The sequence below is a fragment of the Malus sylvestris genome, chromosome 2 (assembly GCF_916048215.2).
Source record: "Malus sylvestris chromosome 2, drMalSylv7.2, whole genome shotgun sequence".
Lineage (NCBI taxonomy): Eukaryota > Viridiplantae > Streptophyta > Magnoliopsida > Rosales > Rosaceae > Malus > Malus sylvestris.
In genome coordinates, this window is record NC_062261.1 from 25,683,508 (window position 1) to 25,755,596 (window position 72,089).

The 72,089-nt window shown below is 37.3% G+C and overlaps 2 protein-coding genes and 1 pseudogene across 4 annotated transcripts; all 3 read left to right on the forward strand.

Moving 5' to 3' along the window:
* Positions 1–34,300: 34,300 nt before the first annotated feature.
* LOC126634472 (ribosomal protein S19, mitochondrial-like) lies at positions 34,301–36,305 on the forward strand. Of its 3 annotated transcripts, none has more exons than XM_050305010.1 (4): positions 34,301–34,425; positions 35,186–35,317; positions 35,432–35,508; positions 35,712–36,305. In XM_050305010.1, exons 2-4 carry the CDS (start codon positions 35,246–35,248, stop codon positions 36,004–36,006), a joined length of 444 nt encoding a protein of 147 aa, XP_050160967.1. In that variant the 5' UTR covers positions 34,301–34,425; positions 35,186–35,245; the 3' UTR covers positions 36,007–36,305. The 3 variants fall into 3 exon arrangements, with proteins under 3 accessions (XP_050160967.1, XP_050160962.1, XP_050160971.1); XM_050305005.1 differs by lacking the exon at positions 34,301–34,425 and adding an exon at positions 34,463–34,809; XM_050305014.1 differs by lacking the exon at positions 34,301–34,425 and adding an exon at positions 34,487–34,509.
* A 1,807-nt stretch (positions 36,306–38,112) lies between these two features.
* LOC126634441 (uncharacterized) lies at positions 38,113–51,745 on the forward strand (annotated as a pseudogene).
* A 9,811-nt stretch (positions 51,746–61,556) lies between these two features.
* On the forward strand, positions 61,557–62,729 carry LOC126634464 (ethylene-responsive transcription factor ERF034-like). The gene has a single exon (XM_050304995.1). It carries the CDS (start codon positions 61,779–61,781, stop codon positions 62,613–62,615), a length of 837 nt encoding a protein of 278 aa, XP_050160952.1. The 5' UTR covers positions 61,557–61,778; the 3' UTR covers positions 62,616–62,729.
* The last annotated feature ends 9,360 nt before the right edge of the window (positions 62,730–72,089 follow it).

A 72,089-nucleotide genomic window follows, 5' to 3' on the forward strand; every position in this document is an offset into this window, starting at 1 on the left:
ACATTTATTGTTTTGCTCTCTGTGGTTGTAGGTCTAGTCTGTTGTTATAACTTGAAAGCAAATTGAAAAACCTTCGCAATGTCTATTGCTATAACTTAGAAGGAAATTAAGAAAGTATGGTCATTTGTTTCTTGACTTCTTAATTGGTGATTCATTTGTGGACATTTAAATTTTAATTTGTGTTTATTAATCTTGGGCGCAATTTTGTCTATTTTTTTACATCATGTTTCCAATTATATTAACAAATAGGGATGGTGGATTGTAAAGTTGCATAAGTTAGGGTGTTCCGTTGTCCATTACAAAGTATATTTTGTTCAGTGACTGACAGTGAGTTTTTGTCAAAATTAAATATGAAAAAAAAATAAGTTACTTGATATGATGATTTGTTTGGTGGAAAAAAAACATCCGGACTTGATCTTGTTCTTATATTTTTTGTTTTGTTATTCATGCTTCAGTAATTGCAAATAGAATGTATTGTTATAACTCTAGAAAAAAATTGAGGAGATTTCGTGATTTTACTTCCAAACATTTTAATTTCGTTGCTCATTTCTTTTTATTTGCATGTATTAATCTTGGATTTCTTTTTTTCAATTTTTATAATATGTCATTTTCTGTAATGTAATTGCATCTTTCAAAAACAGAAACATGACCTTTTTAATTTAGCAACAGAGAAGGAGGATAAACACAGTGGTAGATTATCTGTAGAAATGTGGATGTTGGGTTGAGATTACTATAATTTGTTGCAGGGTATAGTCTATAGTTGGATTAAGCTGTGTGTCTTTTAGTGATTTTCTACAATTTGAAACAACGAAGAAAGGAAATAAAATTGAAATAGCCAAAAAAAATTGAAACAAGAAGTTCCAATATTTGTAAATCTAACCTTTGAAGCCTATTTGAAAAATGTCTTAATTTGTGTAAAAACATAGATCCAACCAACGTAATTTGTCTAAAACCACACGATTACAAGATTAACAAGTATTTATGTGTGACTTGCAGGTGAAAAATGAGAGATGTGCTTTACGGACTAGATGCCGAAATCAAAACATGTACAACAACTCTGCAAATCAAATCTACATTTCAAGGCTGCCTGACAAGTGTCTGGTTATGGCTAATGGGTCATAAACAATGGTGAGCAGAAAACTGTAGCCTAAGATTGTAAGAGAGGCATTGCACATTGTTTTCTTGACTTATTTATATTGTGAATACAGCCTTGCCATTACATTTAGACTATCTCCAACCAAAGGAGGGCTAGAGGGCTCCCTTTAGCCCTATAACCCTTCAAGAAATTAATATTTTAATGAACAAGACCAGGCCATATTTCTTACCATCTCCAACCGAGATGGCCAAACGGCTATAGGCCAAACATAGCCTTGTGACAAAAAACCATCTCCAACCGAGGGGGTCAAAGTGTCATAGGCTAAACATAATTTATTATTTTAATTGAATTAATATGGTTACTTAAATTAAACTACCTTAATAATTTTTCGAGATGAAATCTCAACAATTTTTCGGATAAAATTTCGAGTCACAAGTGTCACTAAAGTGAGTAACTTTGCAAATTTCTTGTCGATATGGAATCTAAATAATTTTACGTCTCAGATTTTGAGTGTCACGTGTCGATATGTGAGTAATTTTGCAGATTTCTTGTCGATATGAAATCTCAATAATTTTACATCTTAGATTTCGAGTGTTACGTGTCGATATGTGAGTAACTCTCCAGATTCCTTGTTGATATGTAATCTCAATAATTTTTTTGGATAGGATTTTGAGTGCCACGTGTCGAAAAGTAATTGGTTGTGGAAATTTTAGATAGGATTTTTATTTGCATAACACTTCTTATCTTCATCTTCCAACGTTCATAAATAGGGTGGATATTGGGCTATAATTCACACACCTTCAACTTTGCCCTCCCCAATATCTCTTTACATTCAATCTCTTTCAATTCAAGTTTGCAATGAATTCCAACTTTAGATCCTCTTCGGATTCCAACTGGGGTTCCTTTTTCAATTCCGAAATGGAAGATAAATGGGTGCAGATGAGACGAGAAAAGGAATAGTCCGATGAAGAAAATGAAGCATGGCGCAACACATCATAAATGGCAACCATGGTTGCGGTCATGGTGTGTGAGTCAACTGAAGAACAACCTCAATGGGGTAACTCTTTATTGATAACTCTTACAAACTGCGAAACAGAGAGATGGCACATGAGACCCTGATGAACAACTTCCACCCTAACTCGGTGTACACAAATGAGGATTTCAATCATCGCTTCCGGATGAGGCGTCATGTCCAACATGTCAATCCATACTTTCGACAGAAATTGGACAGAGCAGGACGTCATGGTTTCTCACCTCATCAAAAGGTTACTATTGCACTCCGAATGCTAGCCTATGCCTCCCTAGCTGATGCGATTTATGATACTTATGGTATGTCTGAGTTTACATGCCTTGATAATCTTGCTGAATTCTGTCACACATGTTGGAAATGTGCCCTAAAACCAATCATATAATGATACTTTACGGACATTTCACATGTTAAACTAATATAGTTTAATTTAAAGGGCAAAGATTATTGTTTGAAGCCATTTCATATAAATGTTATACGCTTAAACGATAAGTCCAAGGAATATGTAATTGGGAGAATGCGATCTAAAGAAGTTAGATTCATGAGACCATTCTCTTTAGTATACATATCCTAAACGTCCCTGATCATAGGATTGCCAATTGGGCATTGACAGTCCGTTAAGATCAGTACGTGTTATGTCTTCTCTTAGGGAGAGTGACTGGTCTCGAGTCATTAGTGTGACCGACACCAAGACAAGTACGTAGGTGCTTAATAGAGAATGAGTTCACTAAATGTGATCAACAAGGAGTTCTCATACTCATGTCACATGAGAACTCATGGTTAGGATAATGCATAGTATTCATTTGACCTGAGGCATCATAGTTGTCTTGTGGTTAGGTCCTTGATCTTTGACTATGTCAAAGTCACTCCATCCGAGGGTGTCCACAACATATTTGGGGTTAAGCCACTTAGCCATGGAGGCAAGTGAATGCGCAACAAAGGATCTCTAACCTTCAAACTGTTTGAGGAAAAATACACTATGATATGATTAAGAATCTCTAGCCAGAGTATGAATGAGATTTAGGAAGTCATTCCAAATCACATTCAAGGTAATCATATAAGTAAATGAATCACATTGGATAGTAGACATGAATAAACTATCAAACCAAACAATGTGGTCAAAAGTATTGTATTAGAGAAATACCGTATTGCATTGTAATCCTAAACTGAATAGGTTCTCCACCTCTTCTGATTAGCTTAGGTAACCATGACATACTGCTAGGTGTCACTCATGGTTTGTGGAAGCCCTAAACGTGTATAATCACTAAAGGGAAAATTGAAAGTAAGTTTCAATTCACAATCGATTTGAAAGAGTTCTAATCGCCCACTACCTCGCTAAAAAGAACCTAATGGATCGCATACCGTGTAAGGTAATGCTTGAAGAATTTGACGGAAATGAGTAAGGACAATAAAATGGTTTAATTGTTTATGGCAAGAATTAATTAATATGTTAATTAATCAAATGAATAAGTTCGTTTTAAACTTTGTGTTAGTTTTTGGCCTTAAAGCCCAAATTGGGCTTCGAATCGTCAAGCTCATTAGCTTAAGTTGTATGACAACTTAACAAACAAAATTCAAGAAGCCCAAAACAGCCCAAAGGCTTGGGAAAACTGGCCATATAGAGAGGGGTAGTGAACTTGGCTTAATTGCAAGTTTGCCACTCCATTGTGAGGTGGTATAAAGGCAACTTTATAGCCATTTCATCATTAGGGTTTTCTTTGGAGAAAAAAATGAGAACACAAGCTCCCTTTTCTCTCCAAGAGGCCGGCCACCCTAGAGGATTTTAGCTAGCAATCTTATTTCCTCTAGGTCACTCATCTCTTCTTCAAGTCCTACTTTGGTGTGGAGACTTAGAGGTTCTCAACTTTGGGAACTTGGAGAATCCTTTCAACCATCCTCATCTAAGAAATCCATAGAGCTAAGAAGTAAGGAATGAAGGCCCTCTCCTTGGGTGATTAGCCTTTGCTTATGCAAAGAGGAATCAACAAACGTATAAAATTTCTCAACTCACTTTGTTCTTGAGTTGAGTCTTGGTTCACATAACTACTAGGCTTTGAATTTCATAGGTAATGTTTTGTTTTTGAGTGCATACAAACATGATTCCGCCTTTAAATGTTAATTGCATGCCATAGATGTTGCTCAAATGAACATGTTTTTCACAAAATTTCCTTGTTTCAAGGAACCATGTTTTATGGAAATCACTTTTTCAAACCTACCCATCACCTTTCACTTTTGTTGAAAAATTCAAAAGTTTTATGATACCTTCTCTCATCCAAAACCAGCCACCCTATTAAATAGGGTACTTTTGGGGCTTTTATGCAATTACATAAAGTTTTGATACTTTTGTGTATTTGTACTTTGACCCGAAAGTTTACATTTTTACGTAAAGGCCCAAAATCACTAAAGGACAAAATGTTTATCTCCCTTAATGAAGTTTTTGTATTTTGATGAAATTTTGGGTTCTAGTTGTAATTACATGAAGTAGTGGACCTTTGTGTTTTTACAAAGTGACCTCAAAAGTTTTTGTTTTGCAATATAGTCCAATAGTTGAGGTTATTGTTTTTCAGCCCAAATTAGTTGAGAACAAAATAGTTTTGTATCTTTAAATGAGAATTGGATTTTCATTTCATTTAGCTCCATTTAAATCAATTCTATGGATATAAAAACCAAATGAAAATGTTGCATTCAAGTTTAATTAGTTAAAGCGTTAATTAATTAAAGAAAGGGTGATTACGATCCTAAGCTTACGATAATTGAGCTATGTGAAAGGCCGTCTCAAATTTGATATGCACGAAAATGAAGTAAAGGGTCCAACGCCCAATAAGAAAACACGCCTTAATGTGATTAAACGCGTAACTAAAATCAATCACCATCCCAGACCGAGATTCAACACTAGGCTCGTGTTGGATCTAATCAAAGGTTCATAATCATCCTAAGGCCCTAAGGCAACTATATAGTTCATCAATGAATGCAAACCTTATGTTAGTAGTGTACCATATACTCATGCTTTAAAAACCGTTTTACAAGCATAGTGGGAGTATCATATACAATTAAATCAATCACATGGACCAATAGTTGTAATAGGACCAAATTGTTTTAATAAGATTAAAATGCATGCTTATATGTGATGAGACCTAAAACCCTCAACCAAACCATTATTAAGTTGATAAGCGTGAGAGTGCTTTGAACACTCTTTCGTGGCCTTCCACCGTGGTAGGCTCTGATCGTTTGTGACTCGTACACCGACTTCCCACTATCATGGTGGAGTACAAAGTGCGTGCTTACACTCAAGAGGAGTTCTATATGCATACATGATGTTGGGAAGGTAGGCAACGAGAATAATCAACATCATATCATTGTGAGGTTGTTCTTAAACCCCTACTTGAACTTGCATGGTGGGAATGACTTAACTAAGTGCAATGGAGCCAACATCATATCATTGTGAGGCTTCATTCTCCAGAGGCCAAATAAGATGGGTACTTGCAAGAGATGCAAATGAGTAAGCGTACTCTCTCATTATTATTGATGCTAGCCAACATCATATCATTATGAGGCGGGCTTGGTAATGATGAGTCTCCCATACCCTACTAAGAGTTTCCTCCAAAACTCTCGAATTCTGATGAGGGATATGGAATTTGCCAAAAATAGTGGGTGGTGCTATTTGATTTAAAGACCCGGATCAAATGGCTTAAAATCAATCAATTTATATTCGTTATGTATTTATTTACCAATATATTTGCAAACACTATCTAAAACCTGACAAAGAAAAAGCCGAAAGCTTTAGTTTTCGGACTTGGTACTACAATTCCATAGATTGTCTTTAATGGCTTGTATATGTACCTAAGTAGTCTCATCCTCGCAATCTTCCCATTGATAATATATCATTGGAAGAACATGTTAGATAAATCTATCATAAAGAGGACAACACTTTTAATGTCATAATTCTTCAATTACAAATTGTTGTATGAAGAAGTAAGAGTTGCTTTGAACAACCCTTAGTTAACGCAAACATTAGTGCTCGTTTCTTTGTTACATGAACAAGGAACTTGAGAAGTAAGCACAAGGGCATGGACACTTTATGTGCCATGATTCTTCACTTACAAATTGTTGTATGAAGAAATGAGAGTTGCCTTGAACAACTCTTGAAAGTTTGTAATTATGTTTAGAACATAATGGTCGGTTGACAAAAATAGTCCATCAACATGGACTTATGATAATTTTGAATCATTGAGTGTTGAAGTGTTAAACCACTTCACGAGATGGAAACTCGGCAAGGACTTCACTTTTGTTTCCCTATCCAAATGGTTCATTAAGTTTATTGTAAACTATATAGTGAACAATAACCACACGCTCTCCAAATTGTTTGATGTGTATAACACAATTGAAATAAGTTTCAAGAGGGATAGTGGGAGTTTAGGGACCATGACTATTGTAGTCAAAGGAGAAGTCAAATGAAGAAGGTGAAATAACTCGAAGGGAACAAACTTTCTTTATGAAAGGTTGGACATTGGAAGGGGTATTTGCAAGAAATGTCTTGTAAGTGTCAAGAACACACCTTTCGAAGGTGTTGTAAATTGTTCTTGAATAGTTCAAAACAGTTGGTTCTTCTACTTGAATGATTGATTCCGTATTAGTAACTATGTTTTACAATCGTTGTAAAAGTGTGGCTAATAAAAAGTAGAAGATTAATGAGAGAAGAGAAAGTACTTCACATTCGGAACGTGAATCAAATGTAGATCTCTGCAAAAGTAGGTAGTACTTACTTCCTCATATGAACTACCAAAGAAAATAGAAAAACAAAGGTTGTCTTTACATTCCAATTTGAATAAAGGAACTTAATTCCGTATGAGAAATGGATGAATGTTTTGTTTGACAAAACATTGTTCTTTATTAATAAATGATTAGATTATTGTAATCTAATTGATTGTCTCTATAGTAGAGATGATATGGTAGTGTTAACTGTTTAGAATATAACAATGCTTAAAACCCAAAAGGTTGCAAGGTAGTGACTAATCCTAACTGAGTTGTGATACCTCTAGAACATAAATTATGAGTTGGTCATAGATGGATGCTTTGGATCGTTAGATCCAGATCCAATGCCTTCTTGTTAAAATTGTATAGAGGCAAAATGTTTGAATCTTTATTCTTTTGGAAAGGAAGAAAGAATCACAAAGTTGTTGAGGTTAATTCACTTAGATGTTAGTGGCACTTGTCCACAACATAATACTACTCATGTTGTATGACATTCTCCAAAGATCGCTCTCGGTTGTACTATCGTTTATTTTGAATAAACACAAGTCCGAATACTTTGCAAAAGGTTTCAAAGAATTCAAGAATGTAAGTTGATGAGTAAGACGTCTAAAGTATTTACCTCCTTAGATTTGATCCAAGGAAAGGTAACACTTTAGAACAGTTCCCTTGAAAGATATGAAGGAAAGAAGCATCATAAGATAATGGATTTCTCCATTAGGAGAAGAACGAACTTAAATAAGATTTAGTATTTTGGGTGTTATCAATTACCCATATATAGGATATATACTTCTAAGACAATATGATTGTCAATTAGAAGATCTTCCAAAATTTTCATGACTCCATAGGATGTAGTTGGAAAGAAATATAAGTCTTAATCGTGTTAAGATTTGGGGTTGTGTGCTAATAAGCAATATTTGTTTGAGAATTATCTTGTGGATATCCTTAAATTAACCTTTGGACACTTCTATAAACCAACTAACAAATGTTGTTTTGTTGGGTAGTTCATTGTAATCCTACAATAAGATTTGCCTAAGATAGAGCAAATGAACGAGAGATAGAACTCAAAGAATGGGTTCTTTGAGAGACAAGATGATAATCAACAAATATAACAACCTAGTTCCTACACCACGAGCTCCAAGGTAGTCGAGAAGGATCTATAAACCGTCTTAGTTGAATGGTTTGAACTTTATGACTATGTCATAGAGTTACACCTCTTAATTCGAACGAAATAAGAATGAAAATCCTTATGACTACATTGAGTTTACATACGACATAAACTCAAGGAAATGGTAAAGTACCATTTGACCCGAAATAGTGAAACCTTTAATAGCTAATTGGTAGCTTAAGGTGACTACAATCAAAGAGATTGGTTGACTTGGAAGAAACCATCTTTGACGTAGTCTTGGTTCCAATTAATTCAAAGATTGCTAGCTACAACTAAATGGTGATTCAATGTTTGGACATAATATGGGTTTCCGAAACCATTATTAAGATAGTCTTGATAATATATGTCTAAAACTATGAATCACAAGACATGTAAGTTGTAGAGATCCATCCATCATGAATCTTAGCAAGCTAGTGGGAGCTATAAGCGTCTTATGAGAGAAAGATCAAATCGTTTGATTTCTCATAAAGATGTAAATGAATCTTTTGTTTACTAGGTTTACAAAAGATTAGTGGGAGTCAATCATATTCCTAAATTTGAATATATACATATATGATATATTAATTCTGGAAATGAAAACTTCTTCGTTAAAGTTATGACTTTAAACATTCTATAACGATAGAATGTATATGGGAGACATAGTCTTTAAACATGGGATGGAAATCTATAATGATAGATTTCAGGATATAATTGGATTATATCAAGCCCTAATGGTAGACAAAAGATGCTAGGAAGTTTCTCATATGATGATAAACTTCAATCAGAAGAACAACTCTAGTGAGACTAGGAGGTAACTCTTCTCAAAGGGAACGTACCCTTTGACTCCCAAAGAAATAATGTGTAAATAGAATCCTTTATGTATATGCAGAAAGGTGATTTATATATTTCATATTGTATGAAAAACGTTGATATGAGTTATACCAAGATCGGTACAAGACGATATCAATGCAAGCCCAGGATCAGAACCATGGCAACTGTCAAGTGAATCCTTAAGTATTTGAGAAATAATAAAGGATGGATTCCTCAAGAATGAGGAAGAATTAGAGTAACGTAATGGAAGCGTAAATGTATTCGATTATGAATCTAATCCATCATTGGATGTTTCTTCATTATGAATGAAGAGATAATCAGATATCTCTTTGTTATGACTAAAGAGATATTTGGATGGAAACATTAAAAGTAATAACTTTAGTGTGTTCCATTGTGAATGCAAAATATATTTCCATATAGAAGCTTACAACAATGTTGTTTGGATGAGAAAGTTCATTCATGAACTTTCTATTCGATTCCAACCAGAAAGTATCTCTAGTGTACCGACACTACGACACTAATGGGGCGATAGCTCAAGTCAGGGAATCAAGGTCTCATCATGATCCGAACTCAAATGAGAGACTAAACCACATGATTAAAAATCATGTATAATGGTGACGTCGTTATTCTCAAGGTTGCTTCTATGGATAACATATAGATATCCATTGTCTAGGCCTACTACTCAACCATTTTTGAAATGACCACAGAAGAGGTATCATCATTGATGACCAAGTTGATTGACTCTAGTGCAAGTGGGAGATTGTTGGAAATGTGCCCTAAAACCAATCATATGATGATACTTTACGGACATGTCACATGTTAAACTAATATAGTTTAATTTAAAGGGAAAATATTATTGTTTAAAGCCGTCTCATATAAATGTTATACGCTTAAACGATAAGTCCAAGGAATATGTAATTGGGAGAATACGATCTAAAGAAGTTAGATTCATGAGACCATTCTCTTTCGTATACATATCATAAACGTTCCTGATCATAGGATTGCCAATTGGGCATTGACAGTCCGTTAAGATCAGTACGTGTTATGTCTTCTCTTAGGGAGAGTGACTGGTCTCGAGTTATTGGTGTGACTGACACCAAGACAAGTACGTAGGTGCTCAATAGAGAATGAGTTCACTGAACGCGATCAACAAGGAGTTCTCATACTCATGTCACATGAGAACTCATGGTTGTGATAATGCAAAGTAGTCATTTGACCTGAGGCATCATAGTTGTCTTGTGGTTAGGTCCTTGATCTTTGACTATGTCAAAGTCACTCCATCCGAGGTGTCCACGACATAGTTGGGGTTAAGCCACTTAGCCATGAAGGCAAGTGAATGCGTAACAAGGGATCTCTAACGTTCAAACTATTTGAGAGAGAATACTCTATAATATGATTAAGAATCTCTGGCCAGAGTATGAATGAGATTTAGGAAGTCGTTCCAAATCACATTCAAGGTAATCATATAAGTAAATGAATCACATTGGATAGTAGACATGAATAAACTATCAAACCAAACAATGTGGTCAAGAGTATTGTATTAGAGAAAGACTGTATTGCATTGTAATCCTAAACTGAATAGGTTTTCCACCTCTTCTGATTAGCTTGGGTAACCATGACATACTGCTAAGTGTCACTCATGGTTTGTGGAAGCCCTAAACGTGTATAATCACTAAAGGGAGAATCGAAAGTAAGTTTCAATTCACAATTGATTTGAAAAAGTTCTAATCGCCCACTGCCTCGCTAAAAGGAACCTAATGGATGGCACATCGTGTAAGGTAATGCTTGAAGGATTTGACGGAGATGAGTAAGGACAATTAAATGGTTTAATTGTTTATGGCAATAATTAATTAATATGTTAATTAATCAAACGAATAAGTTTGTTTTAAACCTTGAGTTAGTTTTGGGCCTTAAAGCCCAAATTGGGCTTCGAATCTTCAAGCCCATTAGCTTAAGTTGTATGACAACTTAACAAACAAAATTCAAGAAGCCCAAAACAGCCCAAATGCTTGGGAAAACCTGCCATATAGAGAAGGGTAGTGAACTTGGCTTAATTGCAAGTTTGTCACTCCATTGTGAGGTGATATAAAGGCAACTTTATAGCCATTTCATCATTAGGGTTTTCTTTGGAAAAAAAAAGATGAGAACACAAGCTCCCTTTGCTCTCTAAGAGGCCGGCCACGCTAGAGGATTTTAGCTAGCAATCTTACTTCCTCTAGGTCACTCATCTCTTCTTCAAGTCCTACTTTGGTGTTGAGACTTAGAGGTTCTCAACTTTGGAAACTTGGAAAATCCTTTTAACCATCCTCATCCAAGAAATCCATGGAGCTAAGAAGCAAGGAATGAAGGCCCTCTCCTTGGGTGATTAGCCTTTGCTTATGTAAAGAGGAATCAACAAAGGTATAAAATTTCTCAACTCACTTTATTCTTGAGTTGAGTCTTGGTTCACATAACTACTAGGCTTTGAATTTCATGGGTAATGTTTTGTTTTTGAATGCATACAAGCATGATTCCACCTTTAAATGTTAATTGCATGTCATAGATGTTGCTCAAATGAACATGTTTTTCACAAAATTTCCTTCACCACAGTTGTTCAACTTTACAAAGAGGAGTACCTCTGTGAACCAAATCAAGCAGATTTGGATCGACTCTTTCGCAAAGCTGAAGACCATGGCTTTCTGGGCGTAAGTCATTAGATTGCATGCATTGGCAGTGTAATAACTGTCCCATCGGATGGCAAGAAGGCTTTAGTGAAAGATCGAGAAAGCCAACTATTGTGTTAGAGGCGGTTTCTTTGTTTGACACATGAATCTGGCATGTTTTCTTTGGAGTCCCAAGATCCCAAAATGACATTACAGTTCTTGGGTGTTCACCCCTCTTCAATAACCTGATGGAGGGTAAATCTCCTCAACTTGACTACTACATCAACAGGCGTCAGTACAATATAGGGTATTACTTGGCAGATGGCATCTACCCAAAGTGGCCGACGCCCAAAGGTGGTTTACCTTACACCAAGAGGCATACCAGAAAGATATTGAGTCTACAAGTACTGTGGAAGATCATCAAGGAACCAGCAAGAGGGTGGAGTCTATGTAAATTGAACTCCATCATGATGTCATGCATCATATTACACAACATGATTGTGGAGGATGAGCGAGATGACGATATTGATGGAGAGTCTGATGACGACCAATATGATCCAAATAGGTCAAAGAGGGTTCGTGCAAAAATATATGATGGGCCTAACTTGCCCTTTGGATTTAAAAACTGGTAATATCTCTTTAAATGAGTACATGAGGCGCCATATGATGATACGTTCGTGTGCCACAAACAAGTACCTACAACAGGATCTTGTTGCACATCTTTGGGCCAAACAAAGCATGGACTAGGCGTTTAAGTTTTATGTTGTTAAATGTTTTTTTTTGATGTTGTTTAAGTTTGAATAACTTCCCCAACTAGTACTAGGGTGGAGATTGTGTTCTTTAATGTTGTTTAAGTTTAATGTTATTTAATGTTGTTTAATATTGTTTAACATTGTTTAATGTTATTTAATGTTGTTATAGGGGAAAAAATTAGAATTAAAAAAAAATTAAAATTCATACAAAAAAAAAATCAAATCCAACGGCTAGTTGGCATCATGATGACGCCAAGTAGCCGTTGGGCTTGAATTTTTGGACCTGCCTGAGGCTGGCCGGCTAACTGGTTGGCCCGATTGTACAATTGTGGTCCAGTGGGTCCCACGAGCCCTTTGGCCTAGCCTTCGGTTGGAGACGGTTTTCATGTCATTTCAGGCTATTTTTAGCCCTTTGGCCGGATCGGTTGGAGATGATCTTAGATCCTATTTTCATTTGTAGGTAAAGGTCTCAACTTCGATCAATGGCTTAGACGACGCTAAATATGTTGATGTTGGTACATGATTTAGACCTGCCTTAGAATCAAAGGAAAAACATGTAACCAACACTGAAGTGGCTCTTGCACATACCCTGATTGTTGTAACCCACCCAAGAAATTTATTTGTTATATTCCTCAACTTACACTACACTTTGACAGCTATGAAAATTAAACATCTTCGTAATTAAAGTTATAAGATATGTTGTGGGATCATATTGTGGATTATATGGAGTTTTTTGTAGCTTGCAAGAGGTTATTTTGGTGCATTGAGGAAATTGTAGTTTTACAACCAAGGCAAGTATCATTGAAGCTCCTAATGCTTCAGCCATCCTCAATATAAACAACTTCACAAATATATTTTTTTTAATTTCTTTTGATATAAAAACCTTTCAATCCTAAAGTAATTTCCTTCCTCAGTAAGAATATTCACTACAACCATATCAGTTATAAGGAAAACAATTATACGAAGTGCATAAAAAAAATTTACCATATTTTAGTAGTGTTGATCATGGACTGTAGTGTAGGGAAAATAAGAAAACTAAACCCACTTTTTGATTTTACAGTTTTCTTCTCCTGTGTTATGCTTCCTAACCTTGGCTCTATATTATCTTATTCAGGCAAATGAGAAAATTGAATGCAGTGTTTCAATACTTGGTAATTTGCCTTCTAACAATAAACACACACTTCAAGTTGTTTCTTCGATCATGAAGAATTACTCCTCCAAATTGGAACAGGTATTAACATCACTACAAATGCTTAGTTTAGATAAGTAACAGTATGGTAGCTTTTGTATTTTTGCTTTTAAACAGAATTTAAAAATGATTGATCATTAAGTAATTTGCAATGTATTGGTAAAAAAAATGCAGATAAAAAAGACATTTTGAACAAAAAGAGAAAAAAACATTTTACCCCCTCAGAATTGGGATCGATTGCAACCTCATACAATATCTTTAAAACATTTCAATTTCATACATTTACTTATCATTTTATTTCAATTTCATACATCCGTTAGAAAATTTGTTAAGTAAACCGTTAAGTGATGACATGGCAAATATGGGATTCACATATGTGCTGACGTGGTTGCCAAATTTGTGCCACGTGACAAAAAAAATTAATTTATCTATGCATTTAAAAAGGAATATTTAATTAGAATATTAAATACTAAAATAATTAATTAAAGAAAAGTTAAAATAAAAAAAATAATAAAAAAATTATAAAAAAATAATAAAAAACACCCTAAAACCCATGTCTTCCCCTTCCCCATCCCCAACCGCATTCTCCCTCTCCCCCTGCAAACCCCTTAATCCCCTAATCCAATTTTCAAATCAGCCTATGCCCACCACTGAAAGAATGAAAAGAAAAAATGAAAATTGCATTTATGGCTTAGGACCTTCCCTCTTCCATCTTCTTTCAATCTCTTGAATCTCTCTGGAAAACAAGAATTCTTCCTTCAATTTAGATTCAAATAGATTGAGAAATTGGGGCTGGGTTTTAGGTGTCTGCAATGAAGTTTCCGGTCTAACCTTCAAGCATAAGAAATGGCTGGTTTTGATAATGGTGGTAGCCTTCATTTGGTGTAGATGGTGGCACGAAGAGGTCTTCGTCCTCTGTCGTTGCCCGTTGAAGTCGACGATCGCGTTGACCCTCAAGGGAGAAGCTTCATGCGGAAGTGATGGGGGAAAGGGGTGGTGATCAGGGATGGAGTTAGAAAGGGGTGGTGATTAGGGACGGGGTTGGTGACGGGAGAAGGGGTGGCTCGAGTAGGCAATGGGGTTGTGGTGGGAAAAGGGGTGGGGAATGCGGTTGGGGATGGGGAAGGGGAAGACATGGGTTTTAGGGGTTTTTTTTTTTTTTTTTTTTTTTTAACTTTTCTTTAATTAATTATTTTAGTATTTAATATTTTGATTAAATTATTAATTTTTAAATGCATGGAAAAAAAAATTTTGCCACGCGGCACAAATTTGGTAACCACATTAGCACAATTTTGGATCTCATATTTGCCACGTCATTGCTTAACAGATTTTCTAATGGATGTATGAAATTGAAATAAAATGATAAGCAAATGTATGAAATTGAAGTGTTTTAAAGATGTTGTATGAGGTTGCAATTGACTCCAAACTTGAGGGGGTAAAATGTAATTTACCCTAAAAAAATCTTTGGTCAATTAGAAAGAGCATCAGGTTCGATGATAATACCACTAAATACATTTTATAATAATTCAATTTCAAGTTTGAAAAAAAAATCCTGACTATTTCAATTTCAAATTTTGTTGGTTTTTTATTCAGGTTGAACCAAAAACTCTCCAAGATGCCAGTTCTGTTAAAAGCAGTGTTAAGGTAAATTTTAATTACATTTATTCCACATAGTATACATTATGAATACCTCATTGACAAAATTTATGATATAGGAAGCCCCTCAATAGCTTTTGGCATAGAAATGTCGCTCGACATGTTCATATCAGATTAGACAAATCAATCAACACAATGCCATCACCGTCAACGGTTGACAGCTTTGGCATCCACACTATAAATCACAAATATGACAGATCAAAAGGTAATGGTTTTTACACTCCCGTTGTCTATTTTATTTAATTTGTTCTAATTTATCCAATCCAGAAAAAAGTTTTTGGTCTATCTTATTTTCTTTTTATTCATTTTTCTTTTCTATGAATAATATTAGTAAGATCACCTTGGTAAGCAAAATTCGATTATGTAGGCATGGTTGCTTACAAGACAAAAGATTTGTTCTTTGCTTTATGATTTCTAGGCTTTTAGATTAGAAATGTAGCTTCAACACCTTGGTATATGATCAAGTATAAGATTGGGGTGATGACACTTACAAACTCTCAAGAAAACCACTTCCCTTTTAAATGAATTTTAAGATCAGCTTTAGCCCATGTTTGTTTAACAATGTTGCATCATTCATTATATAGTTTCAAAAAGATCGTGCATAATTCTTGCTGAATTTGATTTGGTTTTCTTTTGTTTAAGAATAGAGTGAGAAAATCGCAATTCGACCAAGTCTTAAATGATAAATTGAGCCAGATCATTGAGGTCTCTTTGTCAAGTTAAATATTCTTTTTTTTTTTTTTTTTTTTTTTTTTTTTTTTTTTTTTTTTTTTTTGCATTTGTAATGCTCATTTCTTGACTCAAACATTGCTTATGAAGTGAATAAATTTGCATAATCTTAAATATATTTTTCAATCCTGTAGCAATGAACATGCACCGTTGCTAGTTACCATTTTTTTTTTTTTACAATTATCTCAAAAGGGAGAGAGGGTAATCAAATGGCTAGATTATAGGAAATTTGTTATAATGTATTTTTTGGGGTGAGATTTTAGGGAGGTATAGGAAATAATTAATTCTAATACATAAAGCACCGAAATTATAAAATATAAAAGTTTAATCAAATGTCTGAAAGGTGTAGATGTTAAATTTAGAAAATTCAAAAGTGAGACGCCTATATCAAAAGATCCCTTAATATAATTACCATCTCGATAGATAGATAGTGTGCATTAAAATATATATATATATATATATTCACATCATAATCATATTAAATATATGTAAGTATTGTAGCCAATTCCAAAAAATACAACAAGTTTTTGAACCGAAAAACTTTTATTTAATGTAGAGTTGATATGACATCCCGTCCCAAGATTTATTATATGATATTCTCAGTAGTAGTGAAATGATCAAAATGCCCCTGAGATGCCACGTAGGCCTTCCACATGGACTTCAATTTTCCTTTCACTTTTCCAGTTTTATTTTACTATTTTTGAATAGTACTCATTTTTACGAACACATTGCCGCAGACGAAACTCAATTCGGAGTTATAACGAACAAGTTATGCACGTTTCAAAACTGAGGGCAAAACTAATAATTTTGCACCTTAGGAATTTGTGACTGTTGACTATATTCAGCTTTTGTTGTCTGAGAGCAACTCCACCCTTGGAGCCCTCCCCCTGGCAATCCACTATTCAATCCACCTAGTGAACGGTAACTGCCCTTAATAAACAGTAATTGCCATTTGCATCTCCACCCTTGGAACCCTCCCTCTGGTAATTGGTAATAAAATATTAATATTTTTTTCTCACCCAATCCATAAAATATTATTATTTTTCCCTAATTTTGACCGATCCTCTCTCTCTTTCTTTCTCTCTCTTTCACAGCAGCAGCCATGGAAGCTTCATCAGCTTTGTCACACATAAGCTTGGCAGGCCTCGCCGTTATGGGGCAAAATCTCGCCCTCAACATCGCTGAGAAAGGGTTTCCGATCTCCGTCTACAACCCTCACGATTTTGTGCTCTCCATCGAACGGCCTAGATCCGTTATTATCCTCGTCAAAGCTGGAGCGGAAGGAGGATGAGGAGGGGAATGAGGACGAGGAGAAAGGGGGACGTAGAGAACACCGAGCACATGCACCGATGCATCACATCAGCCATACGTCACACAGCCCTCAGGCTCTCGGGCTGGCAATCATCGCCGAGCTTGTCGCTCGGGCCTGGCCTGTCCCTCGAGCTCGCATACGTTGGAGCCCCATCCCCCAGCCTTCGGGCCCTTTCTCCTCGCCTATCCCCCGAGCAACCAGCAACGTTGGAGTTGCTCTGATGGTCCTCGTCCAAACCAAATCCATGCATGGTCTAGAAATTTAAACATCAGATAGATTGTGGGCAAGTAGCCCATTAAAATAATATTCATTTAGGGTTTGAAATGCCACATGTCACATCACACTTATCACCCTCACTTTTCTTTCTCTTTTGGCCGGTTCTCTCTCTCTCATTTCTGCTCTCTCTCTACCCACTCAATTATCCCTCACTTTTCTAAAAATTATTCTCTCTATCTAACTCTCAGTACTCTCTCCACCCTCAATGCCTCTTTCTTCTATGTGAAACACAAAGATGGCATTCTCTCTTTATCTCGACTCTGTGCTCACTACACAGAAAACGCAGCAGCAGCACCATCATTTAACCTAACTCCGCCGAGTTTTTCGAACCACCCAAACCACCTTTCTTTATGCCTCTTCAATCAAACAAATCCCTGTCCATTGCTTCTTAGAAATTGAACCCGAGCCTCGAACTAACAAGCTCCAACGAGGAGCAAGTTTCTCTGGCGAGTTTGAGGTTTTTGGAGCTCATGTTCTACTTGAAACAATCCCATGTATTTAGATATCCTCTTGCATGTAAATTTTAGTTGGAAGTTACTAAGATTTGACATGCATGCATTGTGCTTCCTATTTTCAGAATCTGGTGAAGGCTTTCGAAGGGAATCCGTCGAATCCGAGGTGGATTCAACCCCCATTACTCCTTTATCTATTCAAAGTAAGTCTCTGGGCCTTGTAGCGGTGTTTTCTACGAGATTTAACATGAAATTTGTGAATTTTGGGACTAAATTCTTGCTCTGCAACTTTCTGGAATTTTCCCCAGTTTTCGACGAAGGACCCGACGGTTGCAAGCCGTTTTCCGTCCACTACTGACCACGGTTGGTCATTGTATTGGTAAATCCTTGTTCTCTCTTTCCTTAGCTTCAATTGGACATATGCATTGTTGAAAATGATTGTGATTAGAAGCTAATTGGAGCTCGGGAATTTATCCAGGCCACACCAGTCCATAAACCGACGACCAGACCCACGATGGGGACCAGGTCGACCCGACCAGAAAAAAAAAGCCCAAAACCCGATCCATGAACCGGCCCAAGCCCACGACCCGTTAACCCTAACCTGAATCAGCGAGATCGACCCGATACATAAAAAAAAAAGCCCTAAGCCCAAACCCTTGGGCCATTGTACCAGACCCGACCCAATTCTAACATGGATCTTGGAATATTCCTGGAATATTCTCTAGAATATTCTTTGTGTTAACTTTTATGAATTTTTCTCAGAAACCCTCATAGGCTAATTTCAACATCATAAGTCCATTTTTGACATACATATAGGAAAATTCTGAAGTTTTAACATAGTTGACCACCAAGGCATCTCGATTGACTTCTAGGGTTGGCCGTTGACTTTTTCGTCGACTTTTTCCAAAATTTGCTCGGGACCTTCCCTAGCGTATTTCGACGCTCTGATTTTGAATCCTCACTCCGTTTTTCCAAATTAAATCATTTTAGTTGAGTTTTACTAACGGGACCCAATATTATGCTTAGGTGCAAATTTCTATCGAAGACCCCCGCTTTCCTAGCTGCTATGGTTACAACATGTATGTACCTATGAATGGGTCTTCTTTTTTTTTTACGTGTATATATATATATATATATATGTATGTATGTATGTGTATGTGATTTTCCCAACAACTGCTTTGATAAATTATGCTATGGTATGCCATGTTTAGCTTTACAAATAGACTTTTCGTACACTTCATGTTTTTAATATTATTTGTGAGCATAAACTTGTGGCATGACATCCTTGCATTATATCTGCTCATTATTACAGGTTTGCACAGTGTCTCTTAGTTATTTATTGTCTTGGGCCAAGGACAAGCTTCACGTGTAATTCATGATACGAAATATATAAGTACACAAATTAAACCCTCTTTTTATCAATTGTAGCAAAGTATGTAAGTAGGGATCGTTCTAGGCCGGGGATTAGGAGGGATTGTTAAAACACTTAAAACTGACTCAAAAATGTAACACAAAGTTTAAAACACTAAACTAGACTCAAAGAATGCAAAATTAAACTCTAAAACACTCAAACAACTCAAAAGACTCAAAACTGCCCAAAAACACTCAAAACTGCCTTAAAAACATAATCTGGGCAGTTTTGAACACCAAATTCAAATTTGGACGAAAATAGGTTATAACTTGACTCAAGACACTTAAAAACACAAACTAAATTGAATTCTAACTAATCTAACACTTCAAAATAAAGGGGGATTTGGTTTTGACGAAATTGAAAACAAAACAAAAACTTTGTAAACTAAAACAGATTTTAAAACGAATTTGATTAAAGTGAATGGATGGAAAGCTAGCTAAAGGGTTCTTCTCCACACATGTCACACTTGCATACAAAACGATTTCCAATTGCGTTTCAATGAACCATGAATTCTCAACACCCCAGATTAACCGTGAATTGCACTAATTAACCCTCAGATTTTCCTAAAGTTAGTGAATTGGATGATTGCATACGACAACCCAAAGCATTCCCCACAAGTTCCCTACATGAATTGCATAATAGAGATACAAGCAAGAATCATTAAGTTCTATGAAAACCATAAGCATTGACAAGGCACTTGTTACTATGAATTGCATGAAACTTATGACAAGAATTTACTTAACACGATTGTGATCAACAACCTTTACTACTTACGAATATAGGTTCATAACGGTTAGGTGAAACTCCCTTATATCCTAACATCAGATTTATGCATGAAAATTAAGCGTGCACTCTCAACCAACACACACAAATCAATTTTAATTCATATCGATAAGCAAATTGAATTCACAACTTATGAAACATAATTAGAAGTAATCAAATCATATAGCAAGCATAAAACATGGTTTCGAATCCCCCCTAGCCAAAGGGGTTTAGTTCCTCATACGCACAAAGCAAAGATAAATAAGTTTAGACATTGAAATCCAAAGAAAGAGAACACCTAGACACTCCAACTTGGACAGCAGGTGCATCCACGAACTTCTCCTTCCTCCTTGCTGCGGCACAAAGCTTGGGGACAGGTTCTTGGGGTTATGAATGGTGTAGAATGGATAGGGGATAGTATGGTGGTGTTTAGGATGGATGGGTGGTGCGGCAAAGGGTGTTTAGGTTCAGGAATTATGGAAGAATGGTGGTGATTGCTGCGGCAGAGAATGGGAAGAGGTTTCTGGTGTGAATTGATGAATTATGAGGGGTGGTAGTTCGGCCAAGGCATAAATAACAATATATATAGACACATAAAACCCTAGGGAAATCAGATATGGACTTGTAGAATCCAAATCCACAAAGAAAAAGGCTTAAACAATCAGAATCCTCAAAGCAAAAGGCCAAAGAGGTGCGGCATCAAAGGAAAGAAAGGATAAGGCTTCTAGAATGCCTTGCAAGGCAAGGAAAAAGGGTTTCTAGAATGCCTTAGGTGCGGCAGGTATATGGAATTGTTCTAGAACCTTTCTTTGCGTCCAAATATGCTTAGGAAACCTTCAATGTTGCTGAAACTTAAGGCTATTTAGGTTTAGGAAAGATCAACCCAAAATAGAAAACTTTAGGCTTAACTTTCCTACTTCAAGTAGGAAACCTTGTTTGAGTAGGAACCCTCATTCTTCTAGGAATCCTTTGTTGATTAAGAATCTTTCTTCAATTAGGACTCCTTTGTTGATTAGGAATCCTTCTTCAATTAGGACTTCTTCGTTGATTAGGAATCCTTCTTCAATTAGGACTCCTTTGATCTCGTCCATTCCTTTCATTCCAAGCATGTGATATCCATTCCAAGCTCAATTTTGCTCCAAAAGGCTCCAAAATGCACTACTTTGCATACTTTGCCCTTAAAACCTGAAAACACATTAAAATAGCTTAAAAGACTAATTTAACTAAGAAAACACAACGTAAATGCACAAGAACAAGCTCACTAAGGCGCATAAATATGCTCCTATCAATTCACATGCACCGTTTACATTCTCTTTGGATCCAGAGTTAAGTGCCAGCTTATCCTTTTGTGTGATGTTTTGGACTTGTATGTGATGCGACTAGCACAACTTACGTGATGTAGTACTAGAATGTAAAACCTACACCCAACCTGTTCCATTGTCTGAATACCTCTGCGATGAACTTGTGTGCCTACATAAATTAATGAGCATTGATTTCTTATGATATCGATTTGAGATTTAATGTTGAGATACCTTGTTGTACCCTACATCTTTGACTCACCTTTGCTGCAGGGTACCTATTACATATTATTATTTTTGGGAAACCATATACCTGTTTTACAGCGAGAGGTTAAACTTTTTCAAAAGGTTTTACAAAACTTTATTTTTAGGCTCACTTACCTTGTTTTTTGCCCTTCCATGATTTTAGTGGCAAAGATTTCTTAATGACAAGGATTGTGGTAAACACTGTTACGTATGAGACTTCTCTTTTTGGTATAAATGTCCTTTCTCTTCTTTTACTGCAATTTATCTATGCTCTGACATCACTTGTGTGATATGAGTTCAATCCTGCTCACATGCACACTCTAAATTAGTCACTTTTATGTTTTAGTTTATTCACATTTTTCACATTACTACACTTTATGGCTTCGTCATCTTCCAGGTGTTGGCCAGCACATCGCAATTCGGGTGTCCAGGTGGACACTCTGAGTCTGGGTGTGTCAATTTGGTATCAGAGCATAGGTTAGGTAGTATCACTATCATCACACACATGATGTAAGCATTCTCGGTTCTTGAACTCTAACGTCATAATTATGCCACCCGTTGAACACGAAGTATGCCAGCTTTTCATGACTTTTGGGCAACTTGGAACAATTATCGCTGACACTTTTCTATGACTTACCATCCTTCTAGAAGAATGCTTTGACAACCACCATTAGATTTTAAGTGAAGAACCTTATTGCCACAGAAAAACCTAAATTGGAGACATTTTGTTGACCCTGAAGCAGGGTAGCCATATCGATAATTGTGTATCACTTGAAATTTACCGATCAATCCCAACTACAATGCAGCCATCATTACCAACCTATCTCTGTAAATGTTGATGTGGTTGTACTTAACGAAAAAACATCTGAGGGATAGTCACATTTGGTCAATGTCAATCTTTCAAACAGAGCAGTTATGATTCCGAATCTTCAGGAAGAAGATCGAATTTTGATAAATTCCAATTTGAGGTAAAGTTAACCACAATTTTCGTTCTCGAGCCTAGGGTAGTTTCACAAACACCAGTTTCCATAATTACATACCAAAAGCAGTAGTCAATGTTCCAAAAAATGACAAAATCACCTCATAGGAGCATCCTTCTTAAACAAATCTTACTTATTCTTCCGACCGTGCCCTAGGTAGTAGTCAACCTGGGTGATGCTACTTGTCAGCAGAACGAGATTGTCTTGTATTCGGGAGTTGTGAACCAGTATCTAGGCGGTATGATTTCTTTATATTGAAAATACATTGTGATATATGCCAGGACACCAATTCACTATTCCATGGAGACAGACATTACTAGAATACCATAGAAGCATTAGGTAGCGGCACCACCGACATACACACTTAAAAAGACAATTAGAACACTCCAACCAACACTAGTTCCCAAAATTTCTTTTGGTGTTATACTCGTCATTTCGATGAGTATAGGCACCAAAGTACGAGTTGTTATACCTACGGTTAGTAGAAATCCTCAAAGAAGTAAGTATTTTCCCTAGAATTACGAAACCACCTCATAGGACCAATTTCTAACCAGTCGTCCGAAACCATCCACCTGTGCAAGCTCTAACTTGTAATTAGCGTACGATAGTGCAACTTGTTGACGATGTTGTATGATACCCCAGAACTGTAAACCAATATTCAGGCAGTATGATTTATGATACTAGACATATGTTAGTATCTGGGAGTGATACTTTGTGCCAGAACGCCGGTTCACAGTTTCAGGGTAATGAACAATATCAAAATATCATAAATGTGTCGATTAGCGGCACGACTGATAGACTGATTAACAGTGACTACCTAAGTTGAAGAAATTAAAATCATGGAACCTTGGGGGCAAGCCTTGTAGGAGAACAACAAACCCATAGTCATGTCAACAACATTAACCACTAGTCAGTCATATTACCCTTGTTTGTTCAAATACTTCAATCACATGGTACCTTAGTCAGGTACGTCTCGAGATTTCCAATGCCACAAGGCAATTGTGTTATGTCCAGTGCAAGTGTAGTGGTAGGATCATTTCCATTACCAATCTGGTAATGCTAGTTAATCTTATTTCATTGAATTTCATGAATTTCCATATAATCCAAGAGATGGATTGACTACATCATTATTATTTCACTTTTCAATGACCTATCATCCCTATGGTCAGCTCCACTGGGAAACATAAAAAACTGACGCACAAATTAGTCCCAGCTGCAAAGGCGAAACATTTATTAAGAAATGTTGTGAAGGCTTATTAGCACGTGTTGTAGAGGAAGATGACAATTTGGTACAACTAGAAATTGTAAACCCTACCAAACTAAATTCGTGACGTCAGTCCTAAATATCTACCTGTCATACCACTAGATTGAGGTGTGAGAGGCACCATTGATCTGTGTCCAGGTATAACACCTATTTACCTTGAACCTTCATCGTATAAACCTCTTGAACCTTCATCGTATAAACCTCTGCTTCCATTCTTGAAGAGCAAAAACCGAACCTTAAGATTGTACATTGTTTACTAGCAATTCAATTGGATGACAATTAAAAACCGTTAAACCATGTCTTAAATTGAAGATCTCTTTGACCAACTCTATAGAACCTGAGCTTTTTTCTAGAATGATATGAAGTTTGGTTGTGACCAGTTAAAGATCAGAAATTATGATGTTCCTAAGACTACGTTCAGGACTCGACATGTTCATTATGAGTTCCTCATGATGTCATGTGGGTTGAAGAATGCTCCAATATTGTTCATGAACTTGACGGATTGTGCATTTTGCTCATGTCCCGTGAGATTCGTGATAACCTTATATGGAACTTCCTTGTTTACTCACAATAATGAATTCAAACTTTCTAAACACTGATGATTTGATCTAAGCAATGCCAATTTTTCTTAGATCATGTTTCTTTTTGGGAGACGTGAGCTCAGCATACGACATTCTTGTCAATCTCAAAAATTGTTGTAGTTGTAGAAAAATTGGAAACCCCTGCAAGGTTTTGCGAAATACTAGGTATCTTTGGTCTTGTCGATTACCATTGACGTTATGTGCTAACTTTCTCCACCTTAGCCTTATTCCTTACAAGTTGACCAGGAAAGAAGTTAGTTTCATTTGAGATGTGAATGTGATTAAGTTTCTGACAACTGAGATGTTGTCTCTTACCAACTATCGTTCTTACACTTTTCGATGACACCTTATTTCAGAATTTGCAGTGATACTTCACTGAACGATCTAGCTACGTGCTATGCAGTATGGTAGGGTAACTGCTTATACCTTTGACAGTTGGAACCACATGAAGTGAAATTTCTTACTTATGACTTGGAGTTGACAATTGCTACCTTTAGACTAAAAACTTGATGGCGGTTTCTCTATGGAGAAACATGCCAAAATCTTCATCAACTCCCTTAAACCCCTCAAATACATCTTCACTTGGAGGGAGCTTAATTACAGATGGCGGCGATGGAAGAAATTAATCAACATCTACGATTGCACCATCCTGTACTACCCCAGTATAGCAAACGTAGCTACTGAAGACCTTAACAAAAAAACACATGGATGACTCAGCTTTAAAATCCTATTTCAGTTACAACTCACCAGTATTGATGTGACATTACTTACAGATCATCAAGAAACCTTGTTAACTAATTTCCAAGTCCTACCCTTCTATTTTTTACTTGGGATGAAAAATGAGATTGCTTTGGCATTAAGCAAGAACTTGATTCGTCAGCTAGTCAAAGCAGGAAAAAAGAACCATTCAAGTTGTTACAATCACTTCTTATATCCGGATGGATATGGAAGAATATCACCATGAGATTGCTTTGGCATTAAGCAAGAACTTGATTCGTCAGCTAGTCAAAGCAGGAAAAAAGAACCATTCAAGTTGTTACAATCACTTCTTATATCCGGATGGATATGGAAGAATATCACCATGGACTTCATGTACGGGTAGCCTTGTACACATGGAGACTATGATGATGTTTCGGTGATTGTTGACCGACTTACTAATGTGCCTATCTTTTGTTGGTCCACGAGGACACCCTCTAGACATTGACAGAATCTCATCCCACATTTATTCTTATTTTATTCCCTAGCGCTGGAAATTACGAACGCCCCTGGGCAAATACATGGATTTCATGCGTGAACATTTGAGTCCTTATCATTCTGTGTCTTTTTTCATGTCTTTCTAGGTAGTACGTGTTCTTACGAACACGTGAGTGCGAATGATGTGTAACTCAGACTATTTAAGCACTTTTCCTATTAAGGGGCAAAATAATTATTTTGCACCCTCGGGATTCCATTTCTTGTTTATCGAGACAATAGTGAATTGTCGATATTGCGGGTTGTAGACTATAATATCGATAACTTATTTGTTGGGTTCGTTAAGCAAGTGAGCAAGTAGGCCTGTCTTTGGTAGTATTTTATTCATTAGGCCTCGTACCTAATTAATTATTGTTTGGGCTAGACCCAAAGACACACACGCACACCTACACTCGTAGTGCTCGTCACTACGATCGCGTGGACGCAAGCGATATGGAATTCAAAGAAACCACTATGCCAAAGAGGTTACATAGGAAATGGAGAAACGTGTGAGAGACTAGTATCCGTACTTCTTCCTTGATTAAATTCAGTTGTTTAAATTTCGAGGACAAAATTTTCTTAAGGGGGGTAGATTGTGACATCTCGTCCCAAGATTTATTATATTTTATTCTCAGTGGTAGTGAAATGATCAAAATACCATTGAGATGCCACGTAGGACTTCCGCATGGACTTTAATTTCAGTTTTCTAGTTTTATTTTACTTTTTTCAAATAGTACTCATTTTTATTAACATGTGGCCGCAGACAGAACTCAATTCAGAGTTATAATGAACAAGTTATACAAGTTTCAAAACTGAGGGCAAAACTGATAATTTTGCACCTTGGAAATTTGTGACAACTGACTAAATTCATCTTCTGCTGTCTGATGGTCCTCGTGCAGACCAAATCCATGCATGGTCTAGAAATTTGAACATCAAATAGACTGTGGGCACGTAGCCCATTAAAATAATATAATTTTGGGTTTGAAAACCCACATGTCCCATCACACTTGTCAGCCTCGATTTTCTTTCTTTTTTGGTCGGTTTTCTCTCTCTCTCTCTCATTCCTGCTCTCTCTACCCACTCAACTCTCCCTCACTTTTCTGAAAATCATTCTCTCTCTCTAACTCTTGGTACTCTCTCTACCCTCACCACCTCTTTCTTCTCTGTGAAACACGGAGATAGCCATCTCTCTCTATCTCGACCTCATTGCACAGAAAACGCAGCAGCACTACCACCACCTAACCTAACTTCGGCGAGTTTTCGAACCACCCAAACCATCCTTCTTTATGCCTCTTCAAATCAAACAAATCCTTATCCATTGCTTCCTGGAAACCGAACCCGAGCCTCAAACTAATGTGCTTCAACGATGAGCAAGTTTCTCTAACGAGTTTGAGGTTTTTGGAGCTCATGTTCTACTTAAAATAATCCCAGATATTTAGATATCCTCTTGCATGTATATTTTAGTTGGAAGTTACTAAGATTTGACATGCATTCACTGTGCTTCTTATTTCCACTAACTAGTGAAGGCTTTCGAAGGGAATCCGTCGAATCTGAGGTGGATTCGACACCCATTACTCTTTTATCTATTCAAATTAAGTCCTTGAGCCTTGTAATGGTGTTTTCTACGAGATTTAACATGAAATTCGTGAATTTTGGGACTAAATCCATGCTCTGCAACTCTCTGGAATTTTCCCCAATTTTTAGAGAAAAACCTGGCAGTTGCAGGCCATTTTCCGTCGACTCTCAGCCACGGCTAGTCCTTGTATTGGTAAATCCTTGTTCTCCCTTTCCTTAGCTTCAATTTGACATATGAATTGTTGAAAATGATTGTGATTCGAAGCTAATTGGAGCTCGGGAATTTATCTCGGCCAAACCAGCCCAAAAACCGACGACCGGACCCGTGATGGAGACCGGGTCGACCCGACCAGAAAACAAAAAGCCCAAAACCTGATCCATGAATCGACTCAAGCCCACGACCCGTTAACCCTAACCCATATCCAACCCTGATCTGCGAGACCGAACCGATAAAAAAAAACAAAACTAAAAGAGGGCCAAAACCCAAACCTTAAGCCCAAACCCTTGGGCCATTATACTCGACCCGACCCAATTCTTAAATGGATCCTAGAATATTCTCTTGTGTTGACTTTTATGAAATTTTCTCGGAAACCCTCATAGGCTAAGTTCGACATCCCAATTCCATTTTTGACATCTATTTAGGAAAATTCTGAAGTTTTAACATATTTGACCACCAAGCCATCTCGGTTTACTTTTAGGGTTGACCATTGACTTTTTTGTTGACTTTTTACAAAATTTACTCGGGACCCTACCTAGCATATTTCAACGCTTTGATTTCGAATCAGCACTCCATTTTTCCAAATTAAATCATTTTAGTTGAGTTTTACTGACATGACCCAATATTATGCTTAGGTGCAATTTCTATCGAAGACCCCGACTTTCCTAGATGTTATGGTTACGACATGCATGTACCTGTGAGTGGGTCTTTTGTTTTTACATATATATATATATATATATATATATATATATATATGTGTGTGTGTGTGTGTGATTTTCTTAACAACTGCTTTTATATATTATGATATGGCATGCCATGCTTAGCTTTACAAATAGACTTTTCGTACACTTCATGTTTTTAATATTATTTGTGAGCATAAACTTGTGGCATGATATCCTTGCGTTTTATCTGCTCATTATTACATGTTTGCACGGTATCTCTTAGTTATTTGTACTATCCTGGGCCAAGGACCATCTTCACGTATGGTTCACATACACCATTTACATTCGCTTTAGATCCAGAGTTAGGTGTCAGCCTGTCCTTTTTTGTAATGTTTTGGACTCGTATGTGATGTGACTAGCGTAGCTCATGTGATGTAGTACTAGAATGTAAAACATACACCCAACCTGTTCCATTGTCTGAATACCTCTGCAATGGACTTGTGTGCCTATTAAATTAATGAGCATTGATTTCTTATGATATCCATTTGAGATTTAATGTTGAGATACCTTGTTGTTGTACCCTACATCTTTTACTCACCTCTGCTGCAGGGTACCTATTACATATTATAATTATAATATTTTTGGGAAACCATATACTTGTTTTACAACGAGGGGTTACACTTTTCGGAAAGGTTTTACAAAACTTTATTTTTCATGCCCACTCACTCTTGTTTTTCGCCCCTCTAGGATTTTAGGGGCAGAGGTTTTTGTGACGACGAGGATTGTGGTAAAAGCTGTTACGTAGGAGACTTCTCATTTCGGTATAAATGTCCTTACTCTTCTTTCACTGCAATTTATCTATGCTCTGACATCACTTGTGTGATATGGGTTCAATCCCGCTCACATGCGCACTCTAAATTAGTCACTTTTAGGTTTTAATTTATTCACATTTTCCACATCACTACACTTTATGGCTTCGTCACCTTCCAAGTGTCGGCCAGCACATCACGATTCAGGTGTCCAGGTGGACACTCCAGATCGGGGTGTGTAAGTTGACACCTAGCCCCCAATGTTTTTTTTTTAATTTTTTTTATAGAAAACAAAATAATTATCAAACGGTCCCTTAAAGTGGAAAAATCATTATGCAAACATAAAACAAAAGCATAAGACTCTTTTTGGATAAAGAGAAAACTGGTTCATGAACCTTAAATATGTGCGAGAATTAGTCTATGAATTTGTTACAAAGTGGACGGTAGCCCTTTTCAGTAACAGAGTTATAATTTTTGTCTAAAATAAAAGTTTAAGAGAACAAATAACAAAAAAACAAAAGTTCTTATTGAATTACTCATTCTAACAAGTTCAATGATCAATTCTCACCACTTTTTAATGCAAAAATCAAAGCTCTAATTCGACTACAAATTCAAGAACTAATGCTCTCATGTTTTTGTTTTTTTTGGAAGCATTGACGTCAATTCCACTTTTTCTTTAAAGAAATATAGATGCCACATCTTTTCTGTTGAATAGTAATGCTTTCTTTCCTAGTCATTGTGGAAGAGTATATCCACATCGTTTGAGTTCAAAGGGTCGACAGATGCATGCATTTTGATTAGGAGAGGTGTCATTAATTGTTGAGGTAGTATATGCCCTTTGCTTAGTTTTAGAGTAAACTATAGTAATGATCTCTTAACTTTAACCCAATTGGAGCAATGGTTGCTGAACTAAAAATCCATTACTATTGGTCTTTCAACTCATCAAAACGTGCAGTTATGGTCCATCAACTAAAAATTCATTACCATTGGTCATTCAACTTTAATCCAACTGGAGAAATGGTCCTTCAACTTTAATCCAATTGGAGAAATGGTCCCTAAACTTTAACCCAATTGGAGCAATGGTCTCTCAACTTTAACCCAATTGTAGCAATGGTCATTCCAACATAACTCATTTTGACAAAATTCTGACGAAGTTGACGAAAATGACTATAGCTACATGTTTTGATGAGTTGAGAGACCCCAATTGTAGCAATGATAATTCAAACATAACTTATTTTGACAAAATTCTAACAAAGTTGACCAAATGGACCATAACTACACATTTTGATGAGTTGAGGAACCAATGGTAATGGATTTTTAGTTGAGGGACCATTGCTCCAATTTGATTAAAGTTGAAAGACATTTGCTACAATTTACTCTTAGTTTTACTAGGCAACAAACTCCCACCTCGGTTTCCTAAGTGAAACCAAGTGTAATATGAAAAATCTAAAATTTATACAACTCAGATAGGGTTTCTCAAACTGTTGGGGGTAGATTCCAGGGGTAAAATTGAAATTTTACTAAACTACCGTTTAACCAATTTGGAAAAGGATCCTCACCGGATTCTTTTTCTAGGATCTTGTGATCTCACATGTTCATTGTACATCGTGCGGTCAAAAATCATTTTAAAATTTAAATTTTAAAATTAAATATGAACAGTCTCTGACAAAAACTTACAGCATGATATATGATGAATGGATGATATCACAAGATCCCTAGGAAAATGATCATCGCTGGATCTTTTACCAACCAATTTAATCTTCTTACCACTAACTCATCCAATACTTTTTTGACAAGTGTCATATGGCTATTAATCATCCTTAATTCATTATAACTGAATACAACTGTCTACCTCCATCCATAATCCCTAACCACCCAACCAACACAACATAACCAGCTCTCCCTCCCACCGAATTACGATATGAATATCAGTGTTTCTGTCCTGGGTCGGCGTATTGAACAAATTAGATGACCAGATGAGAAACAATGGTTGGAGCACATATCTCGTTGCATTTTCGGTGTTCAGGGTGGCGACGAGAAAGGTGTAGGAAATGAGGGTTGAACTCTTTGGTTTGGCGGCTAGGGTTTAAGCGATCGTGTGGGTTTTAGGCTGGGTGTAGAGAGAATGATGGGTGGAGAAAGAAAATGCAGGTGAAGCTAGCAGTGAGGGTGTGAAATGAACTTCGATGACGAAGACGCTCTGATTGCAAAGCCATGGCTTGATTGCTGGGAGAGAAGCGGCATCGAGGATGATCGAAAGAGAGGGCGGAGTCAACGAAGAAATGTTGGATTTGTAGGGGGAGAGCTTTTAAGGTCAACGTAGGCCCCACTTTCTTATCACTAATACGTAGATAATTAACTAATTATTAGCTATTTTATGTTAAATTACAATCAAAACTTCTTCTTTTTTTTTATCAACTTCCATTAAATTATTTGATGATTTTTTTTTTTTTAAGGAGAAACGATGTTAATTTTATTCAAAGTTAACAAGAAAGCAAGCAATCTTGATGGAGGACATCTGACAATCAATTTAGAGGTTCCTCAAACCAACAAAAATTGAAATCAGAAGACAAGGCCAACTTGGCCCTACAATGTGCCGATTGACTAATATGACATACTTTTAAATCATCAAAGCTTCTCAAACTTACTCTAATGTCTTCCACCAACAAATCAGCAGACGAGGAGCCCCCCTTCAAGCTACCAATATCCTGAACTACGTGCAAGGCATCACTTTCTAGAATAATATGCTACAGATGCTGCTATGCAGCCCATAAAATCCCATTCCGAGCAGCCATAGGTTCAACCATTTTGGGGTTAGACACGTGTATTATATTTCGAAGGAAACCTCCAACATAGCTACTGGCTTCATCGCGAAAAACCACACCGACTCCCCCAGTATTCGAAGCAGAATAGAATGAACCATCAACATTAATTTTAATCCACCTGGGTGGAGGTGGGCACCAGCAGGATGGCGAGGTCAGCGGTTTAGAATGACCAGCAGGATTCGCTTTAGTGAATTCAAGCAACAGAATATTAGCCTGGTAACTCACTAAGGCAAGGTTCTTAAGTTTGTAATCCCACAATAAAGCGTTTTTGGCCCGCCAAATTGAGTGAATGAGCACCAAAAACAGGTTGAGCTGACTAGCAGAAAATAAGGTCGTGCACTAGGAGAACCAATCATTGAACTCGATGAGGCCACCAGGGGCTGCAGTAAGGTTCATGTTGGCAGCAAGATAGACCGAGCTGGCAAATGGACAAGAACTAAACACATGTAGCGCCAACTCCGGAGAAGAACTACAAAAGACATAAATGTTGTCCCCCACCACCCTTTTGGTCAATAACACTGAGCAAATAGGGAGAATATCACGACAACCACATTCATTTTGGTCACTTAATACTATCACAACAGTTTTATATGAAAGTTTACCAAATACTCACACATTGCTATTTTGCTAAAATAACTTTTGTAGTTAGAGTTTACCAAACACTTTACTGTTTTATTTTACAGTCATTTATTGTCACAGCAAAGTAGAAACATTTTTTTTAAAGCACAACAATATCATACTATAACCTTTACTCTTATGTAACGCAACATGTCACGTGACGAGCTTTTATTGAATTAATGATTTACTTTTCAAACACGTGGTTGACATCTATTAGACGGGTGATGTCACTTAGACTTTTAAGTTCATTAACAGGAAAACTAATGAAAAAGGCTTCAAATCTTTACATTTTAATTAAAAACCACCCACTAACTTTATTTAATAATAAGAACAAAAGACTAATAAAAATAAAAAAATAAAAAAACCTAACAAATCCAACTTGCGCTGGGGCGTACCCTTCCCCCCCCCCCCCCCAAAAAAAACTTCATACACTCCACTTTTTTCTCCCACCTTTTTGTCCCATCGTCAACTAAATTAATAGTTTCCCAAAACTTCAAACACTCCACTTTTTTCTCCTACCTTTTTGTCCCATCGTGAGCTACATTATAAGAAAATACTTTGAATTGAATTACATTCTCCTGTTTTATTTGTGTGGTGTTGTTTTCCAATAGTGGTGTTGTTTTCCAATAGTAGTCATGATGACAAGAAACTTTTCAATGTGCCCAGAATACGGGGTGGTACACTCTATATAAGTTGTGAGATTCTTATATTAAAAAATTAATAACATAAAAAATAAAATTTTCCACCACTTATATAATAACACGTGGTATACCATTTGTGTTACGACTACAAGGAAAAAATTCTCGAAGATGACATCCAAGCTCAAGAAATTGAATGGAGAGCTACATTTATTATTGTAGGTATATGAAAAAAGTGAGAAAATTTTAATTTGGTAATTGAAAACAGCTTTTTAAATATAATTATTGAGAACATAATCTTCTCAAGGTTTTGATCTAAAGAGTCACTTCTGGGTTCATCGTTTTTGACATAATGGGTGCTTTTACAGGACCAAAAAGGGTCTAAGTTTCAAATCTTATGAAACTAAACCAAGAATTAAACACTATTTATAAAACTTCACCAATAAGTAGACACTATTCATGAAACTAAATCAATAAGTAGACACTATTTATGAAATTGAACCAATAAGTATACACTATTTATGAAATAAAAACAAGAATTAGGCATTATTTCAAAAACTAAACCAATTGGTAGAAACTATTTATAAAACTGGACTATACACTATTTATAAATCTAGAGTAAGAATTAGACAATATTTATAAAATATGACTAAGAACTAGGCACTATTTATGAAAGTGGACCAATAAGTAGACACTATTTATAAAACTGAACCAAGAAAGAGACATTATTAATGAAACTGTAACAACTACAATACATTGTTTATGAAACTGGACCTAATAACTAGGCATTATTTATGAAACATGATCAAGAATTAGACACTATTTATGAAAGTGGACAAAAAACTAGACATTATTTATGAAATTAGATCAATAAATAGTATAATACCGTTCAGTTTTATAAATAGTGTTTAGTTTTATAAACAATGTTCAGTTTCATAAATAGTGTATAAGTCCCCCGCGCATGTGTCAGGTTTTTTTTTTTTAATTGTGTCTTTTTCATTAAAAATTAAGTCTTTTTATTAAAATTCAAGAATTTTTCATTAAAATTTAATTATTTTTCAGTAAATAAAATTAGGGAACTTTAACGAAAACTCCCGGTACTGTTCACTTTAACGAAAAACCACATTTTTACACTAAAAAGTCAATCCTGGTACTATTCACTTTACCCTTTATTTTGTCTTTATCATTAAAACTCAAAATTTTCAAATTCTTTTCATTAATTTTCTTATAAAATTATAACATGATTTTTTATTAAAATAAACTCAGGGCATATCATTTTCATAAAAGTTCCCTTTATTAAAATTAGCAAGGCCCACGCTGAAAGAGAAAAGAAGAAAAGAAAAGAAAATTACCCAAGGCCCATCTAGCTCTGTGTGCGTCTCTCGCTCTCTCCGCTCGGTAGCTCGCTTCCTCCCACTTCTTCCTCGCATCTCCATCACACTGAGAGACGGGTAAGTAAACCTCCATCCCCCTCTCCCTTTATCATTTCTCTGGTTTTTGGTATAAATTCGCATGTGGGTTTTGCTATTTCTGAGGTTTTCTTTTGATTTCGAATGCATGTGGATTTCCACCATTGTTAATTTCTGTATTTTGGTTCGCAATTTTCATTTGTGATTGTCCTGCAACTACCTCCACCATCAAGCCACAACAACCACCACCGTCAAACCCCACCGCCACCACCGCTAGACCTTCACTCGAACAACCATCAACACCCAGTTCGAACCCAATCGAATCACCAACACAAACCCCACATATACCCAATTAAACAACCATCGCCGCCTATGAGATTTTTCATAAGTCCCTTGCTTTTCTATGAGATTTTTCGAGTTTCCTTTGTAAGATGAAGTTCTTTGATAATTCTGTGTTAACTGTAATGCCTTTCTGTTCAAGCATTGTGCCTCTATTTATAAATTTTGAAATGTAATCCGAGTTGTTCGGTGTGCTTAAGTAATTGTTCCAGCTTTGACTAGATGTCGATAAGTGCATCATAAGCAAATTAAAGTAGCATGAATGTCACATGTTATTGATTTGTTCAAAAATGGTGAATGTAAATGAATTGAAGGGTGATAGTTGTTATTTCTCGAGGAATCTGTGTGCTTTTTTAATCTGGTTCTGTCACATTGATTCGTAGTGTGCTCTTCTTATTCTTCCATGTCTATCGAAAAGAAAGTTATTGGGTACTTCCTTAAGTTGCCTTGTATTCTTTTGTAGCTCATATCAGAGAAAATACCCAATTGTTATCATCCCTCTAGTCACACAACACAGTTGAAGATGGCAAAGCGTCTAATTGCAACCCTCAATCGTGGCCTAGTTGGCAAACTCTTCTCCGAGTCCTCTACCAAGGTAACATTACCCTGTTACTTGCGTATATGTTTATGCATTCAATACCATTGTGCAGCCCTAACAGTGGTATGTGATGGCTTGTTGGTGTTGTTTGGTTTGGACCATTTGGTATAGCTGAACTCCGGAAAGCCAGTGGTTGTGGGAACGTGTGGACTGGACAAAGCATGCTATAGTACCCAAGCCAAGCAAGAGTAAGTTTCTTTTACGGTGCTGCTCCTTTTTGCCATGTCCATTTTGTCACCATGGCTTAATGTTTCAATTTTTGTGTCTTTTCTGGATACTATGTGGTCACCACGGTTGTGTTTGCGTGTCTGCTATTACATTTTTAGTGGGAGTTTTTCTCATTTTCTGATGTAAGGAATTTGTAATTTTGTTGGATTTGGCTTTTGAGCAGATCTCGTTTTTACGATGGCGCTTTTGTGGATGCATTCCTGATGAAAATGAAGAACAATAAAGATCTTCTTAACAATAAGAAAATTTGGTCACGCAGATCTACCATTTTGCCAGAATTTGTGGGTACTACAGTCCGTATCTATAATGGAAAAAATCATATTCGCTGCAAGATCACTGAAGAGAAGGTTGGTCATAAATTTGGAGAGTTTGCAATGACACGGAAACGAAGAATTCAGGCTAAAACTACTGCACCAGTAAGACCAGTGAAACCAGGAAAAAAAGCAGGCAAAAAGTAAAGGTCCGAGAGCGTGCACAATGTCAGGCATGATGGTGAAATTCACAACATACCAGATTCTGTCTCATTCAGGTGAATTCTGATACACATGAAGGATCTGGTTGGATTTTGTCCTGCTGAGGATTGTGTTCGGTTTCGATGCGAGTCAGTTTTAATTAAGCGTTGAAAGTTTCGTAGTGGATGTTTGTGTTTGCTATCCTTTTGCTCAAGTGAAGCAACCTTCATGTTTTATTAGTTTGATGAATTTCTGATATGTCTATTGTGTCGGAAGAAATCTAATGGCAGAAGCAGGTTTTCCAAGTGAATGTGGCCAGGCGGGAAGAGATGGGGCTGAGATAAAAGTAAGTATGAAATAAAATGTCAAAATTGATATACACAATTGTTAAGGGGATAAAGTAGTTAAAAAAATAGTTGACTCTTGTTTGGCTCATTTTTGGCTCCTTCAAGCTGGGTTTGTAAGTGAAGCGAGCTAACTTGTTCAAAATCTTATGCTCGTCGAAAAATGACCGAGCTTGAGCGTTTGGTATGTTTGGCTCATAAAGCTCGTGAAACAACTTGCAGCTTTTTTGACAGAACTCGAGTTTGGTTCCAACTTTGGCTCATTTGTTAAAGATTTCAGCTCATAAATTTGACCTTTCCTTAATAGAAATCCATCAATCATCCTCTCTATTTTTAACCCAAGCAATGACAATAAACCATTAATAAGAGGAACATGATTACAAGAAAGGTACTACCTGAGTACGTTTTCTCCAATAAACAAACATAATAAATATCTTACATGACAGATTTATGGTGGCATATTCGAAACCAAGGAACACATAGAGCCGTCATTGAAAAGCGAGGCCATACAAACTGCTAGGCTGTACAAGCATATACAAAACACAATTAAGCCGAGAAGGAAACCACCGTTAGCTCATCTCCACAATGACAAAACAGGGCACGCTCATCCCGGTTATCTGCAATATCACCATTTTTTTTTTTATAACAACCCATCGAGTTTTTTCACTCCCACATCAAAAAATTAATCTAACACTATTAAAAGATTAATACAAATTTCTCCCTTTGTGAATAGTTTAAAAGGAATACTTATGGAAATTATGGAATAATTTAATTTGAGTGGAAATTATAATAGGCTGTTACTATTAAGTCGCGAGAATTGCCATCCCCTTTCCCTCCCCTTACCCTTTGTCATGGTAAAATGAATGAAATTACACAATTCTAATGAAAATTAAAATGAATGGAGTGTGCGACCATGATTTTCTAGGCCCATGACACATGGAAAGAAAGACCGAAAGACCCATAGCACGTGATAATTAGGTGAATGAGCTGAGAGGCCTGATGTGGAACAAGTTACTTATATAGGCATCTTAGTCAGATTTGACCAGCCTTAGTCATACAAAGTCAAATACCAAGTGAAGTCAGATAGCTGTAAACAATAGACTAGGCTTAAGCTCATTGAAGACATTACTTGTCTCTCTCAAGTACGGAAATTAAAGCCAAATTAGGATATCTTAGGGATTATGCAACATATTTATTGCTGAAATTAAACTTGGAGCATTCGCGTTGGTAGCTTGAACGTGTTTTAGGCGCAAAATATTTATTGCTGAAATTAAACTTGGATGGATGATGGGTTTAGTCAACATGTGCTTTCAAATGTGGGCACAATTTATATCATGTTAACACTTAAAATTTAAATACACAATAAAAATCACAAAAATACTAAATTGGGGCAATTCGAAAATCACGTTTCGAAATGTGTGAAAATTGAAATCTCATAACTCATTTTATAAATGACCACCAAACTATGTAGTGTAAAATGAGTTAGGGCTCGTTTGGATGTACTTTTAAAATAATTGAAAGTGCTTTAAAAAAAATGTTCTTAGGTTTCCTACAAGAAGCATCAGTTATGTGCTTCTTCCATGACGCACTTTAATTGCTTTTTTTTCAGAATTTATTAGCATTTTTACTAAAATGATGATTTCCAAAAAAAATTTCACTAAAAACAATTTCAATCATTTTAAAAACATATTCAAATCAGCACTTAAAACTTATTTTCTTTCTGCTCCCTCTTTTATATCTATTTTTAAGTTTCTTAATAGACAATCATATAGCCCAAAACCTTTTGAGCTAGGCCCGCAATCATGGCGGAGCAAACCAACACAGAGAGTGCTCCTCAAGAAAACCTCCGCCTCCTCCGCGTTGACAATGACAAATTCCGGTTCTTTGGCCGATAAAAACACTAAATTGTAAAAGGAGCAGGAGTCAAACAGCGCGGAAGAGCAAAGCAGCTGCAAGAAGAAGAGGCAGACGAGTGATGATCACAGTTACGGTGGAAAGCACCCGACGTACCGCGGCGTGTGGTTGTGGAGGACCAAATTGGTGACCAAAATTCACAATATAAGGAAGAAATTCAGAATATGGTTAGGGTCATACCCAAAAGCAGAAATGGCAGCTAGAGCTTATGATGCTACCTAGCCCTCCAAGATGCTTCTGCTTCTCTCAATTTCCCTGAATTAGTAAAGTCACTTCCCAAACCAGAATCCGTGTCTCCGTTGAGCATCCCGGCTGCAGCTGCTAAGGCAGCCGCAGAAGCAGAAGCAGCTTCTGGGAAAATCAGATTGTATGGGAAGCAGCGACTGAAGAAAGCAGAGCCCATGAGTAAAGCTCAAGAATCAACTATTACTTGTGCTTCAACTGATTGTGATGTTGAGAAATTGGTTTGTACTGCAGCAGGTATAATTGCTGATTAATTGTTAATTTGCTCATTAATTGTTCGGGTTTTAATAAACCCCTAGTTCTCACATACACCCTATTTCTCATTTCTCAAAATTAGGGTTGACTTTCGTATGTATGAGATTGGACACCCTTCTGATTTTTTGGCAAACTAAAAATTATAGCTTTCTAAAGAAAATTATGGCTTTCTGATTTTACAATTTCAAATGATTCAGAAAACTTTGGATTTAGATGAATAATTAAAATTGAAGTAATAAGACACAAATTACTGTCAAAGTAGATCCCTTTGATTCATTTAAGCTGGTATTAAAGGTGAAAATTTTCTCATTTAAGCTTGCAGTTCCTCCTTGGTGTGTGTTGTGCATAAAGGAGAGAAAGTATGTGGACCATATACTTTTTGCATTACAGATCCTCTTGAAGGATCTGGATGCACCTATTGGAAGTGTTTGGCCTTCTCCGGATGTTTTCTAGAAGCGATTTTCAGTGAGTATGAATGCTTTTGTTGTATGCTATGTGCTGATGAAGGCACTTGCTTAGCAGGTTTAGAAAATTAGGGGATGCACCTATTGGAAGTGTTTGGCCTTCTCCGGATGTTTTCTAGAAGCGATTTTCAGTGAGTATGAATGCTTTTGTTGTATGCTATGTGCTGATGAAGGCACTTGCTTAGCAGGTTTAGAAAATTAGGGGATGCACCTATTGGAAGTGTTTGGCCTTCTCCGGATGTTTTCTAGAAGCGATTTTCAGTGAGTATGAATGCTTTTGTTGTATGCTATGTGCTGATGAAGGCACTTGCTTAGCAGGTTTAGAAAATTAGGGGAAACAATAGCGTCAACTTTCCCGCCAGTTGGGACACTCCATGTGTATGGTGTTGAGGGTAGGTATGTATTGTTTTAGTTTCTGTCATGTATTGTATTGGCTCTCTTGTGGTGTATTTGGTTAAAAGGGTACAAAATTTGTTGAGGACGAGGAGGAAATGGAGTTAATCTGATGTAAGATTATTGTAACCTTTTGTTTATAGTTGCAAATAAATTGTGTTCTACTTGGTATAGGAAAGCTATTGATATGTTTTTGTTTGTGTGAACATGTATTTTTATGAATCTTTTAAAATCCTTCAAAATCTCAACTGAATACACTCCCCTAAATTCAAAAAACTGTACATCTGAAAAAGGGAAAGAGCCAAACAATGTGGAGGAGCAAAGCAACAACAAGAAGAGGCAGACGAATAGTACTCTTACTAGTGATGATCACAGTGACAGCAACCACCAGAAGTACCGCAGCGTAAGATTGCGCAGTAGTGGCAAATGGGTGGCGGAAATCCACCAGAAAAGGAAGAAATTATGGCTAGGGACATACCCAACAGATGAAATGGCAGCTCGAGCTTATGATGCAGCAGCTCTAGCCCTCAAAGGTGCTTCTGCTAATCTCAATTTCCCTGAATTGGCTCAAGCACTTCCCCTATCGGACTCCCTGTCTCCCATGGACATTCAAGTTGCAGCTTCGGCTTCTGAGGAAAAGCAGATTATAGGTGGAGCAGTGACTAAAGAAGCAGAGCCCAGCAGCAAAGCTCAAGAATCGACTGGCATTTGTGCTTCAATTGATTGTGATGTGGACAAATTGGTTTCTACTGCAGCAGGTAATTAATTGCTAGGGTGTTAGATAAACCCTTAACTCTCATTTTGCAAAATTTGGGTTGACTTTCAAATATATGAGATCAGAGTTCCAATATATCTTTCTAATTTTACAGTTTTAATTGATTCAGAAAACTTTGGATTTAGGTGAATAAATAAAATTGAAGTCATAAGTACACATTAGAGTCAAGTTGATCCCTTTGATCCATTTAATCTGCCTTAAAGGTGAAAATTTTCGCATGATTCAAAGTATAGCCCTTGACATGTTACAGAGAATAAGAACCTGTGCATATTCCTTGGTGTTTGTTGTGTTACTTGTGCATAAAGGAGGCAGAGTATGTGGACCATATACTTCTTGCACTGCAGATCTGCTAGAAGGATCTGGATGCACCTGTTGGAAGTGTTTGGCCTTGATTGGATGTTCGCTAGAAGTGATTTTTCGGTGAGGATGAATGCTTTTTTCGTTTGCTATGTGCTGACGAATGCACTGGCAAGCAGCTTTAGAAATTAGGGAAAACAATATCATCATATTTCCTGCAAGTTTGGGATTCCATGCTTATGGTGTTTGGGAGAGGCATATATTGTTTGAGTCTTTGTGATGTACCTGTATTGGCTCCCTTGTGGTCTATTTTGTTAAAAGGGTACAAAATTTGTTAATGATGAGGAGGAGATGGAAATTGTGTTCCATTTGCTATAGGAAAGCAATTGATATGTTTTTGTTTATGTGAACATGTGTTTCTTTAAACTCTTTTCAAATCTTTCAATATCTCCACATAATAAACCACCCTAAATTCAGAGAATTGTACATCGGAAAAAGGGCAAGAGCCAAACAATGTTGAAGAGCAAAATAACAAGAAGAAAAGGCAGAGGACTCTGAATTGTACATCTGAAAAAGGGCAACAGCCAAACAATGTTGAAGAGCAAAACAACAAGAAGAGGCAGAGGACTAGTACTAGTGATGATCACAGTGGCAGCAACCACCAGAAGTACCGCGGCGTAAGATTGCGCAGTAGTGGCAAATGGGTGGCGGAAATCCGCCAGAAAAGGAAGAAATTCTGGCTAGGGACATACCCAACAGCTGAAATGGCAGCTCGAGCTTATGATGCAGCAGCTCTATCCCTCAAAGGTGCTTCTGCTAATCTCAATTTCCCTGAATTGGCTCAAGCACTTCCCCAATCGAACTCCCTGTCTCCCATGGATATTCCTGTTGCAGCTTCGGCTTCTGAGGAAAAGCATATTGTAGGTGAAGCAGTGACTGAAGAAGCAGAGCCCAGCAGTAAAGCTCAAGAATCGACTAGTATTTGTGCTTCAACTGATTGTGATGCGGACAAATTGGTTTCTATTATAGAAGGTAATTAATTGCTAGGATTTTAGATAAAACCCTAATTCACATTTCGCAAAATTTGGGTTGAGTTTCAAATATATGAGATTGGAGTTCCAATACACCTTTCATATTTTACAGTTTCAGTTGAGTCAGAGAACTTTGCATTTAGGTGAATAAATGAAATTGACGTCATAAGGTAGAAATTAGAGTAAAGTTGATCCCTTTGATCCATTTTCCAATATACCTTTCTGATTTTTGGCAAAATGATTACACCTCTTTGAACTTACAGTTTTGGACTTTTAAAATGTGTGAAAACTTTGGATTTAGATAAATGAGGTGCACATTAAGGTCAAGTGGATCCCCTTTCTTTTGTAGGCTATTCATCTCACAGCTGATCAGACATTCTTTCTGTTTCTTTTTTGTATGAACATGGTTGTTTCAATAACTTATTATCACATGTTTTAATTTCTGCAGGATGTCCACACCAAGTGAAAAACCTGAAGGTAAAACTTTAGATGATTACAGATTTCTGGCTGTTCTAGCATTTTCTGTTTTAATTCATGTTTACTTTTGCTTTACTGGATGATTATTATCTGCTGGAAATCATCTATACCGCTTTCCTTCTTCCACCATCTATATCACTTTCCTGCTTTTATTCGTGTTTACTTTGTCTTTGCTAGATGTTTATAGAATTTGAGCTGTTCTACTATTTTCTCAAAAAGAACTCCGCCTGTGTAAGTTTATCTCACATTGCCGGTCCCAAGCCCGGATAAAGGAGGAGGGGGAGGGCGTCAGGTAGTCGACAGCCGGCACTCCACAGTTACGTCGAATTCTTATGACAATGAATCCAGAACGAAATCGCGCTAAAGCTAGGACGTCACCCGTAAGTGGCGCGCTGTGTGGCCCGAGCACAGTGATAAGTGAGCAAGGGTCGCTGTATCTCCATCGGCACCCGGATGCAGTGTTAAATGAGCAAGGGGGCCATAGAAACTTCTTTTCGAACGACTCCACTCAAAGTTGTTTGGGAGCATATGCTCCTATCAACTTTACACAGGACACACAAAAGAAGTACTTTGATCCTATTAGACGGGGGATGGTGAAGAAGCTAGGACATAAGGGTAGAGTTCAAGAGAGTAGAATGCGTTAAGGAACGTGGAATATAGGAACCTGAACGGGAAAATCTATGGAAGTAGTGGAAGTTATGGTGAGGAGAAGGATAAATATTATGTGCCTACAAGAAACTAAGTGGGTTGGTCTTCAGGCAAAGGATCTAGAAAACTCAGGGTTTAAGCTTTGGTATTCGGGCACAAATAGAATGAGAAACGGTGTTGGCATCATTGTGGACAAGACCTTGACACAAGATGTTGTAGATGTCAAGAGGGTAGGAGATAGAATCATGGTAATCAAGATTGTAATAGGACAAGAACTCATCAATGTCATTAGTGCGTACGCACCTCAAGTAGGGTTGGATACGAGTTCGAAGGAGAAATTTTGGGAAGACCTTGGAGACTTGGTGCAAGGAATTGCTCAGACGGAGAAGTTATTTATAGGAGGAGATTTAAATGGACACGTGGGCAGGGAGACAGGCAACTATGGAGGTTTTCATGGTGGCCATGGTTTTGGGGAGAGAACTGAGGATGAGGAAGCTATCTTGGATTTTGCAATGGCATATGATCTCTTCTTAAGAGGTCGCACTTGGTGCAATGGCAAGTGCCTTCGCCCATAAGCGGTAGGTCTCGGGTTCGAGACTTGGGAGCAGCCTCTCCATAAATGGGGGTAAGGCTAGCCGACATTCACCTCTCTCAGACCCTGCGTAACGCGGGAGCCTTGTGCACTGGGTACGACCTTTTTATATGATCTCTTCTTAGCCAACACCTTCTTTAAGAAGAGAGAAGAACATGTGATCACCTACAAGAGTGGGTCATCAAAAACACAAATAGATTTTCTTCTAATGAGGAAAGGGGATCGTATAACTTGTAAGGAGTGCAAAGTTATATTGGGGGAGAGCTTGGCTAATCAACATCGCTTGTTGGTGATGGATGTACATATCAAAAGAGTGAGAAAAAAGAACAAGACTTGGAAGTGCCCAAAGACTAGATGGTGGAATCTAAAAGGAGAAAAACAAGTCATTTTCAAAGAGCAAGTAATCACCCAGTGGGTGTGGGATAGAGAGGGGGAAGCTAGCCAAATGTGGGATTCCATGGCTAGCTGTATCCGAAAAGTAGCAAAAGAGGTATTAGGAGAGTCCAAGGGCTTTGCTCCACACCAAAAGGAATCTTGGTGGTGGAATGAGGAGGTACAAACAAAGGTGAAGGCTAAGAAGGAATGTTGTAAAGCCTTATACAAGGATAGGACCGATGAAAATGGTGAAAGGTATAGAAGAGCGAAGCAAGAGGCGAAGAAAGCTGTGAGAGAAGCTAAGTTAGCGGCTTATGACGATATGTATAAGCGACTAGATACCAAAGAAGGAGAGTTGGATATCTATAAACTAGCTAGAGCAAGGGAAAAGAAGACAAGGGACCTAAACCAAGTGAGGTGCATCAAGGATGAGGATGGAAAGGTTCTTGTTACAGAGAACGCGGTCAAAGACAGATGGAGAGGTTATTTTCATAATCTTTTCAATGAAGGACATGAAAGGAGTACTCCTTTAGGGGAGTTGAGTAACTCAGAAGAGTGTAGAAACTACTCCTTTTATCGTCGAATCAGGAAGGAAGAAGTGGTTGTAGCTTTGAAGAAGATGAAGCATAGAAAAGCAGTGGGCCCAGACGATATACCGATTGAAGTGTGGAAAGCCTTGGGAGAGACAGGTATAGCATGGCTCACTGACCTTTTCAATAGGATTTTGAAAACGAAGAAGATGCCAAACGAGTGGCGAAAGAGCACCTTGGTGCCTATTTACAAGAATAAGGGCGACGTACAAAATTGCATGAACTATAGGGGTATTAAGCTAATGAGTCATACAATGAAGCTCTGGGAGAGAGTCATTGAGCATAGATTGAGGCAAGAGACACGGGTTTCGGACAACCAATTCGGGTTCATGCCAGGGCGCTCAATCATGGAGGCAATCTATCTCTTACGAAGATTGATGGAAAGATATAGAGATGGGAAAAAGGATTTATACATGGTCTTTATAGATTTGGAAAAAGCGTATGATAGGGTCCCAAGAGACATTCTTTGGAGGATTTTAGAGAAGAAAGGAGTACGAGTAGCATATATCCAAGCTATAAAGGATATGTATGAAGGAGCAAAGACTGTCGTAAGAACTCATGAAGGACAAACCGAAAGCTTCCCCATAACTGTAGGATTACATCAAGGCTCATCCTTAAGTCCTTACCTTTTTGCGTTCGTAATAGATGAGTTAACAGGACATATTCAAGATGATATTCCTTGGTGTATGCTTTTCGCAGACGATATAGTGTTGATAGATGAAACTCAGGAAGGGGTAAATGCGAAGCTTAACCTTTGGAGAGAAGTGTTGGAATCTAAAGGTTTTCGCCTAAGCCGATCAAAGACAGAATATATGGAGTGCAAGTTCAGTGCAAATGGAGGCCAAAATGAGTTAGGGGTGAGGATCGGAGATCAGGAAATACCAAAGAGCGACCGTTTTCGCTACCTAGGATCTATCTTGCAAAAGAACGGAGAATTAGATGGAGATCTCAACCATAGAATACAAGCTGGATGAATGAAGTGGAAAAGTGCATCCGGCGTGTTGTGTGATCGTCGTATGCCACTGAAGCTTAAGGGAAAATTTTATAGGACGGCAATAAGGTCGGCGATGCTGTATGGCACAGAATGTTGGGCGGTGAAGCACCAACACGTACACAAAATGGGTGTAGCGGAGATGAGGATGCTTCGTTGGATGTGTGGGCACACGAGAAAGGATAAGATTAGGAATGAGGATATCCGAGGTAAAGTAGGAGTAGCCGAAATTGAAGGAAAATTGAGAGAAAATCGGTTACGGTGGTTTGGACATGTGCAAAGAAGGCCTACTGACGCTCCGGTTAGAAGATGCGACTACAGGACAGAGGTTCAGGGCCGAAGGGGTAGAGGAAGACCTAGGAAAACTTTGGAAGAGACTCTAAGAAAAGACTTAGAGTACTTGGATCTAACGGAGGACATGACACAGGATCGAGCACAATGGCGATCTAAGATTCATATAGCCGACCCGACTCAGTGACTTGGATTTTTCAAGTCTCCAATCGAGAAGTTTTCCCCACTCGGGAAATTAAGGGAACACTACCTCAACCTACATGCTCCACTCATAAAGCTTCAACATACAAGCTTCAACATACAAGCTTCAACAAAAGAAAAATTCAAAGAACTTAGTGAAGAAGGCTTTGATGTATTTAACACAATACGTTGAAATGAAACAAAGCTTATTTATTGATATCTCTAAGAAGTTACAAATATGTACATATACACGAGTCAAAATAAACAAACAAGAGGGAGCCTTCACAAAGGTTGCTTAGGAGAAGTCTCAGCAGTCGGCAGAGCCCCAGAAAGAGAAGGCACCGGAGGGGGATCATTCGGAGCCTCAGTACTGGACAGCATCCTAGAAGGAGGAGGCATCGGAGGTTGATCATTTGGAGCTTCATTACGCGGTACAGCCCCAGAAGACGAAGGCAATAAATGCCTTTGGAACAAACCCACAAACCTCTGATGATCATGTAAAATCTGACCATCAGATTCCTTCATCTGGTCAAGCTTCCTCTTCAAATTTGTAGCATAGTCATGAGCGAGCCGGTGCAACTGTTTATTCTCATTCTTAAGCCCTCTAATCTCCTGTTTGAGACTCATCACTTCAGCCGCCAATGATTCAACTTGGCGAGTTCGAGCAAATAGGCGTTGGGCCATATTAGACACAGAACCTGCACACTGAACACTAAGAGCCAGAGAATCCTTAACAGCCAACTCATCAGACCGTTTGGAAAGTAGTCTGTTATCTTTGGGAGAGAAGGTTCCTGGCCACCACCGCAGCGGTCATATCATTCTTCATCATGGAATCCCCAACGGTAAGAGGACCAGTAGGGGATAAGAAGGATGGGCGCCATATGTTGTCTGGAGAAGGCGTGGCTGCCTCTTCAACAAGGTTCAAGTCAAAACGACGGTCAGAGGGGCCGGACATTTTCAAAGGTGTTGAAGAGAAAAGAGGTCGGACAAATCAAGATCTTAGAAATGCAAGAAGGGAGCTTTTACTAGTGGAGATTCAAGTGTGCTTTGGAACTTAATACCAGCCTCTATAAAAATCCGCACTCGATGGAGCTTCAGAAATCGAAAAGGCGCCTGCTCAGAAATCGAAAAGACGTTTGCTTTCTCAAAAGCTGGGCTGCTCAGAGACCACGAGGGCCGATCTCAAGAATCGAAGAGGCGTTTGCTTTCTCAAAAGCTGGGCTGCTCAAAGACCACGAAGGTCGATCGCAGAAATCGAAGAGGCGCTTGCTTTCTCAAAAGCTGGGCTGCTCAGAGACCACGAGGGCCGATCTAAGAAATCGAAGAGGCACCTGCTTTTTCAGCCTTGTCAGCACCTGTCACATGCACACTCAACTTTGCGGAAATTACGGGCATTCTGTCGAAGATTTCTAGTGAAGTAGAAAGCACGTGAATGTTACTGTTCAATCATTCACTTTCCACACGCAACATCAGCTCACGGGTACCACAGATAACTTTGCCAAAAATCTCTGACAAAGTTTAGACACGTGAAGCTTGCAGCTCCCATTACATCGCTATGACCAAGAAGGGTAAAAGAATAGCAAAGAAACAGCACTAACAAAATTTAGACACATAAATTTTGAAGGTCTAGCTACCATATTATTACCCACGAGGGTAAAGGAACAGGACCATTGCTGGATAATTGGAAAGTCCCTGTGGGTCAATCTCTGTGCTTCGTGGCAAGGTAGACTAGCAAACAGGCCTAACCTTTACTCACATTCGAGAAAACACTCCCAACAAGATTGCTTGCTTCAAGATCGAAGAGGCACCGTCCTCCGAATCTCGAGAGCCAGACTCCCAACATGATTACTTTCTCAAAAAGCGACGAGACACCGCTCTCTGAATCTCGAGAGCCAGACTCCTAGCAGGATTGCTTTCTCAAAAATCGAAGAGGCACCGTTCTCCGAATCTCGAGAGACAGATCCCCGACAGGATTGCTTGTTCGAAAACCGAAGAGGCACCGCTTTCTCAACTTCGAGAGCCCCTTAGATAAAGCTTGTCTGTAATCCTCACACCGCTTTCTCAACTTCGAGAGCCAGATCTCCTTGGATAAAGCTTGTCTGTAATCTTCACACGTAACATCAGCTTTCCAGATACCACAGACCACTTTTTCAAAATGCTCTGACAGAGTTAAAACACGTGAAGCTGGTAGCTCCCACTACCGTGCTATGACCAAGCAGGGTAAAAGAATAGTATTACTCCTTGTTAGGGAGACTCCTATATATGTCGACCTCCATCCTCAACGGACAGGCAGACCTGCAAAAATGCTCAACCCTTCCTCATATCTGAGAGGGCACTCCCAACGAAGCCTCTCGAAATACTCAGCTTTCTTTCCCCTCGAGAATACCTCTGCAAACAAGCTACACTAGAGCAAGAATATCTCATATCATCAGGGTTAAAAGCAAGAGTATCCCATATCATGCTTTTTCCCTGTCTTTTCCTTTGGCCTTGTTCTTACCTGCAAGACAAAGAGAAAGAGAGCAATCAGTCAGCACTTGGAATCAAGCTTCCAGTCCGGAACTGACTGCCTGGAACCCCATTGCTCTCGAGTACTCATCTTCAACATCTTATGCTTCCCGAGAAGATACCACATCTGCCTGAGGAACAAATAGGGCAAGTGAGAAGGATACAAGGAAGCATGTGGAAACAAGCGCAACAGAACACGTGCCGATACATCCACTACTTTGTCAACAGCAAAAGTATCCCATATCAGCAGGGTCGAACGTACTCTAGATTTGATGGACTTGTTTTGACCCTCAAATTCTTCAGTCGGCCTTATGCTCTGGCGGAAACAAGAAAACCCTCCAGCCCAGTTCAAGAATAAGCATGTGGAAAGTTACTTCTTCAAAAGCAAAAGTATCTCATATCACATTTTCTCCTTTTCTTCTCTTTATCCTTCATGCTACCTGCAAGATAAGGAGAAGGATAACAATCATCCGGAACTCGAAATCAAACTTCTGATCTGGGACTGATTGCTTGGAGCTCTGATTGCTTACCTTGTCTGTCACCTCTTTCAGCAGATCCCCTAGCTCGGCGACTTTGGGGACTCCTACTACATGGTTTGTATCGCGCTTGACCAAGCCTGAAACTACAAGTAAGCGTCAAGTGAAATTGATACATTACCTTATGCATCTCCACCAGTTAAAGATACCACCCCTGGAGGGAGGAAGAGTACTTCCAAAGAAGATGTCACATCTACCTATGAGATAGATAAGGCAAGTGAAGACGATACCACACTTCGGTACTTAAAAGTTTCGTGATTACGAGATCATTCTTCCACAATATTTCCTAATGTCATTTGTACTAAATCATTCACTTGTACTCACTAAGGGAGAGCTTGAACCTATATACTGTGCAAACCCTTCACAATTAATGAGAACTCCTTTACTCCGTGGACGTAACCAATCTGGGTGAACCACGTACATCTTGTGTTTGCTTCCTGTCTCTATCCATTTACATACTTATCCACACTAATGACCGGAGCAATCTAGCGAAGATCACAAACTTAATATTTAAGATGATATTCTTTGGTGTATGCTTTTCGCAAACGATATAGTGTTGATAGATGAAACGCAGGAAGGGGTAAACGCGAAGCTTAACCTTTGGAGAGAAGTGTTGGAATCTAAAGGCCCTCGCCTAAGCCGATCAAAGACAGAATATATGGAGTGCAAGTTCAGTGCAAACGGAGGCCAAAATGAGTTAGGGGTGAGGATCGGAGATCAGGAAATACCAAAGAGCGATCGTTTTCGCTAGATCTATCTTGCAAAAGAACGGAGAATTTGATGGAGATCTCACCCATAGAATACAAGCTGGATGAATGAAGTGGAAGAGTGCATCCGGCGTGTTGTGTGACCGTCGTAGGCCACTGAAGCTCAAGGGAAAATTTTATAGGACGGTAATAAGGCCGGCAATGTTGTATGGCATAGAATGTTGGGCGGTGAAGCATCAACACGTAGGTGTAGTGGAGATGAGGATGCTTCGTTGGATGTGTGGGCACACGAAAAAGGATAAGATTAGGAATGAGGATATCCGAGGTAAAGTAGGAGTAGCCGAAATTGAAGGAAAGAGGAGAGAAAATCGGTTACGGTGGTTTGGACATGTGCAAAGAAGGCCTACTGACGCTCCGGTTCGAAGATGTGACCACGGGACAGAGGTTCAAGGCCGAAGGGGTAGAGGAAGACCTAGGAAAACTTTGGAAGAGACCCTAAGAAAAGACTTAGAGTACTTGGATCTAACGGAGGACATGACACAAAACCGAGCGCAATGGCGTTCTAGGATTCATATAGCCGACTCCACTTAGTGGGAAAAGGCTTTGTTGTTGTTGTTGTTGTTGTTGTACTATTTTCTCAAAAATAAATGCTACACCTATATATATTTTTTAATGATTGTAATCTTCTTTTTGTATGTTTAATAATTTTACATCAAGATTTTAGGTTGGTTTCCTTCTGAAAATGCCTTGGTGTGCTCATTTTTCCCCCTTTTTGTTTTTTTCCAACTTAATTTGATGTTCCACTATATAGTTTGAAGTGCTCATGTCTAGTTAGTTTATAGAAACAGTTGAAGTGGCATTGGAAAAGTATCTTTGTTGTCAAATAAAGCTGAAATTTTTAATTATTCTCAAATACAAACATCCATGTGTGAGATAGAGAAAAGGATACTACAGCAAATCATGGAGCCTTCATTTGAAATAGTTATTCAACCATCGACATAAACATATTACCAATTAGTACTCTTTTTCTTGTCTTAAATCAGGGGTTTAGGACGAGCAAGCTCAGGCTTCCTCATTAGATGGTTGTCTGTGGAATAACTTGACTGTTAGCATCAACTATCATTGAAACTTTAGTGTTTAGCTGTGCAAGTTACCATTTTGGAGATCGAAAGTTCCTAGGGCTTGCCAAAGCCACAGGCAATGGTGAAATAGTCAAGTTGGGTATAAGTAGTTACCGAGTCCCATATCCATATGTGGTCCTTGAACCGAGCAAGTCATATTTTCTTTACTGATACATTTGGTGCAAAGGTGCAGAAAATATTGATCATATGTTTTGTCGTTCTATAGTGGCTTTGAGTTTGTGGTATAATCTTCTTCAGGTTGTAGGTTAAAGTGGGTTCTTCCCTTACGTGCAACTCGGTGTTTGTAGAGAGTTTCTGCATTATTGGTGGGGTGGTGAGAAGACAAAGGTTTTGAGGAGATGCAGTGTGTTAGCAGCAGTCATTAGTGTGTTATTTGAACTGAAAGGAAGACGGTAATTTTTGTATGTGAATGTGGGAGTGTCTGTGGACGGATTGTGGGCTCTGCTTGGGCATCGGTTTCTCCTTCGTTACCTTTCTTTTAAACGAGGGTTGGGATAATTTTTCATGTAAAAACGACATCTCTTAAGCATTTGTAGTCATGATATGCGCCTTGAGATTGCTCTCAAAGTGAGTTCGATAATAATGTCATTACTCATTCCTTCTTGTTTTATCAATTACAGTTGAATTATCTTGATATGGACCAAGCTTTTGAATCAATCTTCCCTTCTTGGTTATCCAACTCACCCTAGAGAGCCTGACGTCCCAGCATCATCGTCTTGGCTGCCACTAGAAGATCGTCCAGCTCTCCTTGTTTACCGAAAAAGAAGATCCACACGACCACCAGCCAGCTAGAGCTGTTTATGGTTTAGGATTTTGTTTCTCGGCTTTGATGATGTATATAAGCTTTGGATGAACGGTGCACTTCTTGTGGTAGTGTACTAAACCAGTGACAAATTATGTCTGTAAGATTCACTGACTGATTACATGCAAGTAAAACTAGATTTATTCGGTAAACCAGAACCAAAAATGAAGCCTCCGAATGGGGTTTTGATCGACATTGGATGATTATTTTCTTGAACTTTCCGAAGTGGTGGTTGAAGTTTTATTCGGTAAACAAGTACTGAGTAGGAATGAACCCTTCAGTGGCGGGTCACTGTACGAATCTTGTACTAAATGAAATAAGGTCGTTCGGTGGTGGTCTCTAAATATCGATTCAACAAAGAAAGAACTCACAAATACACCATAAAACAACTCCTACAGCATTACAAATTCAATATAATGCATAAATTTATTAGGAAATTTGGTGCATGCTGATAATAATTTCATGTTTCGCCATAATTCAATTGTCATTTCGTTTTATGGAATTTGAAAATTACTTTCACGTTTGGTTCGGAGGTCACTTTTACGGTTGAGAATTCCTCGTCCACTTCCGTGTAAATTTCGCTGGGTCAATTGAAATAATTCTCCTCCCCAGCTAAAGGTTAATAACAAGAAGTTTTTTCTCTCCAACCAAAGGCCAATGCCACTTTCTAAATTGTTTTTTTTTATTTAAAAAAAATGATATTATTTACACTAAGGGAAGTGGAGTGGGCTTAGCCTCACAATGAGCGCAATAATATGATTTAAATTTGTTTTTAGTAAGAATCGAATCTAAGACATTTCACTTACAAATGAAAAAAAAAATACCATTAAACCGTAGTACTAAGTGATTTCTTTATAGACTTCTTAAAAGCATAAAATGTTAACTGAGAACAAATTACACCATTCCTTGCTAAACTAAGAACAATGTTGCATATATTTCTTTGCTTATTCATGTTGGGTAGATTGGACGAGCACCTATTTACTAGTGGAAATTAAGGTAATTCCTTATTAGGTCTTTCTAAATACGGCAATTGACTTGGCGTCCTATGTCAATAATACAATGACTTGTGAAAAGAAAATAATACATGTTCTTGTATTATTGATACCAGACGCTACTGTACCACTAAATCTGAGCCATACAAGTTCCTCTCCCAAATATGAATACACAAACCATGTAATTAAACTTAATGATCAATTAGGGCTGCTTTGATGGCTCGATCTTATCTTCCAATCAAGCAAAGGTCTCAGAGAAGAGAGTCGCTATTTAGAGAAAAGACCTGAGCAAGGTTTACATTTACAACATTGCTTTCCTCGTGTCGTATTTTGAAAAGAAAAAAGAGATTTCCCATTTTGCTTCATTTGATATTTGAAAAAACTTAGATATGTGTGGAATGAGCATGTTGTGTTTGAATAAAACTTTCCATAAACTCGAATTAGCTAAAATATTTTTGGTAAATTAGAAAACACTCCAATATTTTGTTAAAAAAAACTCCAATTAAAAACTGTAAGTTTTGATACAAGTCACTTAGTACTACGGTCTAGTGGTGTTCATTCACTTGTAAATAAAAGGTTTTAGGTTTGATTCTCTCCAATAACGAATTTGAATCACATTATTACTAGCTCATTGTGAGGCTAAGCCCACTCTCCTCTCCCTTAATATAGATAATATCGTTTGGCAAAAAAAAAAATTGATACAAAAACACTTTAAAAGCTCAATTAAAAATAAATTAAATGTTTAACTATCTAATTGGCATGCTTTAATTGATTCTTAATTGTCAGTTACAAAGTCAATTGAGGTATTTTTTTTATTCATAATGTATCAATTATGAAGTGTTTTTTCTTAAAAATGTAATAATTTCAGAACTTACACATGAAAAGATCACAACTTTAAACTTGCGATCATTTCATGATTTCTTAAACAAACAACCAATTTAGTATTCAACACACCATATGATAGAGCTAGACAAGCAATTCAACTTAATCTTTTTCTGTTTATATTGGATTTTCAACTTTTCACGTTTATCAAACTTCCTTAATTGGATGGATGGAAGCTTCTAGTGAGTTGCTTGTGATTCATGGTTTTCTAAATCATTGCAAGATTTCTTGGAGGCTCCGAACTATCATGTATGGAGGGCATCAATTTGGCTCGCTTCTTCTTTTGATTTTATTGACCGAAAGCATGTGTACCGTGAAGTCACTTTCTTAGCTGATGCCAATACTTCACTAGGGCATTATAGTATTGGCAATATTGGTATTTGGGATCGCGTGCTTTTTAGTGAAGCATGCCAAGCTTTTGTATTTGACTGTGTAGGCTCTGGTTGTTGTTGGAGTTTCTCTTTATCATTTTTTAAGAAGAGTATAATATTTCACTCATTGGAAAAAGGGCATTACAAAAACGTATCATGAAGAACTTGACTCCAAAGAAGAGTCTTTGTAAACTAGATCTAAAAATATTACAATAAAGCATCACCAATCGCAAAGCAATAAGTAGACATCAAGCACTCGTCTAAGCTCCTTGGAAACCGCAAACCTCATGTTACATTGAGATCATTGAGAATAAAAATCTCAAATCATATGTTAGGACATGGAGTACAATGTCCATGGATTTAATCGCATCACCTAATCACCGCCACGATCCTAGAACACCAAGTGAAGTAGATCCAGCAAATCGAACAACTCCACCCTTCACACATAAATCCAAAAGAGATGTAGCACACCAAAAAGAAAATTACAATAAAGCAACTCTCCTATAGAGAGCAATCAAAGCAACTTTTCTAAAGTGAGAAATCAAATCCAAATTCCAAGAATTCTTGAGAATTATTAAGCAGAAACAAAATAAATGGAAAAATCATATCGTTGCTCTACATCGTCCTAGCATTCAAGAGCTATATCACCACACTGGCTAAACCCGATCCCAACACAATTCGACTTCTTCCATGGCTTCTACCTTCAACCCCATATCTAAGGTGATACCTGGATCCAAAAGCTTGTGTTTATTGTGTACGTGGGTGAAAAAATGACGACTATCATGGCGATTATAATGTTTCACGGCAACAATTCAACACTAAAACAAATAAACGAAAAGGGAGAGAGGAAATAAACTCAACTTGATGTTTACCAAACATAAATCAAATTGAAACTATTCAATACGCTCTTATCCTCTATCCCCATTTCCCAACCCTTACTTTACCAAGCTTCTCAAGTTACCGCACCAATCCAAAGTTTTTAGCCAGATTTAGCGTCATACTTCACTAACAAGGCAAAAGCAACTTATCTTATGAAACAACTTCTTTACACTAATGGCTTTGGAGGGTGGAGAATGTAACCACCCAAACTAGGGTTTTTCATTTCATTTCTTTTTCTTTTTTATGATTTGGATCATATTTTCTTTTTCTAGAATGACTTGAGTAGATTGGCTTGTCAATCAAGATCAATTCTTATGCGTAATTCAATTTACTAAATTCTTTACAATTCTAGTCAAATTATCCGCCTCTTGACTATAATCCTTTACATCTTCAATATATTGTTGCTTCTCAAATAATTTTTATAAAATTTTTATATTTACCCAATATGAAACTTTTGGTAATAATTTAGATGAAAATTTGGGGTTCACTAGATTGCATTATTGGCAGTGTCCTTGTTAATGGCATTTTCCTATGGTTTGTGACACATAATAGTCACCTACCTATCATTTGGAGTTGAGGAGACAATAAGTAACTCCTAGTGAATATATGATGAAACCCCCTTTTTTCCTTTCGGACTTGAGCGAAAAAATGGAAAGTTAGAGGGGCTATGTGCGTAGGACAAATTGTCTGTTTTGTCGCATAAAAACATGCATGAGGTCCATTCATGTACCTTTGTGACAATAACTTCAATTATTTGGACTTGCCCGTAACCAAATCTATTATTTCCCTCCTTAATATGTCCACAGATGCAATGTATGTATCTGTTACATATTCCAGTCGCGATTTTATTTTATTTTTTTAAAAGGGACCAACTGATGGTTCCGTCACTGCAATTTACCATTTCGGAGGTCGAGAGGACTCACGAAGACATTTCAGCCTCTCTGTTGCTACCATCATGCGATTCACTAGCACTAGGAAATACAAAGCCATTTCAAATCGGAAACAAGTGGAGAGACTCAAAATTCGTGAAAGGTTTTTTCGCCAAATACGGGATTCCCTTTCGATTTCAAAATATCAAATACTTTGTCGGATTTTCTAGATTCAACTACACCCTTTCATAACCGTGATGATGGTACTGAACTTGAGTTGTTGTAGCAACAAGGGATGCAAGATGGATGTGTGAATGCTGCTGCTGCTGCTGTTGGGTCGCAATCAACGTTTCTTCCTACTGTGGACCGGGAACTATTTTTTTCCTTTAGCTCAATGCAACAACATCTATCATCTTATAGTGACGTCCACATGCCCAGTGTCCCAGTTTATTGTGTGGTTTCGAGCTGGACGCATGCATCTTTCATGCATTATTGTTATTGAGGGCTTAAATTAGCCTCTCAATAAAAGTTGAACATAGTTGGTTGCAAATGGAATCGATGAAATAAGAATTTTTATTCAAAATTGTTCGTGGTTGACGATTCAAAAAATTTCGTACTTATATATTATCAGAATTTGGCATATTATAAATAAGGATTAAGGATCTAAAACCTCTTAACTTTTTAGTGCCATTCCAAATTGGTCTGAACTTTTTCAAACATTTCAAACGAGTACCAAACCTATTGAAAATGTTACACCCATTAAGCACCAGTTAAAAATCTGTTGCTAGAAAAATTCCCGAAAATCCCGAACCAAACCAAAAAAAATCCTGATCCCAAACCAAAATTCCCAAAATTTTCTGGATGACATACCGACCGATTTTGAAATTTCGGTATGAGAATCGATATTGTCTCCTCAACTGTTCGATTGTTTCTAATTGGACTAAAATAGTTTAGAAAGTGCAAGGGCGACTGGAGGAGCATTTCAAGAAATTTCTAGGCTGTGAAATTTATTACTTTAACTTATTTTAATTTGGTTGCATGCATGTTAGTTGAATTTAAGTAGTTGGATAGTAGACTATATTAGAAATAGTATGAAATTAAGTAGTTTGAAACAATGTCAATTTGACTTGGTATGAATGCTTGGTATTTCAATTTGTATGAAATTTGCGAATACCCAACCATCCCGATTACCAAAAATATTTTGGGAATCCCTAAAATTTCCGTCCCTATATTTTTTTGGTTTGAGATTCAGGATACCATTTTTAGTTTGGAATACCATACCAAACCACCCCTAAATTAACTAGGTTGAATTTGTCTCCAAATCAATAGAAGGTCATGGAAGCATAGCCTCCACCAACCAATGGTTACCACCACCATCATCATGTCATCACCTCCAAACCCAACGCAAAACCACCAACTTCACTCTACAACTCAAGCCGCCAACATTGAGAAGAAGGTCATAGAGGTTGCTGAAATGGTATAGACTACCATGATGCGGACATCACTATCTTCACCGCCCACAAAGAAGAACTGGAAGCTTTACGAGCTGAGAATAGGCGAATGAGGAAATCACATAAGCAGAAACAAACTCTTTGAAACCCAATTTGAATGCTTAACCCTCTTCTTTGTTAAAAGATTGCCCTCCTGATGTAATTTTGATTTGGGTCCATTTTCAATTCAATTCAATACCTGTTTGATCATTGGGTTCCATATAATATAATCTGTATTTGAAATTTAGATTTTGAGGCAACTAATATTAATATTGTCCATGATATGCCCAGTTGGTGGATTTTGAATATAATTGATCTTTGAAAAATTAACTAGGCTTAAAGGATGTGACATTTTTAATATGTTGGGTACTTGTTTGGAATGTTTAAAAAAGTTGACACCACTTTGGAATGACACTAAAAGGTTATGGGTCTTAGGTACTTATTTCTATAAATAACATGTAAAGATAATTTCTGCCAAATATAAATTAAAAAGAAAGTTATTTAGAAAATCAACTGTAAAAAATAGATAGACATTACAAAATACTATAGTTAGTTTGATTGATCAAACCATATATCTATTCGCTACAATTATTGACTAAACGATGAATAACATGACTGTCTGACCATAAGTACGAAGTTTTGTGAATCATTCATCAAGGATTTTGAATAAGAATTTTAACTCATAATTAAGCGGCCAAAATATTATTCATAAAATCTTCAACGCTACTGCAAAAAAAAAAAACGACTCATATTGTATAGATAAATAATTAATTACCGTGAGAACTCGGGTCAATAGTGCAACACTAGCTGAAGAAAGACTTACACATATCGTTATGTCAATTGCATAAAAGGCGACGACAATTATGCATCTGTGGCATGTGCAGTAAAAAAAAAGGCATGAATTGGTCAATTATATGCTAAATATAATACAGAAATACTACGTATTTGCTTGAAGCTTACTCCATCTCGCTGTCATTTGAGGAATGTCTGAACACCTAGGGATACGGTTTTACTAATTAATATTCTGGCTTGGTCCATGTGGCATGGACCGTTTCAATACTGCCAATACATACAAATGATGGTGAATAAGACAACCCCCCACCTAAGGCACCCTTTCACATTTTTGTTTTTATTTGTCTTCTGTTTCAAAATTTCTTTGTTTAATTTATGAGTTGGTGATTAGATCCCAAACAAAAGCCAACAAATTAGAGGTATATTACTCTCTCGATGCTGTCAATAAATGATGGTGCGATCACTAGTATATGTTGGAATAGAGCACCAATTAGTAACCACATGTTTTTAATACCAACTGATATAGCTTTCACAATAGACGAGTTGAAGAACGCTAACTGAAGTCTATCGGTAAGCTGAAATTCACTCAAAACGTAAGAAATTGTTATTCACGTTCTACATTTTTTTATTTTGCATTCCAAACTATCTATATTTAGAAAAAAAAATATGTATTTGCGAGATGTGCAAAATGAGGCAAGTGGCTCTCTACCACAGTGGTGGAGATGAGTGTTTTCCTTGCACCACAGTGTGGGTTCAAACATTGTCGGTTTCCTAATTTAACATCTAATATAACAAATCTATTATTTGACAAAAAAAAAGTGCAAAATAAAATTTTTGGAATGCCAATAACAATTCTCTTAACATAAGCTAAAATAGAAATGTTTGAATCCACAAATTTATCGAGGAGTTTCCACACAAAAGCAGCTTGTTGCCGATTCGTAAAACTTCTGCTTATGATTTGAATCGTTCATATTAAAATTCACTATGTAAATATCATCTTTGCAAAAAAAAAAAAAAAAGAAAGAAAGAAAGAAAGTATAATATGAGATCCCTTAGTCATCAAACTGTATACAAACAGATGGTTGAAATTGGTACTACGAGAAGTTTGGTTTTAATTAACTTTTTGCGATGATAATTTTTACAAAGTGTTTCGGTTTCGATCATAAACAAGAAGTCCCACCAAAATGCCATAATATTTTGTTAGGAGTTCCTCCTCAATTTTTGTGTAAGTATCTCTTTGAATGTGTTGAGAGTCTGAATATATATCCCGCATAGCATTAGAGCATGTTGTCTCACTTGTGAAGTACAAAGGTTACACGTCCTTCACGTCATCTAATTTAGGTTGTCTACGTGTTAGACTAAATAATTCGCCACACATGAAGAAGTTTGTTGAGAGTAAAAATCTCACATCAAGAAAATAATGAACCTTTATTTACTTATAAATAATTGAACTTCTTCCTATATTTCTAATTGATTTTATGAAAAAACCTGAACTTTCTTTATGTGCCATGTATATGTTTTATATTTAATAACAAAATTCAAAGTAACATGATAGCTTTGAATTGCAAAAGTTAACAATGTGAAAAATAATTTTTTTCGAGGGAATATAAGGAGTAAAAAACAAAGAGCATATTGCTTGCATGGTGAACCAGTTTGCTGGAAAACCTGTCACTGGTCCCACTGCCATGTGCTCCAACACATCATGTAACCTAAATTATCAGGTCCCTAAAATTCATGAAACTTGATCAACAGATGGTGATTACTGATTAGCATATATGCTGATAGCAAATACACCACATTAATCAATTATTATACAAAACTAAGACACTGATTAGTCTCCTAGTATTTGAATATTCATGTGTATATCAGATCTTTGTGTGCCGGCTTGATGGGCTTTTGACACTTCATCATTTGGTTATGCTGCCTTGTACCAAAGATTCTTGCATAGCATACTAGGTGTATTTCAATTGCTATATTAATCTAAATTTAACTAATTAATTTATATTTGTTGTAGGTCTATTTGATTGAACTAATCTAGGGGATAAGAGAGACAGGGGGCCGGCGGCAATTAGAGAGAAGAGAGAGTGATTTAATTGTGAAGTGTGTTTGAGTCACCCCATTGTGCCTTTATTTATAGTAGTAGGATAGGAAAAAACTTTTCCCTTTAGGATTACACCTCTTAATAGGTAATCAACTCCTAATAGGAATATAAGATACATTCCTATATCTACTAGAATTTACACAATCACATTCCTATTGTAAATATGACTGCAACAATATTTGATATTTTGGCTATATACATATCGGATGTAAAAGAAGTTAGTGACAAGGTTGCAGCTAGTGTTCTAAAAATTTCCATCTAGGTGCTAGGCAACTAGCTACCACTCCAATTAGTCCCTAGGCGTTTAAAAATTAAGAAAGTGTGCCTAAACTGGCTTAGGCGTCCGCCTAGGTTGCGACTCTCACTTAGACAGAAAATCAATAACTTTCATTTTGTATTTTAATTTTTCAATATAATGTAAAAGACGTGTTGAATGCTTTGATGAACACTCAATATATGTTTGTTCTTCATGTTTTCAATATGTCTAATACTTTGTAATTTATGTTATCTTATTTTGCAATTTATGTATCCCAATATAATTATGTGTGTTTCTTAAGTATAAATAGACACTTATTAATACAATAAATAAAGAATTTATTTAAATCCCCCTAGTCAACCTAGGCCCTGCTTAGCCGCCTAGGCACTAGACCCCAGCATGCCGCCGGACTAGCGCCTAACATTTTTTAGAACCTTGGTTGTAGCAAAGGCCATTGGAGACATAATTGGACCAAGTTGAAGATGGCAAATTCATATCAACAAACAAACTTCGAATACTCAAATTTTGAGCTTTTTGTCTAGTAAATGATTTCCGCATGTCCATTTCGGTTATTTTTTTTTCACACTTCTATTTTTTTCTATTTTTTTTTTTTAGTTTCTTTATTTTGAATGCCAAAACTAAATAAGAGCGTGTACAGGGAGAAAATTAAGTGTTTGAATTCTTTTTTGTTTTTTGGATATTGATGCATAATGTACTCTACTAACTGCTCTGTTAACATATACACCCTAACCCTAGAAAAAAAAATAAACATAAAATACTTAGGTAGCTTCCTTTCAAATCAATTGGACAACCAAACAAATCTATATTGTGAGAACTAGTGAGACCCCAGAAGCCTACCAAAATCTGCAATCATTTATTATGCTACACATGAAAAATGAATATGCTTGTCACTGAAACATATATTTATATATAACAAGAAAAAAAAAATAGAAAAAAGGAGAAAAAGAAAGACCATATGGTTTTGTGACCCAAAAACAAATATAAATTTAACATGAAAAAAAGAGAAAAAGATAGACCAAGCAAGGAGCAGATGGGAAGAAAAAAAGAATTTATATTACTTAAAATAAAACGAAAAGCAACAACAATAAGTGGCCCAAGGATAAAGGCGAAGACTGTGACTCTCCAAAAAAGAGAGTTTATGTAGGAGGTTCTGGGTTCGATGCTCCAAGTTGGTAGGCCTGTTTGACTGTAGTCACGAGTAAGGTGAAATTTCCCATACCCTCTCCCGTCTTGAAAGGGATAGATAATCGTAGCTCACCATCAATTATCCCCCTTTCTTCTGAAAAACAAAAAAAACAAAGAAGAGAGTCTCAAAGCATACACTACTGATGCATTCCCACATGGGGGAACAAAATAGCTGAACTGTGTCCCTCTCTCTCTCTCTCTCACGGCATTTGCACCAATCATGCTTCTTTATATATATATATATTCTTTTTTCCTTTTTCTTCTTTTCCTTTTTTATTTATTTACTTAAATTTTGTTTCTAGAGAATCGTACAAACCCACCACCTATGCTTTTATGCACCGCTCACATTCGTTTCTCTTAAATTTTGGAGCTACGTAACCCCTCTATCATGGCAAACCAAATCAACATAGAGAGTGATGCTCAAGAAAACCTTCTCCCCTCCTTCACCTCCACCACCTCCTCCTCTTCCTCCACCTCCTCCTCCTCCTCCACCTCTTCCTCCTCCACGATAACGACAAATTTCAATTCATTGACGGATCATAAAACCACACAAGTTTCTCTAAATTCAGATAATTGTACATCAAAAAAAGGGCAAAGGCCAAACAATGAGAAAGAGCAAGGCAACAAGAAGAAGAGGCAGAGGACTACTAGTGATCACAGTGATGGCAAGCACCCGACGTACCGCGGCGTAAGAATGCGCAGTTGGGGAAAATGGGTGTCGGAAATCCGCGAGCCGAGGAAGAAATCGAGAATATGGTTAGGGACATACCCAACTGCTGAAATGGCAGCCAGGGCTCATGATGTGGCAACTCTAGCCATCAAAGGTGTTTCTGCTTATCTCAATTTCCCTGAATTGGCTCAAGCACTTCCCCAGCCAGACTCCAAGTCTCCAAAGGACATCCAAGCTGCTGCTGCCAAGGCAGCTGCTGCTGCTGCTTCTGCTTCTGAGGATAAGCAGCTTATATGTGAAGCAGAAACTAAAGAAGCGGAGCCCAAGCTCCCTATATCAACAAATTCAACCTTGTCCAATGCTCAAGAATCAAGTAGCACTTGTGCTTCTGGTTCAACAGATTACGATGATGAGAAATTGTTTGACCTACCAGATCTTTTCATGGATGGGAAAGATGGAAGTGATAATTTTTGCAATTATTCTTCTTCAACTTGGCATTTGTGTGCAGCTGACACTGGATTCAGGCTAGGGGACCCATTCTTATGGGAGTATTAGTTAGCCAGTACAGATTAAGGACTGTATTTTTCTCTTTTTTATTTAATTTATTTTTATCAAACATAAATAATTAAGTTTCAAAATTGATCACATTTGATCACTTCATGTTCCAAACATAGGCACCAGGCCAAATTCAGATGAATTAATTGTGTGTTCCTCTAGGATCAATTGTGTTATAGCATATAAAAGTTAGATCAGTTGGTCAAGATAGTGTGAATAAATTAATTGTGTTACGCCAATTGTGCTACTACACAAGTTGGTTAGGTTAGTCGCACAATTGGTTAGGTTAGTTGGCCATGATAGCATGGATGAATTAATTTGTGTGTTAACCCAATCGTGTTATTGCAGATATGAGTTAAGTCAGTTGGTTAAGCAATGTGTTTGCTGGCTTGCATCCAAATCCGAATCCTTATCCATATAAATTATAATAGTTAAAAAATATCGTCTTGGCAAACATAAATATGTTATGATTAGTTACTTTGCTTATAATTGGCCTTGGAAAAGAGAAAAGAGCATAATATTGATTCTTTACCCCAATGTTAGGTTACTATTTGGATGATTGTAAACAAGATTACTATTGGAATGATTACGATTAAGTCACATCAATATTTCTTATAAATTTTTTAATAGTCAAAAGAAGATAAAAAATAATCTGTAAGATAATGAGAGTCAAGAAAATGAGAAAAAAAGGAGAAAAAAATTCCTACTCCTCCAATTTCATGGGGTTCAGAGAAGTTGACCATAAAGTTAGCCACCTTGCTAGATTTAGATACTCCACAGTTTTTAACCTATTTAATGTTAAGTGACTTTAAAAAGCTACTCACCTTCTGAGGTTTATACTTATATTACCCTTCTTTTTCTTTTTTTCTTTCTTTCATTTTTCAATCTCTCTCTCTCTCTCTCTCTCTCTCTTTGTTGGAAAGATACTTGGAGATGAAGTGCATAATGTACTAATGATGTCCTTATAATTACTTTTCCTTTATTATCTTACTTTATGTAATTATTTTTTAAATAAACGATAATATTTACACTAACGGGTGGGGAAACACACTTTATGTAAGTATTGTGTATTAGGATCATTGTCGAAATTTTGTTTTTGCTAAATAGAAAACTACCCATTTTTCAACTAAGTTTACAGGGTCATTTAATGTTCAAATTCAACGATTAGAGAGATGATTTCCTCAATTCTATGTGTATAAAATAATAAGCAAAATTACAAGCGGCCCATAGAATCAGCCATAAAATTTATTGTTACTCACAAACAAATATTTGTTGAGCCAAAAATAATGAATAGTTAAACCATGTACACTAGAAGATTCCATTACAAGTGATAAGCTCAACGTGAGTACTTAATTAGTTTTTTTTTTTTTTAATAACAAATAATAGTGAGCTTAGCCTCACAATGGACTAGTAATAATGTGCTTCAAATTCAATTTTGATGAGAATCGAACTTAAGATCTCTCACTTACGGGTAAAGAAAAATACCACTATACCGTATTACTAAGTGGCAACGTGAGTACTTAAGTTTGCCAGCTATTTTAGGCCTGATAACAATGGGATCAAAGGGTGATTTGCCCACATGAAAGATTTTAAAGCCTATTTCCCATTTTATTAATTGTCAGATGATTTTTCTCAATACACGGGTATATATATACTAAGAGGTTAATAATTTTAGGATAAGTCATACAATGTGCAACCATAATAATTCAAGTATCAAACTCTCGCTAATAGGAATTCAACCTCAAATTTCCCTATGCAAGCACTAAATTATAGTAGTAATTTTTTAACAATCATAAAATTAAGGCTTTTTAGCCAAAATGGTCATGAGATTTGCTTAACTTCTCACTTAGGTTCCTGAGATATGAAATAGATAGAATTGGTCCCTAAGTTTGTCTACAATCAATAATTTTGGTCATTCAGTGAAAAATCTCCATAAAATAAGAATAGAATGACAAAAATACCGTCAAATTTGATCAAATCATTTTGGCCTATTGTTTATTAATTGAGGGTAATTTTGTCATTTTGATCCTTATTTAACATAATTTTTCAACCAATGACCAAAATGATTGATGGTGGACAATTTCAAGGACCTCTTCTATTGGTTTCAAATCTTAGAGACCAAAGTGAGGAATTATGCAAATCTCAAATACCATTTTGACTAAAAAGCCTAAAATTAAAGAGTGTAAACAACCCTATGATTGATGGTGGACAATTTCAATGACCTCTTCTATTGGCTTCAAATCTTAGGGACCAAAGTGAAGAGTTATGCAAATCTCAAAGACCATTTTAACTAAAAAGCCTAAAATTAAAGAGTGTAAACAACCATACTCAAACAAGGTGACACTACCAAGTAACTAAACAAATTGGTGGGTTTAATAAATTTGTGAATATATACATTATGGAATTAAGTAATAAATTATTTTAATTGAAAACCCTAAAAGGGCCCCCAATGATCATTATCTTGTTCATGTTTTTTTTATCTACCATTCATGATTTGCCACAGTGCCTCAATATTGTGTATTGGCCCCACATGTTAAATCTTTGCATACAAGGGCAACTGGCTATTTTAAACAAGACCCAGCAATATCTAATCATTGAGCTCTTATTATTTTTGTCTAAACAAATACTTAAGGACTACCTAAACAGTGAAGCATGAGACAAAAGTGAAGACACAAAATCCCCTCTTTCTCATTTTCTAAAAAATTTCATATGTATCCGCTACGTTAAGTGTTACTTGTTGGAGAATAGAATCTCATTTTGTAAATATAATAAAATAATATACAATTTACATATGAGAGATTTAATTCTTAATTTCATCGAGATTTTTTATGATATATATCTGTAGTGCTGGTGATGATCCTATTAAGCCTAAAAGTTTAGCATTACTTTATAATATGTCTTCGAGTATACATGTGACAGTGCTTCGAGAATACCGAAAAAATATTTCCTCTATTTGAATTTGTTGAGTAATCATGCAATGAGAGTGTTGCGCTAGTAAACATCCATTGTCAGTCTTGATGAGTTTGTATCTACAAAATAATTAAACACCTTTGATCATGGCCAAGGCTTGAAGTGCTAGTAGTTGTCACACCTTTGTACATAATCTTTAACGCCTTGATGCATGGTTGGTCAGTAATAGCCTGTGTTAAGAGCTTTATAAGCGGCATCCAGAGTGATTGCCACAAACGCCTTCGTGGATCAAGCTTAGGACTTTTAGGTCTTCAAGAGGCATTAGATAGTGTGGATGATGCCCAATGAAAGATCTTCGAACGAGCATGCCATTCCACATGTATTAGCATGCTGCCCTTGTTTGGAGCTTTCTCGACTTTAGTCTGTCTACAGAAAGTGTTCCATTGACCAGATAGTCAATGATGGGATCTTGCCAGTTTGTTTGCACTACCTCTGCTGCTGATTTTGCATCTATGCTCAACTTTTCTAGTTATTCAACTTGAATTGAGCGTCTCAGTTGGTGGTTTAGGGCGGAGCCTAAATCTGCCAATGCATCTATGTGAACATTCTCTGCTCGTAGAACCTGTGTGATGGTGTAAGTAGGGAATGCAACAAGCTGTTATCGGACCTTAACACTTTCTTGGGATGTTTCTCCTTGTACTTCATTAAGGCTTGGTTCATGACCATCTGAGAATCAGAATGGATTACAAGCTTCTGAACCGCTAAGTTCTTTGTTAGCAGAAGCCTACTTGTAAGGCTTCGTATTTTGCTTCGTTGCTGGACACTTTGAAGCTTAAAGTGATAGTCTGCTCGAGCGTCGAATGGTCTGAAGTGATAAGGACAAGACCTACTCTTAATCCTTGGTGGTTAGAAGAACCATCGACATACAAACGGTAAAAGTCTCTTACTGGTTTAGCTAGTGCTTCATTATGATGCTCGTATGACCTTGGCACTCATTCGGGCTGAATTATTACGTTCTTCAGATTAGGAGTAAACTCCGTAATGAAGTTCCCTATTTTTTGGCCTTTATCATCGTGTGGGGTCAGTAAACTAAGTCATATTGACTAAGTTCTAGCACACACTTCATTACTCGCCTGAGTTTTCAAGCTCTAACAACTAGTGCCAAAATTAGCTTTTTTTTTTCTTTTTTTTTCTCTGGTATCTGGTTTGTGCATTGATGAGGGCTGTTGAAGTCTAGAATACAAGCAGTTGGGTCCCCAACTCTTATTGCATAACGGCAGACCTCACCGTTGTTTTAGATACTGCCAAGCAGATGAATAAGTCAGGCTTGAATAATAAGGGAGGTGAAATCAGGTATTGCTTTAGATCTTTGAATGCCTTCTCACACTCCTCGTCCCACTTGTTCCTTTGCTCCTTCTTTATAACCTTGAAAAAATATTTTCATTTGTTGACGGATTGCAAGAAGACTTAATTAAGAGCCATTGCTCGTCTGATCAAACATTGGATCTCCATCAAGGTAATTGGAGACTTCATATCCAGAATCGTTTGGATCTGCTTCGAATGTGCTTCGATTTCTCGTTGGGTGACAAGGTATCCCAAGAATATGCCTGAGTAGACTTCGAACGTCCATTTCACGAGGTTGAGCTTCAGCTTATACTCCTTTAAGACCTTAAATGTCTCCGCTAAGTTACCAATATGGTCTGACCGTCGCTTGACTTTCACCATGATGTCATTAATGTAGACCTCCATGGTTACTCCAATATGCTTATTGATCATCATATTTACCAGTAGTTAGTAAGTTGTTCTCACGTTCTTGAAGCCAAAGGGCATAATTTTATAGCAGAAGATGCCTAGCTCAATTACGAATGCAGTCATTTTTTGTCAAGTTCGTAAATAGCAATTTGGTTGTATCATCAGTATGGGTCCAAGAAGCGAAGCAGTTAGTTTCTGAATATTGAGTCCACTAGTAGGTCAACTTGGAAAACCAGATAAAGGTCTTTAGGGCACGCCTTGTTAACGTTGGTGTAGTCCACGCATACTCTCTATTTGCCTTTTTCTTTCTTCATTACCAACATGATGTTGGCCAACCATGTTTAATGCGCCACCTCTTCAATGAATTCGACCTCCGCATCTTTCGAATCACCAATTTGGCAACAAGGTTAACGTACAACTCTTAGCAACTATTTCAGATCCAATGCAAGACATATAAGAGGATGACCATGTGAAAATGTTGTGATTTTTCTGAAAAGAATGTTAAGTTCATCTTTCTTTTTTAGGTGCATTCGTGTGCTAATTCTAGCGGTCTTCTCCGGAGTATTGGGATCAAGAATGATGTACTTGGCGTCTTCTTCTGGCTATTAGCTGGCCTCATCTGCCAATGTATTGACTTGGACACCACCTTCATGGTTCACCTGCTATAATTGTTATTGGTCAGAGGTTGAACTGTCCTTCTGCAACTTAGCCGCTATATCCTGGGTAAAAGACTTCTTCTTTAACTCCTTAAGAACTTGCACGGTGCATCGTCATGATGTGGCTTGGTCTAACTTGATTTCTCAAACTCCTTATCCTGGGATGCATAATCAAATCTTTTGGTACTTGACAAATGTCACAACTTCAATCTTCACGAGTTTGGGTCGACCTAAAGTCTAATTATGGGGAGATAGGTCACTGACGATCATAAAGATCTATGGGGAGACAATTGGATAACTGCATACATCGAGTACCATTATGCCGACGACAATTGAGGTAAAGCCGCTGAATCTAGTCAGTTTACTCCCTCAATGTCTTTCTCCATAAAGCCGATGATCAGTCGATGTACAACGTTAGCAGCTTGAACTTAGAAACTGATCTCGCCTACTAGATCTTCCTCTCCTTGGAACTACTAGTGGCCCCTAAGTCTCATATCCGACAAAGATGCCATTGATCCAAATTCATTTGGCAGGGGGTTCGGCATTAGCTTTTGCATCACGCGTGGGATGTGTTGTTGTCTTGTCGAGGCACTTGTTGCACTTGCCCTCATTCACAAACTTTTCAAGGTATTCATTTCATTCGAAGCAGCTGTTTTTTATTTTATTTATTTATTTTATTTTTTGTAGAATCGAACTACAATGGAAAGCGCATTACTTCGTGTGGTCCAACTTGAAAGTGTCACCTTTCGAGGGTAGCAGTAGTTTGAACCATGGTTCATCTTTGAAGTCGCGATAAATCGAGACTAAGAACTTGGTTATCTTCTTAGCAGCCTTCTTTTACTAGGGAACAATCATTGCACTTATTTCTTGGCTTGTTCTTGTTGTTGGACTACTTATCGTTTGTCTTCTTCTAAATTGCCTCTCAATCCTTCCGAGGTTGCTCACATGTCTTTTGGGTTCGCTGGACTTCACCCTATGCTTCATGTTTTTCTTCTAAAGCATAAGAATTCATCAAGGTCCATGGGGTGCTGGGCAGGGAGTCATTTCCTAAATAGTTCATTTGTTATCTTGTCATCACATCCGACATCAATCTTATCTTTTTCCACCTTGAACCTCTTCACATAGCTAAATAACGTCTATTTCAGGTGCATCTTGATGTTGAACAGGTGGTCAGACTTTTTCTTGATTGAGCGATAGGACACATATTCCATGATGAAAAACAAGGAAAGCTCATTAAAGTTTCAAATTGACCACTGTGACAAGGTATGGAACCAGTCTCGCACCTCGCGTTGTAGGGTTATAGCAGAAATTTTGGACATGAGCGCGTCATTGTTCCTATATAAGATCATGGTGCTACAGTAGTGTTTGTGGTGTCTCTTTGGATCTTAGTCTTCATTTAAGAAGGTAAGGTGATGCACAGTGAACTTGCGAGTTGCATCCATATGCTCGATCTCATATATGAAAAGTGACATGCTCATGTCGATAACACCCTTCCAGAGTGCCTCGTCAATAGTCTCCATGCGTTGGAAGTCACGCAGTTGTGTAGATAAGAGTCTTTCTACTTCCTCCTAGAGTTGCCTCTGTTGGGGTAGTGGTGCCTCCGGCTACCCCCAACAATAGTCTACATGTCTGTGTTACTATTCCTCGTAGTCTACTTGTTTGTGTGGTGACTGGAGTGCCCACGTCGTTCCTTTCTGTCTGGCGAACAAAGTGAGATGCTCGTGTTTACGTTTGGCATTGACTGCCAGTCAATTTTGAGCTGGAACCTTCTTGCGTTTTTTCCCGTTCCTTGTGTTGCATGCTCTGGTATGAAGCGGCATGAACTCCCTATGAGCCGAGTTGTGAGTGGACACTACGCTTAGAACTAGGTCTTGAGTGTTTGTCAGAATGTGGACTCAACCGTTAATATATGCACGCTTGTGGGCCAAGTCAAAAGAGAACGCTTATTTGCTCGTTAAGGGAAAAAAAGATTCTGGCCCGATGGCCAAGGCAGAGGTATACATTGCCTAAATGCTTGATTTGTGGCCTGTTGAATGGCTGCTTGTATGGATGTCGTTGGAAAGAAACAACATCATCTACCCTCATTCTACATTGAGACACCTCGTAAGGAGTGCACTATATCTCGATGTGCTATAAGAGTTGACTCACCAAGGTTGTCTACTATGCAAGGGCATTCGTCAATCTTGCGACCTTCTGAGATAGGTGTAGATCACCATTCGAGGTGGAAGAGCTCAGTTAGTATACATCTCCATTAGTGGTGGAAGTATAATGGACATTGAGTGAGCAATTTAAGTTGGGATGGGTCAAATCTGTAGAACAATGAGGTGGAAAAAGTCCCGGTTCAATCGTTTGTAAGCCAGATCTGAAAGCGTAGCTGGTTCAGAGAGCGGGCTGAGTTGGGTATCACCTTGTTTGAGCTTCTTGGCTGGGCGCCAACCGTCTAGCTTGTTAGTCTTAGGCTTGGGAAGGCTAAGCCTACTAGGCTCAGGCCTGCCCTTAGGTTAGAATTGATGGGTAGTGCGCATAAGCTTACGGGGCTCATGTTGTTATCCGCACCTGCGTCTCCTGCCATGTTAAGGTCTTCATTCTCTGGTTCATGTCCAGGTTTGTAGGGCGTATTGTTCGTCGTGGTTTTAGAATTTTCAGCCATGTTCTCTTTTCTCCAAGGAACAAGCAAATAATTTTATCAACAAATTTAGAGACTAGAAGCATGTGAGAAAATCAAAGAGGGGAAATCAAGAAAAGGATTGCAAGAGCCTTCAACTATAATTAAATCAAGCTCTTAATGAATGCACAAATTTGTTGTAGAAAAAATTTGTCGTCTTCAGTCTTGACGAATTTGTACCTAGAAAACAATTAAACATCTTTGATCAAAGGCAAAGCCACGAGCCCAAAGAGTGGATGAGTGAGGTTTGGTTAATGGATCTCCGATCTCAAAGTCAATTCTTTGAAAAGAAAGAGAGGTTAGGGCTTAATTGCATAGCAAAAGATTACCAGAATTTGGTATAGAATGGACTATTTGTAAGGAGATAGTCGGCCACATGTGTAGGGTTGTGATGCCATGTGTTGACGTCCAGTTAGCGAAGATGTGTCATATGTTAGAAGAAGTAGGAAAGAATTATTATTAAGTTAATAATATCTTAGAATTATCTTGTGGAATTCTTGAGTGGATTGGTTTGTCATTCTTTACTTGATTGAGTTGATTTTCAGTAAGTAATAAGGTACAAAGAAAAGGATTTAGTCATTAATCTTATCTTAATAACTTTTGACTTTTGCCACTTAGTACTACGGTCTAGTAGTCCTCTTAGTATAGATAATATCGTTTGTTCTAAAATATAAAATAAAAAAAACCTTTTGACTTTTCTCCTTGCCATGGATAAGGAAGCTTGAATAGATTACAACCAGTAACTTAGGTCTTCAAGACGGTTAAACTACACGTGGAATAAATGTGGGATTCGCAAATTTAAGGAGGACATCTCCGTCATTTGCAGATAAAGTCCACATGTAAGCTCCTTAAATTTTTTATTTATCTTTTACTCCACAACCTTTTGATTACAAAAGATCGATGATTGGATTTGTAGAAATTCATGTTAGGACAAAGTCTTGGTAGCACCGGCTTAAAAGTGGGATAGCTATCATGTTGATGGTTCGTTTGTCATTAGAATTAAAGACATTAATAAGTAATTGGTGTCTGTATAATCACTAACATATTAAGATTATAGGTGATTTTATTGATCGTCAAATAATTGTCCTTCACCTGCAAAATAAGAGCCAAAATAAGAGCCTAACGAGAAAACATTAGTGCATACTACAAAATACAAAATGAAGAGAGTTGTGTTTCAAGGTTGAGAAACCTCGCACATTTTTTACAATAAAACCCTTGGAATGCAACTCTCTTCATTTTGCATATCTTTGAACATTTTTTTTTAACATTGATGATTGTGAATTTTATTTATTTTGAACTCCCTTAAAAATATTATTCATGAGGGTTTGTATAGTTTTAAAAATTCAAACGATGTACCTATCCTCAGCGTAGAGGATGTGATTACGAGCATTTGCATATTAATTACTACAATTTTTTTAATGTGTTTGGTATTTCCAAATTATTTGATATTTTTATTTTTAATGTGCTTTCTAATTTTTTAATCTCACTCTT

Coding starts and splice junctions, on each gene's coding strand:
- LOC126634464 (XM_050304995.1), top strand. CDS start 61,779: ATGGCAAACCAAATCAACATAGAGAGTGATGCTCAAGAAAACCTTCTC.
- LOC126634472 (XM_050305005.1), top strand. CDS start 34,756: ATGAGATTTTTCATAAGTCCCTTGCTTTTCTATGAGATTTTTCGAGTT. Junction 34,810..35,185: donor AGATTTTTCGAGTTTCCTTT/GTAAGATGAAGT, acceptor ATTCTTTTGTAG/CTCATATCAGAGAAAATACC. Junction 35,509..35,711: donor AGTACCCAAGCCAAGCAAGA/GTAAGTTTCTTT, acceptor GCTTTTGAGCAG/ATCTCGTTTTTACGATGGCG.